General features: G+C 47.5%; 1 protein-coding gene across 1 annotated transcript; it reads right to left on the bottom strand.

Annotated features, from left to right (window-relative positions):
- Nucleotides 1–17,865: 17,865 nt before the first annotated feature.
- LOC146064917 (vomeronasal type-2 receptor 26-like) lies at nucleotides 17,866–48,116 on the bottom strand. The gene is made up of 4 exons (XM_083178932.1): nucleotides 48,039–48,116; nucleotides 36,545–37,372; nucleotides 22,307–22,430; nucleotides 17,866–18,758 (listed from the first exon to the last, which is right to left on the bottom strand). The coding sequence occupies exons 2-4, from the start codon at nucleotides 37,103–37,105 to the stop codon at nucleotides 17,866–17,868; spliced, it is 1,578 nt and encodes a 525-aa protein (XP_083035058.1). The 5' UTR covers nucleotides 37,106–37,372; nucleotides 48,039–48,116.
- Between the last annotated feature and the right edge of the window lie 23,973 nt (nucleotides 48,117–72,089).

The following is a 72,089-nucleotide window of genomic DNA, read 5'->3' as shown; positions in this document are numbered from 1 at the left end:
GGGTATGTGGTCACTACGAGTGATCAGGAATCAGCCCCACGGTCTCTGAGCTGATCCGCCCCCCCACAGAGGAGGAAGCTGAGGCCGTATTATGTATTCTCCATGTATTATATAATAATAGGCCTGATGATGGGTATGGGGTCACTACGAGTGATCGGGAATCAGCCCCATGGTCTCTGAGCTGATCCGCCCCCACAGAGGAGGACGCTGATGCTGTATTGTGTATACTCCATGTATTATATAGTAATAGGTCTGATGATGGGTATAGGGTCACTACGAGTGATCGGGAATCAGCCCCATGGTCTCTGAGCTGATCCGCCCCCACAGAGGAGGAAGCTGAGGCTGTATTGTGTATACTCATTGTATTATATAGTAATAGGTCTGATGATGGCTATGGGGTCACTACGAGTGATCGGGAATCGGCCCCATGGTCTCTGAGCTGATCCGCCCCCACAGAGGGGGACACGGAGGCTGTATTGTGTATACTCCATGTATTATATAATAATAGGCCTGATGATGGGTATGGGGTCACTACGAGTGATCGGGACTCAGCCCCATGGTCTCTGAGCTGATCCGCCCCCACAGAGGAGGATGCTGAGGCTGTATTGTGTATACTCCATGTATTATATAATAATAGGCCTGATGATGGGTATGGGGGTCACTACGAGTGATCGGGAATCGGCCCCATGGTCTCTGAGCTGATCCACCCCCACAGAGGAGGACACTGAGGCTGTATTGTGTATACTCCATGTATTATATAATATTAGGCCTGATGATGGGTATGGGTTCACTACGAGTGATTAGGAATCAGCCCCATGGTCTCTGAGCTGATCCGCCCCCACAGAGGAGGACGCTGAGGCCGTATTGTGTATACTCCATGTATTATATAATAATAGGCCTGCTGATGGGTATGGCGTCACTACGAGTGATCGGGAATCAGCCCCATGGTCTCTGAGCTGATCCTCCCCCCACAGAGGAGGACGCTGAGGCCGTATTGTGTATACTCCATGTATTATATAATAATAGGCTTGATGATGGGTATCGGGTCACTACGAGTGATCGGGAATCAGCCCCATGGTCTCTGAGCTGATCCTCCCCCCACAGAGGAGGACACTGAGGCTGTATTGTGTATACTCCATGTATTATATAATAATAGGCCTGATGATGGGTATGGGGTCACTACGAGTGATCGGGAATCAGCCCCATGGTCTCTGAGCTGATCCGCCCCCCACAGAGGAGGACGCTGAGGCTGTATTGTATATACTCCATGTATTATATAGTAAGCCTGATGATGGTTATGGGGTCACTACGAGTGATCGGGAATCAGCCCCATGGTCTCTGAGCTGATCCTCCCCCCACAGAGAAGGACAATGAGGCTGTATTGTGTATACTCCATGTATTATATAATAATAGGCCTGATGATGGGTATGGGGTCAATAACAGTGATTGGGAATCGGCCCCATAGTCTCTAAGCTGATCCGCCCCCACAGAGGAGGAAGCTGAGGCTGTATTGTGTATACTCCATGTATTATATAATAATAGGCCTGCTGATGGGTATAGGGTCACTACCAGTGATCGGGAAACGGCCCCATGGTCTCTGAGCTGATCCGCCCCCCACAGAGGAGGACGCTGAGGCCGTATTGTGTATATATCCATGTATTATATAATAATAGGCCTGATGATGGGTATGGGGTCACTACGAGTGATCGGGAATCAGCCCCATGGTCTCTGAGCTGATCCGCCCCCACAGAGGAGGAAGCTGAGGCTGTATTGTGTATTCTCCATGTATTATATAATATTAGGCCTGATGATGGGTATGGGGTCACTACCAGTGATTGGAAATCAGCCCTATGGTCTCTGAGCTGACCTGCCCCCACAGAGGAGGAAGCTGAGGCCGTATTATGTATACTCCATGTATTATATAATAATAGGCCTAATGATGGGTATGTGGTCACTACGAGTGATCAGGAATCAGCCCCACGGTCTTTGAGCTGATCCGCCCCCCCCCCCACAGAGGAGGACAATGAGGCTGTATTGTGTATACTCCATGTATTATATAATAATAGGCCTGATGATGGGTATGGGGTCACTACGAGTGATCAAGAATCAGCCCCATGGTCTCTGAGCTGATCCACCCCCACAGAGGAGGACGCTGAGGCTGTATTGTGTATACTCCATGTATTATATAATAATAGGCCTGATGATGGGTATGGGGGTCACTACGAGTGATCGGGAATCGGCCCCATGGTCTCTGAACTGATCCACCCCCACAGAGGAGGACGCTGAGGCTGTATTGTATATACTCCATGTATTATATAATAATAGGCCTGATGATGGTTATGGGGTCACTACGAGTGATCGGGAATCAGCCCCATGGTCTCTGAGCTGATCCACCCCCACAGAGGAGGACGCTGAGGCTGTATTGTGTATACTCCATGTATTATATAATAATAGGCCTGATGATGGGTATAGGGTCACTACGAGTGATCGGGAATCAGCCCCATGGTCTCTGAGCTGATCCGCCCCCCACAGAGGAGGACACTGAGGCTGTATTGTGTATTCTCCATGTATTATATAATAATAGGCCTGATGATGGGTATGGGGTCACTACGAGTATCCGGGAATCAGCCCCATGGTCTCTGAGCTGATCCTCCCCCCACAGAGGAGGACACTGAGGCTGTATTGTGTATACTCCATGTATTATATAATAATAGGCCTGATGATGAGTATGGGGTCACTAACAGTGATTGGGAATCGGCCCCATGGTCTCTGAGCTGATCCTCCCCCCACAGAGGAGGACACTGAGGCTGTATTGTGTATACTCCATGTATTATATAATAATATGCCTGATGATGGGTATGTGGTCACTACGAGTGATCGGGAATCAGCCCCATGGTCTCTGAGCTGATCCGCCCCCACAGAGGAGGACGCTGAGGCTGTATTGTGTATACTCCATGTATTATATAATAATAGGCCTGATGATGGGTATGGGGTCACTACGAGTGATCGGGAATCAGCCCCATGGTCTCTGAGCTGATCCGCCCCCACAGAGGAGGACACTGAGGCTGTATTGTGTATACTCCATGTATTATATAATAATAGGCCTGATGATGGGTATGGGGTCACTACGAGTGATCGGGAATCAGCCCCATGGTCTCTGAGCTGATCTGCCCCCACAGAGGAAGACACTGAGGCTGTACTGTGTATACTCCATGTATTATATAATAATAGGCCTGATGATGGGTATGGGGTCACTACGAGTGATCGGGAATCAGCCCCATGGTCTCTGAGCTGATCCGCCCCCACAGAGGGGGACACTGAGGCTGTATTGTGTATTCTCCATGTATTATATAATAATAGGCCTGATGATGGGTATGGGGTCACTACGAGTGATTGGGAATCAGCCCCATGGTCTCTGAGCTGATCAACCCCCACAGAGGAGGACACTGAGGCTGTATTGTGTATACTCCATGTATTATATAATAATAGGCCTGATGATGGGTATGGGGTCACTACGAGTGATCGGGAATCAGCCCCATGGTCTCTGAGCTGACCCGCCCCCACAGAGGAGGACACTGAGACTATATTGTGTATACTCCATGTATTATATAATAATAGGCCTGATGATGGGTATGGGGTCACTACGAGTGATCGGGAATCAGCCCCATGGTCTCTGAGCTGATCCGCCCCCCACAGAGGAGGACGCTGAGGCTGTATTGTATATACTCCATGTATTATATAGTAAGCCTGATGATGGTTATGGGGTCACTACGAGTGATCGGGAATCAGCCCCATGGTCTCTGAGCTGATCCTCCCCCCACAGAAAAGGACAATGAGGCTGTATTGTGTATACTCCATGTATTATATAATAATAGGCCTGATGATGGGTATGGGGTCAATAACAGTGATTGGGAATCGGCCCCATAGTCTCTAAGCTGATCCGCCCCCACAGAGGAGGAAGCTGAGGCTGTATTGTGTATACTCCATGTATTATATAATAATAGGCCTGCTGATGGGTATAGGGTCACTACGAGTGATCGGGAATCGGCCCCATGGTCTCTGAGCTGATCCGCCCCCCACAGAGGAGGACGCTGAGGCCGTGTTGTGTATATATCCATGTATTATATAATAATAGGCCTGATGATGGTTATGGGGTCACTACGAGTGATCGGGAATCAGCCCCATGGTCTCTGAGCTGATCCTCCCGCCACAGAGGAGGACGCTGAGGCTGTATTGTGTATTCTCCATGTATTATATAATAATAGGCCTGATGATGGGTATGGGGTCACTACGAGTGATCGGGAATCAGCCCCATGGTCTCTGAGCTGATCCGCCCCCACAGAGGAGGAAGCTGAGGCTGTATTGTGTATTCTCCATGTATTATATAATATTAGGCCTGATGATGGGTATGGGGTCACTTCCAATGATTGGAAATCAGCCCCATGGTCTCTGAGCTGACCTGCCCCCACAGAGGAGGAAGCTGAGGCCGTATTATGTATACTCCATGTATTATATAATAATAGGCCTAATGATGGGTATGTGGTCACTACGAGTGATCAGGAATCAGCCCCACGGTCTTTGAGCTGATCCGCCCCCCCCCCCCCCACAGAGGAGGACACTGAGGCTGTATTGTGTATACTCCATGTATTATATAATAATAGGCCTGATGATGGGTATGGGGTCACTACGAGTGATCAAGAATCAGCCCCATGGTCTCTGAGCTGATCCACCCCCACAGAGGAGGACGCTGAGGCTGTATTGTGTATACTCCATGTATTATATAATAATAGGCCTGATGATGGGTATGGGGGTAACTACGAGTGATCGGGAATCGGCCCCATGGTCTCTGAACTGATCCACCCCCACAGAGGAGGACGCTGAGGCTGTATTGTATATACTCCATGTATTATATAATAATAGGCCTGATGATGGTTATGGGGTCACTACGAGTGATCGGGAATCAGCCCCATGGTCTCTGAGCTGATCCACCCCCACAGAGGAGGACGCTGAGGCTGTATTGTGTATACTCCATGTATTATATAATAATAGGCCTGATGATGGGTATAGGGTCACTACGAGTGATCGGGAATCAGCCCCATGGTCTCTGAGCTGATCCGCCCCCCACAGAGGAGGACACTGAGGCTGTATTGTGTATTCTCCATGTATTATATAATAATAGGCCTGATGATGGGTATGGGGTCACTACGAGTATCCGGGAATCAGCCCCATGGTCTCTGAGCTGATCCTCCCCCCACAGAGGAGGACACTGAGGCTGTATTGTGTATACTCCATGTATTATATAATAATAGGCCTGATGATGGGTATGGGGTCACTAACAGTGATTGGGAATCGGCCCCATGGTCTCTGAGCTGATCCTCCCCCCACAGAGGAGGACACTGAGGCTGTATTGTGTATACTCCATGTATTATATAATAATATGCCTGATGATGGGTATGTGGTCACTACGAGTGATCGGGAATCAGCCCCATGGTCTCTGAGCTGATCCGCCCCCACAGAGGAGGACGCTGAGGCTGTATTGTGTATACTCCATGTATTATATAATAATAGGCCTGATGATGGGTATGGGGTCACTACGAGTGATCGGGAATCAGCCCCATGGTCTCTGAGCTGATCCGCCCCCACAGAGGAGGACACTGAGGCTGTATTGTGTATACTCCATGTATTATATAATAATAGGCCTGACGATGGGTATGGGGTCACTACGAGTGATCGGGAATCAGCCCCATGGTCTCTGAGCTGATCTGCCCCCACAGAGGAAGACACTGAGGCTGTACTGTGTATACTCCATGTTTTATATAATAATAGGCCTGATGATGGGTATGGGGTCACTACGAGTGATCGGGAATCAGCCCCATGGTCTCTGAGCTGATCCGCCCCCACAGAGGGGGACACTGAGGCTGTATTGTGTATTCTCCATGTATTATATAATAATAGGCCTGATGATGGGTATGGGGTCACTACGAGTGATTGGGAATCAGCCCCATGGTCTCTGAGCTGATCAACCCCCACAGAGGAGGACACTGAGGCTGTATTGTGTATACTCCATGTATTATATAATAATAGGCCTGATGATGGGTATGGGGTCACTACGAGTGATCGGGAATCAGCCCCATGGTCTCTGAGCTGACCCGCCCCCACAGAGGAGGACACTGAGGCTATATTGTGTATACTCCATGTATTATATAATAATAGGCCTGATGATGGGTATGGGGTCACTACGAGTGATCGGGAATCGGCCCCATGGTCTCTGAGCTGATCTGCCCCCACAGAGGAGGACGCTGAAGCCGTATTGTGTATACTCAATGTATTATATAATAATAGGCCTGATGATGGGTATGGGGTCACTACGAGTGATCGGGAATCAGCCCCATGGTCTCTGAGCTGATCCTCCCCCACAGAGGAGGACACTGAGGCCGTATTGTGTATACTCCATGTATTATATAATAATAGGCCTGATGATGGGTATGGGGTCACTACCAGTGATTAGGAATCAGCCCCATGGTCTCTGAGCTGATCCGCCCCCACAGAGGAGGACACTGAGGCCGTATTGTGTATACTCCATGTATTATATAATAATAGGCCTGCTGATGGGTACGGGGTCACTACCAGTGATTGGGAATCAGCCGCATGGTCTCTGAGCTGATCCGCCCCAACATAGGGGGACACTGAGGCTGTATTGTGTATTCTCCATGTATTATATAATAATATGCCTGATGATGGGTATGTGGTCACTACGAGTGATCGGGAATCAGCCCCATGGTCTCTGAGCTGATCCGCCCCCACAGAGGAGGACGCTGAGGCTGTATTGTGTATACTCCATGTATTATATAATAATAGGCCTGATGATGGGTATGGGGTCACTACGAGTGATCGGGAATCAGCCCCATGGTCTCTGAGCTGATCCGCCCCCACAGAGGATGACACTGAGGCTGTATTGTGTATACTCCATGTATTATATAATAATAGGCCTGATGATGGGTATGGGGTCACTACGAGTGATCGGGAATCAGCCCCATGGTCTCTGAGCTGATCTGCCCCCACAGAGGAAGACACTGAGGCTGTACTGTGTATACTCCATGTATTATATAATAATAGGCCTGATGATGGGTATGGGGTCACTACGAGTGATCGGGAATCAGCCCCATGGTCTCTGAGCTGATCCGCCCCCACAGAGGGGGACACTGAGGCTGTATTGTGTATTCTCCATGTATTATATAATAATAGGCCTGATGATGGGTATGGGGTCACTACGAGTGATTGGGAATCAGCCCCATGGTCTCTGAGCTGATCAACCCCCACAGAGGAGGACACTGAGGCTGTATTGTGTATACTCCATGTATTATATAATAATAGGCCTGATGATGGGTATGGGGTCACTACGAGTGATCGGGAATCAGCCCCATGGTCTCTGAGCTGACCCGCCCCCACAGAGGAGGACACTGAGGCTATATTGTGTATACTCCATGTATTATATAATAATAGGCCTGATGATGGGTATGGGGTCACTACGAGTGATCGGGAATCGGCCCCATGGTCTCTGAGCTGATCTGCCCCCACAGAGGAGGACGCTGAAGCCGTATTGTGTATACTCAATGTATTATATAATAATAGGCCTGATGATGGGTATGGGGTCACTACGAGTGATCGGGAATCAGCCCCATGGTCTCTGAGCTGATCCTCCCCCACAGAGGAGGACACTGAGGCCGTATTGTGTATACTCCATGTATTATATAATAATAGGCCTGATGATGGGTATGGGGTCACTACCAGTGATTAGGAATCAGCCCCATGGTCTCTGAGCTGATCCGCCCCCACAGAGGAGGACACTGAGGCCGTATTGTGTATACTCCATGTATTATATAATAATAGGCCTGCTGATGGGTACGGGGTCACTACCAGTGATTGGGAATCAGCCGCATGGTCTCTGAGCTGATCCGCCCCAACATAGGGGGACACTGAGGCTGTATTGTGTATTCTCCATGTATTATATAATAATAGGCCTGATGATGGTTATGGGGTCACTACGAGTGATCGGGAATCAGCCCCATGGTCTCTGAGCTGATCCTCCCCCCACAGAGGAGGACGCTGAGGCTGTACTGTGTATACTCCATGTATTATATAATAATAGGCCTGATGATGGGTATGGGGTCACTACGAGTGATCGGGAATCAGCCCCATGGTCTCTGAGCTGATCCGCCCCCACAGAGGAGGACGCTTAGGCCGTATTGTGTATACTCCATGTATTATATAATAATAGGCCTGATGATGGGTATGGGGTCACTACCAGTGATTGGGAATCAGCCGCATGGTCTCTGAGCTGATCCGCCCCAACATAGGGGGACACTGAGGCTGTATTGTGTATACTCCATGTATTATATAATAATAGGCCTGATAATGGGTATGGGGTCACTACGAGTGATCAGGAATCAGCCCCACGGTCTCTGAGCTGATCCGCCCCCTTACAGAGGAGGACGCTGAGGCCGTATTGTGTATTCTCCATGTATTATATAATAATAGGCCTGATGATGGGTATGGGGTCACTACGAGTGATCGGGAATCAGCCCCATGGTCTCTGAGCTGATCCTCCCCCCACAGAGGAGGACACTGAGGCTATATTGTGTATACTCCATGTATTATATAATAATAGGCCTGATGATGGGTATGGGGTCACTACGAGTGATCGGGAATCGGCCCCATGGTCTCTGAGCTGATCTGCCCCCACAGAGGAGGACGCTGAAGCCGTATTGTGTATACTCAATGTATTATATAATAATAGGCCTGATGATGGGTATGTGGTCACTACGAGTGATCAGGAATCAGCCCCACGGTCTCTGAGCTGATCCGCCCCCCCACAGAGGAGGACACTGAGGCTGTATTGTGTATACTCCATGTATTATATAATAATAGGCCTGATGATGGGTATGGGGTCACTACGAGTAATCGGGAATCAGCCCCATGGTCTCTGAGCTGATCCGCCCCCCACAGAGGAGGAAGCTGAGGCCGTATTATGTATTCTCCATGTATTATATAATAATAGGCCTGATAATGGGTATGGGGTCACTACGAGTGATCAGGAATCAGCCCCACGGTCTCTGAGCTGATCCGCCCCCTTACAGAGGAGGACGCTGAGGCCGTATTGTGTATTCTCCATGTATTATATAATAATTGGCCTGATGATGGGTATGGGGTCACTACGAGTGATTGGGAATCAGCCCCATGGTCTCTGAGCTGATCCGCCCCCACAGAGGAGGAACACTGAGGCTGTATTGTGTATACTCCATGTATTATATAATAATAGGCCTGATGATGGGTATGGGGTCACTACCAGTGATTGGGAATCAGCCCCATGGTCTCTGAGCTGATCCTCCCCCCACAGAGGAGGACGCTGAGGCTGTATTGTGTATTCTCCATGTATTATATAATAATATGCCTGATGATGGGTATGGGGTCACTACAAGTGATCGGGAATCAGCCCCATGGTCTCTGAGCTGATCCGCCCCCACAGAGGAGTAAACTGAGGCCGTGTTGTGTATTCTCCATGTATTATATAATAATAGGCCTGATGATGGGTATGGGGTCACTACGAGTGATCGGGAATCAGCCCCATGGTCTCTGAGCTGATCCTCCCCCCACAGAGGAGGACACTGAGGCTATATTGTGTATACTCCATGTATTATATAATAATAGGCCTGATGATGGGTATGGGGTCACTACGAGTGATCGGGAATCGGCCCCATGGTCTCTGAGCTGATCCGCCCCCCCACAGAGGAGGACACTGAGGCTGTATTGTGTATACTCCATGTATTATATAATAATAGGCCTGATGATGGGTATGGGGTCACTACGAGTGATCAGGAATCAGCCCCACGGTCTCTGAGCTGATCCGCCCCCCCACAGAGGAGGACACTGAGGCTGTATTGTGTATACTCCATGTATTATATAATAATAGGCCTGATGATGGGTATGGGGTCACTACGAGTGATCGGGAATCAGCCCCATGGTCTCTGAGCTGATCCGCCCCCCACAGAGGAGGAAGCTGAGGCCGTATTATGTATTCTCCATGTATTATATAATAATAGGCCTGATAATGGGTATGGGGTCACTACGAGTGATCAGGAATCAGCCCCACGGTCTCTGAGCTGATCCGCCCCCTTACAGAGGAGGACGCTGAGGCCGTATTGTGTATTCTCCATGTATTATATAATAATAGGCCTGATGATGGGTATTGGGTCACTACGAGTGATTGGGAATCAGCCCCATGGTCTCTGAGCTGATCCGCCCCCACAGAGGAGGACGCTGAGGCTGTATTGTGTATACTCCATGTATTATATAAAAATAGGCCTGATGATGGGTATGGGGTCACTACCAGTGATTGGGAATCAGCCCCATGGTCTCTGAGCTGATCCTCCCCCCACAGAGGAGGACGCTGAGGCTGTATTGTGTATACTCCATGTATTATATAATAATAGGCCTGATGATGGGTATGGGGTCACTACAAGTGATCGGGAATCAGCCCCATGGTCTCTGAGCTGATCCGCCCCCACAGAGGAGTAAACTGAGGCCGTGTTGTGTATACTCCATGTATTATATAATAATAGGCCTGATGATGGGTTTGGGGTCACTACGAGTGATCGGGAATCAGCCCCATGGTCTCTGAGCTGATCCTCCCCCCACAGAGGAGGAAGCTGAGGCCGTATTGTGTATACTCCATGTATTATATAATAATAGGCCTGATGATGGGTATGGGGTCACTACGAGTGATCGGGAATCAGCCCCATGGTCTCTGAGCTGATCCTCCCCCCACAGAGGGGGACACTGAGGCCGTATTGTGTGTACTCCATGTATTATATAATAATAGGCCTGGTGATGGGTATGGGGTCACTACCGGTGATCGGGAATCAGCCCCATGGTCTCTGAGCTGATCCTCCCCCCACAGAGGAGGAAGCTGAGGCCGTATTGTGTATACTCCCATGTATTATATAATAATAGGCCTGATGATGGGTAAGGGGTCACTACGAGTGATCAGGAATCAGCCCCATGGTCTCTGAGCTGATCCTCCCCCCACAGAGGAGGACACTGAGGCTGTATTGTGTATACTCCCATGTATTATATAATAATAGGCCTGATGATGGGTATGGGGTCACTACGAGTGATCGGGAATCAGCCCCATGGTCTCTGAGCTGATCAACCCCCACAGAGGAGGACACTGAGGCTGTATTATGTATACTCCATGTATTATATAATAATAGGCCTGATGATGGGTATGGGGTCACTACGAGTGATCCGGAATCAGCCCCATGGTCTCTGAGCTGATCCACCCCCACAGAGGAGGACACTGAGGCTGTATTGTGTATACTCCATGTATTATATAATAATAGGCCTGATGATGGGTATGGGGTCACTACGAGTGATCGGGAATCAGCCCCATGGTCTCTGAGCTGATCCGCCCCCACAGAGGAGGACACTGAGGCTGTATTGTGTATACTCCATGTATTATATAATAATAGGCCTGATGATGGGTATGGGGTCACTACAAATGATCGGGAATCAGCCCCATGGTCTCTGAGCTGATCTGCCCCCACAGAGGAAGACACTGAGGCTGTACTGTGTATACTCCATGTATTATATAATAATAGGCCTGATGATGGGTATGGGGTCACTACGAGTGATCGGGAATCAGCCCCATGGTCTCTGAGCTGATCCGCCCCCACAGAGGGGGACACTGAGGCTGTATTGTGTATTCTCCATGTATTATATAATAATAGGCCTGATGATGGGTATGGGGTCACTACGAGTGATTGGGAATCAGCCCCATGGTCTCTGAGCTGATCAACCCCCACAGAGGAGGACACTGAGGCTGTATTGTGTATACTCCATGTATTATATAATAATAGGCCTGATGATGGGTATGGGGTCACTACGAGTGATCGGGAATCAGCCCCATGGTCTCTGAGCTGACCCGCCCCCACAGAGGAGGACACTGAGGCTATATTGTGTATACTCCATGTATTATATAATAATAGGCCTTATGATGGGTATGGGGTCACTACGAGTGATCGGGAATCGGCCCCATGGTCTCTGAGCTGATCTGCCCCCACAGAGGAGGACGCTGAAGCTGTATTGTGTATACTCAATGTATTATATAATAATAGGCCTGATGATGGGTATGGGGTCACTACGAGTGATCGGGAATCAGCCCCATGGTCTCTGAGCTGATCCTCCCCCACAGAGGAGGACGCTGAAGCTGTATTGTGTATACTCCATGTATTATATAATAATAGGCCTGCTGATGGGTATGGGGTCACTACCAGTGATTGGGAATCAGCCCCATGGTCTCTGAGCTGATCCGCCCCACAGAGGAGGACGCTGAGGCCGTATTGTGTATACTCCATGTATTATATAATAATAGGCCTGCTGATGGGTATGGGGTCACTATGAGTGATCGGGAATCGGCCCCATGGTCTCTGAGCTGATCCGCCCCCCACAGAGGAGGACGCTGAGGCTGTATTGTATATACTCCATGTATTATATAATAATAGGCCTGATGATGGTTATTGGGTCACTACGAGTGATCGGGAATCAGCCCCATGGTCTCTGAGCTGATCCGCCCCCACAGAGGAGGACGCTGAGGCTGTTTTGTTTATATTCCATTTATTATATAATAATAGGCCTGCTGATGGGTATGGGGTCACTACGAGTGATCGGGAATCAGCCCCATGGTCTCTGAGCTGATCCGCCCCCACATAGGGGGACACTGAGGCTGTATTGTGTATACTCCATGTATTATATAATAATAGCCCTGATGGTGGGTATGGGGTCACTACGAGTGATCGGGAATCAGCCCCATGGTCTCTGAGCTGATCCACCCCCACAGAGGAGGACACTGAGGCTGTATTGTGTATATATCCATGTATTATATAATAATAGGCCTGATGATGGGTATAGGGTCAATACGAGTGATCGGGAATCAGCCCCATGGTCTCTGAGCTGATCCTCCCCCCACAGAGGAGGACACTGAGGCTGTATTGTGTATACTCCATGTATTATAAAATAATAGGCCTGATGATGGGTATGGGGTCACTACGAGTGATCGGGAATCAGCCCCATGGTCTCTGAGCTGATCCGCCCCCCACAGAGGAGGAAGCTGAGGCCGTATTATGTATTCTCCATGTATTATATAATAATAGGCCTGATGATGGGTATGGGGTCACTACGAGTGATCGGGAATCAGCCCCATGGTCTCTGAGCTGATCCGCCCCCACAGAGGAGGACGCTGAGGCCGTATTATGTTTACTCCATGTATTATATAATAATAGGCCTGATGATGGGTATGGGGTCACTACGAGTGATTGGGAATCAGCCCCATGGTCTCTGAGCTGATCAACCCCCACAGAGGAGGACACTGAGGCTGTATTGTGTATACTCCATGTATTATATAATAATAGGCCTGATGATGGGTATGGGGTCACTACGAGTGATCGGGAATCAGCCCCATGGTCTCTGAGCTGACCCGCCCCCACAGAGGAGGACACTGAGGCTATATTGTGTATACTCCATGTATTATATAATAATAGGCCTGATGATGGGTATGGGGTCACTACGAGTGATCGGGAATCGGCCCCATGGTCTCTGAGCTGATCTGCCCCCACAGAGGAGGACGCTGAAGCTGTATTGTGTATACTCAATGTATTATATAATAATAGGCCTGATGATGGGTATGGGGTCACTACGAGTGATCGGGAATCAGCCCCATGGTCTCTGAGCTGATCCTCCCCCCACAGAGGAGGACACTGAGGCTGTATTGTGTATACTCCATGTATTATATAATAATAGGCCTGCTGATGGGTATGGGGTCACTACGAGTGATCGGGAATCAGCCCCATGGTCTCTGAGCTGATCCGCCCCCACAGAGGAGGAAGCTGAGGCCGTATTATGTATTCTCCATGTATTATATAATAATAGGCCTGATGATGGGTATGGGGTCACTACGAGTGATTGGGAATCAGCCCCATGGTCTCTGAGCTGATCAACCCCCACAGAGGAGGACACTGAGGCTGTATTGTGTATACTCCATGTATTATATAATAATAGGCCTGATGATGGGTATGGGGTCACTACGAGTGATCGGGAATCAGCCCCATGGTCTCTGAGCTGACCCGCCCCCACAGAGGAGGACACTGAGGCTATATTGTGTATACTCCATGTATTATATAATAATAGGCCTGATGATGGGTATGGGGTCACTACGAGTGATCGGGAATCGGCCCTATGGTCTCTGAGCTGATCTGCCCCCACAGAGGAGGACGCTGAAGCTGTATTGTGTATACTCAATGTATTATATAATAATAGGCCTGATGATGGGTATGGGGTCACTACGAGTGATCGGGAATCAGCCCCATGGTCTCTGAGCTGATCCGCCCCCCACAGAGGAGGACGCTGAGGCTGTATTGTGTATTCTCCATGTATTATATAATAATAGGCCTGATGATGGGTATGGGGTCACTACGAGTGATCGGGAATCGGCCCCATGGTCTCTGAGCTGATCCGCCCCCCACAGAGGAGGACACTGAGGCTGTATTGTGTATACTCCATGTATTATATAATAATAGGCCTGCTGATGGGTATGGGGTCACTACCAGTGATTGGGAATCAGCCCCATGGTCTCTGAGCTGATCCGCCCCCACATAGGGGGACACTGAGGCTGTATTGTGTATACTCCATGTATTATATAATAATAGCCCTGATGGTGGGTATGGGGTCACTACGAGTGATCGGGAATCAGCCCCATGGTCTCTGAGCTGATCCACCCCCACAGAGGAGGACACTGAGGCTGTATTGTGTATATATCCATGTATTATATAATAATAGGCTTGATGATGGGTATGGGGTCACTACGAGTGATCGGGAATCAGCCCCATGGTCTCTGAGCTGATCCTCCCCCCACAGAGGAGGACACTGAGGCTGTATTGTGTATACTCCATGTATTATATAATAATAGGCCTGATGATGGGTATGGGGTCACTACGAGTGATCGGGAATCAGCCCCATGGTCTCTGAGCTGATCCGCCCCCCACAGAGGAGGAAGCTGAGGCCGTATTATGTATTCTCCATGTATTATATAATAATAGGCCTGATGATGAACCTTGCCTTACCCATGAACAAGACTATATATATATATATATATATATATATATATATATATATATATATATATATATATATATATATATATATATATATATATATATATTCATATATCTGTAAATAAGAGTATACGCACCAGGTATTTGTTAACTGAAAGTTTGTAAGTTTGTGTTACTTACAACATTAAAGTGAGCTTAGTTTGATTTTTTGGCCAAACACTGGGACAGGACAGGACCACCACCACAGTATTGTCCAATACTTGTCCCCCCTATTTCAAATCCAAACCAGTGCTATCCATGGTTGCCGATTGTCTCCCCTATGTGCTATTGTCTTAGAACCCCTGGATATTGTCCTTCATATTTCTCTTAGTTTCAATGGAATTCCTGTGGTAAATATTAAACTTAATTTAATACTATTTGAAGATGTTATTCTGCTCCTCCCTGAACATGAAACCTCTCTTCCAGAGTTATTAAAAATTATTTCTTAGTTTGCTTTGGTGTCTGGCTCTATGATTAACATTGACATGGCTGAAGTGATGTTGATTTTAGCCTCAGATTCTCATTCTCAAATGCCCCCAAGTTTACAAATATTTAGATGGAACATCTCTAAGTCTCAGTATTCAGGGATGCAAATCACTTTGGATGGTACTCGTGTATTATCACGGCGCCCACGATTTCCATCGCAGGGCATTGTACAATGAAATATCGTGTTATGATTGCATGTGATGCGTTGCGACGCGATTTCACCCAATTTGTAATTGTAGGCACCCAGATGCCTTATTACCATGTTAACTGCCCCCCAGACCCGATTATTGTAATGGCATGTGATGCGACGCGATTTTTAAATTGTATACTCAGCCTGGGAGACGGCTGAAATCGGGTCCATTGCATGCCATCGCATACCTTAATTAGTGGTATGCGATGCGATGCGATGGGCGCCGTGATAATACACAAGTACCCTTTGGATCTCTCCAACCTTCAGTATGCCAATTTCTTTCCCTTCATAATGAAAATTATTGATACGCTTGATAATTGGAAATTGCCCGATTTTTCTGCTATGGTGCATACATACAGTAAGTCTTTAAGAGTAAAGTTTTCCCCAAAATGATGTTCTTTGTGTAAACACTCCCATTTTTGTCTCCACAAAATAGACACAACTAATGTGACCTATGGAATGTCCAATTTTCTATGGCAACTTAGCTACTGCTCTGTTCATCCCATAATCTCCTCATGTCTCACTACATTCTTAAAACCTAGGACATACCCTCTACTATCCTTGACCATTTACTTTTTCACAGGACTTATCTTTCTTGGTTAGCAATAAAGATATGCACAGATCTACCAAAAAATTTACCCTATCTTCCATTATGCGGCAACCCATCCTTCCCTCCATCACTCTCTAACTTCACCATTTTAGTGACAAAGGTCTTCAGCTTGATTTCAAAGTATTTGACCTGAGTGGCACACAGTATCAGTTTTCCCATGTAATTTTCATGTATCAAACAATTCTTTGAATTTGTAAACCCATCACTATATTATCACTTTGCCCCAAGCTATTTCTCTCCTGAATACACTTGATCATTTACACCAGCGGTTTTCAGCATTTTTCAACCACTGTCCCACTAAACATTATGAGAGGACCATGAAAACTATATGGACCATTCACCAAGCTTACCTTCCCCAAGTCAGTGCAAACTTATGGTACCCACTGTGTATGTCTAACATCTCATAATTCGGTACTTATGTATTATCTGGGCTCCCATGTTAAATGCACCCGATTTTTTCAAACCCCTACTATCCAACTACGCATGGAGTTGATTTTATATAGTGTGGCGAGCGCAGCGAGCCCCGCGAGGGGACGCGGTCTCATAAGAAAAACGGGAGCCCAGATATTACATAAGTACCCATAATTCTAATGTAACAGTTATGCAATGTATTTGGGAATGTGGAAAATTAGAAAGTACTAGAACAAGGTTCAATTGTATGCAAAGGATTTATTTGCACTCTCTGTGACACCTTCTTACTTAAAATCAAGTCATTATGTTTTTTTCCTAACAACGTGCCTCTCTCCATCTGTATGTAATATGTCCCTTTCCTCTATTCCCATAGTGCACTCTCTAGGTGTCATCTTCAATTCTGTCCTCCTTTTTATCTTTAACCCTACATTCAATCCCGCTCCCACTCCTGCTACTTCTACCTCAATAATACAGTATCTCCTGCATCAGACCTTCTTCAACCTTTAACACCCTCCTTCAACCCATCATCATTTTCATCTAGACCACTGTGCTCTGCTCCTCTTTGGCCTTCTGAACTCCCATCTCATGCCCTTTTCAGTCTATCCTCAACTCTACCACCCACTCCATTTTCTTCTATTCTGCTTCCATCCTACTACCAGTACCTCAACTGACTTTGTATCCTTCACAGCAAATGTAATAACCATCATTAACCTACAAAGCCTACAACTTCTCTACTCTTGCTACATTTAAACCATGGCTTCCTCAGTATCTCTCATATCACATTATTCTGCTAATGACCACCACCTGAGTTCCCTTAAACTTTATAATGACATCCTCATCCTGTCACAACTCATGAGTCATATAATAATAATAATAATAATAATAATAATAATAATAATCATTATCATTAGTAGTACTTATTTTTTTTATTGTACAAACACAGATTAACACAGATTATTTTCTTTCTAAAGTAGATGTTTTCTTGTGTTTAGTTCCGGTCTCCATAAGATAATGTAACATTTTGGAAAAAATATACAACCTAAAAGTCCAGCACATGAAGCTAGTATCGCAAAGATCTCCACAGCCACCATATATTTCCCCTTGGTGCTGAGATAAGCTGGGATCATGGTAGTCCAAACACTGCAGAAGACCAGCATGCTAAAGGTGATGTATTTGGCCTCATTAAAGCTGTCCGGTAACTTCCTGGCCAAGAAAGCTGTAATAAAACTAATGGCTGCCAGGATTCCCATATAACCCAGGACAGAGTAGAATCCAACAACTAATCCTTCATTACATTGAACAATGATCCTTCCCAGATAAGAATGAGTGTCCAGCTCCTGGAAAGGTGGGGAGATAGTCAACCAACTCACACATATTATCACTTGGATGGATGAGCACAACAATACTACACAATTAGACAATTTGGTGCTGACCCAATTTTTCCATGGACTTCCTGGTTTGGTGGCTTTAAATACAATATAAACCATTATAGTTTTTCCTAAGACACAAGATATGGCCACTGAGAAGAGGACTCCAAAGGAGATCTGACGGAGCATGCAGGTGGCATCTACGGGACGTCCGAGGAACAGGAGCACAGAGAGGAAGCTCAGCATGATGGAGACCAGGAGAAGGAAGCTCAGGTTCTTGTTATTGGCTTTCACCAGAGGTGTGTCATGGTGCAAAATAAATATAATAAGTATCATAAAAGTTAAAATACAAAGAAATAAAGATGCTATCAATATAACAACAACGATTGTGTCATTTGTGTAGGACAGAAATTCCAGCTCTTTGGGAACACACTGAGTCTTCTTCTCATTGGGCCACTCATGGTCAGCACACTTCAGGCATATTTCACTGTCTGGAACAATAAAACCACATACAGAACAGCTGATTAGTGACATTGGCGCACCAAGCTAAACAAACACTGCGTACATTGATACATTCTTACTGTAATAGCAGTTTATAGGCCTCATTTAGGGCCTAATTCATGTTTGTGTACAATGCCAGTAAATGAATATCAGCAGATTATGCGTGGGATGGGGAATGTTTCTAAAAGTTCTAGCATGCCCTAGTTATTATTTTAGGCCCAAGCAAAAGCTGAAATCGGTATTGTGCTAAAGATAAAATGCACTTATTTAATTGTTTGCACTATTTCCTAGTACCCACTGCCAGGGCTGCCATCATACATTGAGGGGCTCGGAACAGATCCATGAACTGCTTATTGCAGCTGGAGCACCAGTTGGAGCGAGGTAGCGAAAGCGCTGGCGACATTTCACATATGGACTTGGCCCCAAGCCTATCGGAGCTTGGGGACCAGAAGTCAATCAGGAGCTAGTGCTATGGCAGCTCCTGACCAGCAGCCGGTCCGTGAGTTCTGATTGGCTCACAACCTGCTCCATATGTAAAATGCAATCAGCAGGTGGCACCAATCAACACTGCTGCCACAGGAGGCACCTCCCCTCTGTTTGTGCCTGGGACACCAGGACCCACAGTACCCCCGCTGATGGTGGACCTGCCCATTGCTATATGGTTATAGAATGAGACCTATATCTACTGGCAATACAGCTGGGTATACCTAGCAGTGGAACCAACTTCCCAGATACTACCAGGCAACCCAGGCCTGGAGCCAACTGGTATGGTGTGAGTCAGAGTACCCTCTGACTGTATATCTTTGCTGATGAGCAAAAGTATTTTCATCATACTGGATACCACAAATACGGAGTGGGAGGTGGGCAGATTGTCAGCCCTCACAGTCCACGCTGCCCTTGCTGCCCTGTGCAGAAAGGATGCAGCAAAGCTGCGGCTCGCAGAGAAGTCTGGCATGGTCGAATGGTGCAGTAACCGCAATAGGGGCTGCCAGGCCGGAATCGCTGTTAGGTAGAAACACAAAGGCCATAGATCTGCCCTCCCAGCAATCCTGCTATCAAACACAGATCTCTTACTAACAAGGTGGATGAGTTGTCTCTGCTAACACAAGACGCAAGGTCGGCCACCGCAAGATCCTCCATCCTATGCTTCACAAAAACCTGGCTGGAAGACCATATCGCCGAATCCTCAGTGACGGTCAGGCTTCAACCTCTTCAGAAAGACTGCTAAACCTGTTATCAAGTCTGTAAAAAATTGGTCAATCGAGGCAAAAACAAATCTTCAGGCCTGCTTCGATTGCACTGACTGGACGGTGTTTGAAGTCTCTGCCTCTGACATAGATGAACTAGCGGATGCAGTCACATCCTACATCAGCTTCTGCGAGGACCTATGTGTACCAAACAAGCAAATCCGATCCTTCAACAACAACAAGCCATGGTTCGGTAGTCAGCTCAGGAAACTCCACCAAGCCAAGGAGGAGGCATACAGCAGCTGGGACAGGGCACAATACAAAGAAGCCAGGAACTCCTTGACTCGGGGTATCAAACTAGCAAAAAGGGAATATACAAAAAAGCTGACTCACAACCTCACAGCAAAGGACACTGTGGCAGTATGGAAGGGCATGCAAACCATCACAAATTACAAGAAAGCCCAACCACAGTCTGAAACCATCCATAAACTTGCAGAAGACCTGATCAAGTTCTACTGTAGATTTGAGCAGGCCGTACCTCCCTCACTCCATCACAAAGACCACCATACCCAGGCCCTCCACATGGACCAAAGGGAGGTAGAAGCAGTACTCAAAAGAATAAAACCTAAGAAGGCTGCGGGACCAGATGGTGTGTCGCCATCCAGCCTTAGGACCTGTGCAGCTCAGCTCGCCCCCATCTTCACAATGATATTCAACTCCTCCCTGGACTTGTGCAAGGTTCCTGCCTGCTTCAAACGCTCTATCATCGTCCTGGTTCCTAAGAAAACACCCACGAAGGACATAAATGACTTCAGGCGAATTGCCCTAACCTCAGTGGCCATGAAAGCATTCGAAAGACTAGTACTGAAGCACCTGAGAGAAGTGACGAACTTTCACCTTGACCCCATGCAGTTCGCCTACAGGGGGAACAGAAGTGTAGAGGATGCGGTCAACCTCGGGCTGCACCATATTTTACAACACCTCGACCACTAAGGCACCTATGCGAGAGTCCTATTCGTGGACTTCAGCTCAGCATTTAACACTATTGTCGCCGGCATCCTGCAGCCAAAACTCCTCTCCTTAGGAGTTCCAGGATCAACATGCTCATGGATGGTGGACTTTCTAATGGCAAGGTAACAGGTGGTCAAAGCCGGCGCCTTCTCGTCCAGCACAGGAACAAACAGTACTGGAGCCCCCCAAGGATGTGTCCTCTCCCCTCTGCTCTTCTCTCTACACGAATGACTGGACCTCAGCTGAGCAGTCAGTCAAAATCATCAAATTTGCAGATGACACCACTATCATCAGCCTAATCAAGTATGGCGACGAGACCGTGTACAGGCATGCAGTGGAGAAGCTGACACAGTGGTGCAGCAGCAACAACCTCGATCTAAACCCCACCAAAACAGTTGAGATGGTGGTCGACTACAGGAAAAAAACAAATGCACTAGTCCCGCTAACAATAGCCAACGCAGTGGTGTCGTGGGTTGAATCCTTCAAATTCCTACGGACAACCATGTCCAGTGACCTAAGATGGGGATTAAACATAACCACAAACATCAAAAAGGCCCAACAGCGCCTGTTCTTCCTGAGGCAACTCATGAAATTCAACATCCCACAGGAGCTGCTGTGTGTATTCTACACCGTCATTGTGGAGTCTGTCTTATGTTCCTTGATCACAATCTGGTATGATAGCGCAAGTGAGAACGACATACAAAAACTGGAGAGGGTAATGAAGACTGCGGAAAGGATCATAGGAACCGACCTCCCCCCGATAAGGGATCTGTTCTCATCCAGGGTAAGGAAACGTGCTGAGAAGATCGCGAAGGACAAGCTGCATCCCGGTCACAACCTGTTCGACATCCTACCATCCGGAAGACGGTTCTGGTCCATCCCCGTCAAAACGTCCAGATCCGCAAGAAGCTTCTTTCCGTTAGCCGGCCATCACCTGAACAATCCAATCAAAGCAAACGCAATCCCAATATCAACAGCCAAACAACGTGTCCCTACTTGGCGACCTGAACACCATAGTCGTAGCTAGAAATGAAATGCATGTAATGTCTTTATGTAATATATGTAATGTCCCGCCCCCTTTTCATCCCTGCTTGATGCTGCACTGTAATAAACAAAAAATTCCTAGTGTGCGCAAGCATACATGGCCAATAAAGTTGATTCTAATTCTAAATTCTAATTCTCGGCATGCAGTGTCTCATAGACTGCTAGCATTGGGCATCTTTTTTATTTATTTTTCTGTGTCCACTGAAAATGCAAATTCAACATGGTAGATACATGAAAGATAATAATAATAATGCAGGTCATTTTGAAGGATAAACACATGTATATCTAACTCATACCGATCACATTGGATATTTCCCCCTCGGAGCACTGGACACAGCTATAACAGCAGGAATACATAACGGACATCAGCACTTTCATAGCTCCTGGCTTACAGTTCTCTGAGCACTGAGACTTCGGGACCTAGAGATAAGAAACTTGTCAATGTCAATGTATTTCCTTCTGATGATGCACACATGCCAAGAGGAGGGTGGGTACTTATTTTCCAGGCCTGTGGTGGTTCTAATTCAATCTCTGATGCTGCTTTCCCACTGCAGACCCGTTTTAAGTTACAGGTAATCTTAAACAGTATTTAGCATTCCCACTGCAGCAGATTACAGTTTTAAATGCCATTTAAGTACCATTCCTATTGCAGGTAAAACGTTTTAGCTCTTCAAAACGTTTTTACAGCACAAATGAGTGCCTGTGACTTTAATGGGCTTTTCAGGGTTAAAAAGGTGCACACCTACAGTTGTTTTCACATAATAAAAGGAGGGGGAGGGGCCAGTGGTGCGTACAAATCCCGCAGCCGTCAACATTTGTGCTATGTGTCGGCTCAATTTAACCCATGGTGGACAGTAAAATATACATTGCTGGCCAGTGCCAGCTATGTATATATTACTGCCTAATAACTAAATCATTGGTGCCCAGTGGTGCCTGTAATAAATAGATTGCTGGCATGTGCCAGCAATCTATATATTACTGGCTTAGGATTCTCATTGGTGCCCAGTGGTTCCAGAAATATATAGATTGCTGGCATGTGCCAGCAATCTATATATTACTGCCTTACGATTCTCATTGGTGCCCAGTGGTTCCAGAAATATATAGATTGCTGGCATGTGCCAGCAATCTATATATTACTGGCTTACAAAATAAAACATTGGTGGCCAGTGCTGCTCCGTGTGGAGCAGGACGGAGGGAGGCGGGGCATGTGGCCGGACCCAGCCAGCGTCGCTAACGGCATCCAGCCGCAGCAGCAGCCAGCCGGACACAGCGGGGCAGCGTGGACAAGTGAGTATTAAAGAAGGGGGGGGCAGCGGGGTGTACCGCCGGGCTGAAAGTGGTTAATCTTTCAGCCCGGCAGCGTACACACACGGAGATGATGGCTGAAAAAATCAGCCATCATCTCTACCGTTTAAGATGCATTCCCATTGCCTCTTAAACGGTAGATTACCGTGTAAAACCCTGCTCTGAAAACGGGTTGAAGTACCGTTTAACTTTAAACGGTATTTCAACTCTGGAGCTTTCCCACTGCATCCTTAAACGGTATTTTGCCCTCAAAAATCGGCAACATACCGTTTTAAGGCTGCAGTGGGAAAGGGGCATGAGATAGGTGTTGTTCCCATTTGCAGCATTAATAATATTTTTCAAAAAGGAAAATATTAATGTACTCTCCAAAGTTTCTCGTTCATTGTTAATAAAGCTGACATCAGCCATTAAAAAAGAAAAAAAAAAAAACATTTTGTCTCTATGGACCTCTCCAAAACAGGTCATAGAATTTTTTTTTCTCTTTCTTATGGAATGGACGGCAGCTTTGTTGCAGAAAGAAAAATGGTGGCCAAGTTTTTTTTATACCTGGCTTCCTTATGTTCATACATACAGGAGCTGATTTTCTCCCACAATAGGAGAGTCCACTATTCAACGTTTCATCTTTGCTGTGAGGAGTGGATCAAATGGTGTTTGCCTAATAAACTGATACACTGGCTCCCAGCAATTTCCATTCCATAACCCAGTAGAGCAACACGACAAAAGGGGACTCATGGGCTCAGTCAAGGAGGAGAACCAGAGCAGACAAGAGACCAGCCTTAGAGATTGATACGGTCATCCTCCTCATACACAGTGGATAATGTTTGACACTGAAGGTGTCCTTACTTCCTCTAATACGCTGCCATAAAAGCTTATTTTGATCTGCATGATTTTGGGAAAAAATTGTTTCACGCGTGTTTCACTTTTCTGGTGTATTTATCCCTTGGCCCAGGACCCGGCTGAACTAGAGCATTTTTTAGAACAGCAATTATTTACAAACAAAACCAAGCCTCGTAAATGATTACCGCTTTAAAACAATGTCTGAGTTGGGCCGGCCTCCTGCACCTCCAGCAAACACGGACACTATTTCATCCCGACATTTATTCTTTTTAAAGTGGTGTCAAAGTACATTGGGCCTCATTCGGCTTTGATCGTAGAAATGCAAAAATCATTATTAGCCGATTTTTGCACTTCTATGTATGCTCAGCCACGAAGTGTCTAACTGTGGTCACATCTCAGAACTACATTTTTATTTTAGAGGGATATTAAGCGCTCACCCTTGTGGTGTGATTTAAGTTATGTATGATGCAAAATCAATAAAATACTGAGATGAAAAGATGTTTCTGTAAAAAGACTGTACTTATTTATTAATTAAACTAAACTAATAATGTATTAATATATAATGTAATGTCCTGGGCTTCTTCACAGGAATAAGGCCAGCGAGGTATCACAAGGGACTTGAGAGTGTCTTGTAGGGACCCCTTTGTACCATATTAATACATTATTAGTTTAGTTTAATTAATAAATAAGTACAGTCTTTTTACAGAAACATCTTTTCATCTCAGTCTTACAAGGGTGAGCGCTTAGTATCCCTCTAAAAAAATATAGTTCTATCCACAGGGCAATTTGGACATACCCATTTACTCAGAAGCTCCCCACATCCACCACTGGAAATTATCCAGCAACACCCACCAGATAAATTTGAGCGCTATCACTGACATTCTAGATTTACCACATCCCAGAACAATGCAAACATATCTTGAGTGTTGGAGAAGGAAGGCGAAGCAACAGTCCAGATATCAGAAGTGGTTCCAATTCTGCAAATGTTTCCATGACAGTTCTACTAAGCATTAAAGACTTGGCAGATTACACATTGTTATATTAAACAAAAAGAAACGGCGCATATCTGTCGGACCTCATTGTTGTAGTTTTTCCACATAATGTTATACGGCGTAATAGAAAAGTTTAAGTGTTTTCCATTCTCTTCAATTGTATGACCGACATGTATTATGTCTAAATGCTCTGTGAAAAGTTGCCAATTTATAATTTTATATGGGGTAACTACATCTCCATTGTTATCAAAAAGTGGATCCCCATCCATAGTTCTCTCATTCCGCAGATAACGATGTAGCTGTAAAATATGAAAAATATTTCCAAAATCTTTTCTGTACAAACGTGGGACAATAACATCTAGAACATCACTGTCTTCTGTATGTAGAGTAACAGAGAATACAAAGCACTGGAATTTCTATAAATACTTACACTCAGCAGTCCTGGCATCCGCAGCGGTGCAGAAACCACCAAGAAAATGGCATTGCGGCGCATGTGCACTAGACTCTTCGACAGTGCTAGGGTCTCCGAGTGACCCCAATTCCCAGAGTCTATTGATCTGTTGCCTAGAGAGGAAGGGGCCCAGATAGAGACTACAAAGAAGTAGTCACTTACCAACAGCTTCTATTACCTACTACATGTGTTCAAAGACGCAGCATTGGCCAAACTTTGGGAACATTGATCGGACCATGATTTCACCGAGCAAGCCTCTGGTTGCTAAAAATGTCCACCATGATTAATCTGCTGGAGCCAGTTCAATTGATTAAAAAGACACAGTTGCTGGCTTCAGCATTCTCCATAATGCCCAAAACAGTGGCGTAACTACTGTAAGGCAGCCCCAGCAGCCGTTTGGCAGAGCAAGCAGCAGTGGGGTCTGTTTGGGCGCTGGCACCCGCTCGACGCACTGACATGCTGCTGCCTGCCGCTGCCCACTGGCTGAGCACTGGAGGCGAGTCAGCCACAGCGCGGGTGCGGCAATGGCAGAGATGACAAAATTCTCCCACTGATTAAATTTACTGTACACAGCCGGCTATTGGCTACTGTGTACAGGATGGGCGTGCTAGGGCGGCCTGGGATGTGTCAGAGTCAAGGGAAGCATCAGTGTATGCTGGTCTCTCTTCCTCTCTCCTGCTTTAGCTTCTCCGTTATGTGATGACGTCACACGCTGGGGAAACACGCCGGAGAGGAGCCGGGGGGGGCGCCAAAAACTTTTTGGCAGGGGGGAGCAGAATTTATAGTTACGCCACTGGCCCAAAACACACCTACGTTTAAAAAAAAAAACACAGCTCCCCAACATCCTTGCCAAAGAACTTGCAGTCTCTCGATCACACTACATCACAAAACATCTTGGCAGGTGTGCAGTGTTCCGCAGACACATGCACTGGACACACAACATTAGCCATTGGCAAATTCATTCTTTGAATCAGGAAGATATCTTTAAAATTTGCTGACCTTGGGGTCCATTGTAGAATGATGACTTGTTCCCCCCCAAAAAACCCAGTACTTACTGCCGGTAACTGAAAATCAATAAATCCTCTGAAAAAATAAATAAATATAATAGAGAAATGTAAAACTAATGAACAGAGTTCCTTGCAAAATACAAACTATCGCACATGCTTCAGCCTAGTCTGTTGACTGAGGAAATCATACGTTCCCCCAATTTTTCCACTAAAACTACCAGGCATTATCAGCCAGGGCTGAAACCACTACTACCTCTTTCACACCGGCCTATTTTCCCGGATTGGCCCCGGGAACGACCTGGGATTAGTGCTGGTGTGAAAGGGTCCAAAATCTGGATTTCAATCCTGCTAGCTACCAGGTGCTCTTATGTCCCTAGGGCCATCTCATCGCATGGCATCACACCTCCTGCAAAATCGCATGCGATTTTTTGATCGCATGTGATTTTCTGGGGTGCTATGCCATGACATTAGGTATACAATAACATGATTGTATGTGCCAAAAATAGGTTTAATGCAGCCCCCCACTATCCACGTCACCCTGAAGGGTGGCGAGCGGCGGCGGAACTAGTCATATACGGGGTACAATGGCCATATAAAAAATGGCATATAAAAAAAAATCGCATTGCATCGCATGCCGCACATGCAATGCGATGCGATTTCCCTATGGTGCCGTACGTAGAAAATGTGGGCGCCGTGCTAGGAAACAAGTACCGATAGGTCTTCTTTAATTCACTTTACATTAATGAGGGTCAGTGTAAGAAGCTGGAGGTGCTGGAGTTCCTCTGAGAGTGGACATATTGTAACATAGAAACATAGACTGTGACGGCAGATAAGAACCATCTAGTCTGCCCCTTTTATAACCAAATTGTTACCTCTAAACCCATGTGATCCTCAATTCTGTGTAAGTATTTCCCCATGTCTATCCCATGCATGTTAATATTGCTCTTCTGCCTTATCCTCTGCCACCTGAGACCGGAGGCTATTCCACTTATCCACTACCATTTCTGTGATGTCATTTTCCTTAAAAATTTCCCCGGAACATCCCTCCCCCTGTGTCAGTGCATGTCCTTGTGTTCTAATTCTTCCCTACATTTGAAAAAATATATCTCTCCTGGACCTTGTCAAAACCCTTGGTAATGTGTATTTTAAAGTTTCTACCATGTTCTCCCTTTCTCTTGGTTTCTCCAAATTATACATTTGTTTTAGACTTAATGGGTACAATGTTTAAGTTTAGGACATGCACCATTTAAGTTGCCCTACTTTGTACAGTCTCTAATGTATTTATATGTGTGTGGAGATATGGCCCCCAGAACTGGACACAGTACTCTAGATGAGGCCATACCAGTGACCTACAGTACAGTATATAGAACTGGGCAAAGTATTCTAGATAAGGACATGGCCATACCAGTGACTAATACAGTACTGGGCACAGTATCTAGATGAGGCAGTGGCCATACCAGGGACTTATACAGTTCTGGGCACAGTATCTAGATGAGGCCATGGCCATACCAGGGACTTATACAGTTCTGGGCACAGTATCTAGATGAGGCCATGGCCATACCAGGGACTTATACAGTTCTGGGCACAGTATCTAGATGAGGCCATACCAGTGACTAATACAGTACTGGGCACAGTATCTAGATGAGGCCATGGCCATACCAGGGACTTATACAGTTCTGGGCACAGTATCTAGATGAGGCCACACCAGTGACCTATACAGAACTGGGCACAGTATCTAGATGAGGCAGCACCAGTGACCTATACAGAAATGGTCACAATATCTAGAAGTGGCCGCACCAGTGACATATACAGAGCTGGGCACAGTATCTAGATGAGGCCGCACCAGGGACCTATACAGAACTGGGCACAGTATCTAGATGAGGCAGCACCAGTGACCTATACAGAAATGGTCACAATATCTAGAAGTGGCCGCACCAGTGACCTATACAGAAATGGACACAGTATCTAGATGAGGCCGCACCAGTGACCTATACAGAACCGGGCACAGTATCTAGATGAGGCCGTACCAGTGACCTATACATAACTGGGCACAGTATCTAGATGAGGCTGCACCAGTGACCTATACAGAACTGGGCACCGTATCTAGATGAGGCCGCACCAGTGACCTATACAGAACTGGGCACCGTATCTAGATGAAGCCGCACCAGTAACCTATACAGAACTGGGCACCGTATCTAGATGAGGCCTCACCAGTAATCTATACAGAACCGGGCACAGTATCTAGATGAAGCTTTACCAGTGACCTATACAGAACTGGGCACAGTATCTAGATGAGGCCGCATCAGTGACCTATACAGAACTGGGCACAGTATCTAGATGAGGCTGTACCAGTGACCTATACAGAACTGGGCACAGTATCTAAATGAGGCAGCACCAGTGACATATACAGAGCTGGGCACAGTATCTAGATGAGGCCGCACCAGGGACCTATACAGAACTGGGCACAGTATCTAGATGAGGCCGTACCAGTGACCTATACAGAACTGGGCACAGTATCTAGATGACGCCGTACAAGTGACCTATACAGAACTGGGCACAGTATCTAGATGAGGCCGCACCAGTGACCTATACAGAACTGGGCACAGTATCTAGATGAGGCCGCATCAGTGACCTATACAGAACTGGGCACAGTATCTAGATGAGGCTGTACCAGTGACCTATACAGAACTGGGCACAGTATCTAAATGAGGCAGCACCAGTGACATATACAGAGCTGGGCACAGTATCTAGATGAGGCCGCACCAGGGACCTATACAGAACTGGGCACAGTATCTAGATGAGGCCGTATCAGTGACCTATACAGAAATGGTCACAATATCTAGAAGTGGCCGCACCAGTGACCTATACAGAAATGGACACAGTATCTAGATGAGGCCGCACCAGTGACCTATACAGAACCGGGCACAGTATCTAGATGAGGCCGTACCAGTGACCTATACATAACTGGGCACAGTATCTAGATGAGGCTGCACCAGTGACCTATACAGAACTGGGCACCGTATCTAGATGAGGCCGCACCAGTGACCTATACAGAACTGGGCACCGTATCTAGATGAGGCCGCACCAGTAACCTATACAGAACTGGGCACCGTATCTAGATGAGGCCTCACCAGTAATCTATACAGAACCGGGCACAGTATCTAGATGAAGCTTTACCAGTGACCTATACAGAACTGGGCACAGTATCTAGATGAGGCCGCATCAGTGACCTATACAGAACTGGGCACAGTATCTAGATGAGGCTGTACCAGTGACCTATACAGAACTGGGCACCGTATCTAAATGAGGCAGCACCAGTGACATATACAGAGCTGGGCACAGTATCTAGATGAGGCCGCACCAGGGACCTATACAGAACTGGGCACAGTATCTAGATGAGGCCGTACCAGTGACCTATACAGAACTGGGCACAGTATCTAGATGACGCCGTACAAGTGACCTATACAGAACTGGGCACAGTATCTAGATGAGGCCGCACCAGTGACCTATACAGAACTGGGCACAGTATCTAGATGAGGCCGCATCAGTGACCTATACAGAACTGGGCACAGTATCTAGATGAGGCTGTACCAGTGACCTATACAGAACTGGGCACAGTATCTAAATGAGGCAGCACCAGTGACATATACAGAGCTGGGCACAGTATCTAGATGAGGCCGCACCAGGGACCTATACAGAACTGGGCACAGTATCTAGATGAGGCCATACCAGTGACCTATACAGAACTGGGCACAGTATCTAGATGACGCCGTACAAGTGACCTATACAGAACTGGGCACAGTATCTAGATGAGGCCGCACCAGTGACCTATACAGAAATGGTCACAATATCTAGAAGTGGCCGCACCAGTGACCTATACAGAAATGGACACAGTATCTAGATGAGGCCGCACCAGTGACCTATACAGAACCGGGCACAGTATCTAGATGAGGCCGTACCAGTGACCTATACATAACTGGGCACAGTATCTAGATGAGGCTGCACCAGTGACCTATACAGAACTGGGCACAGTATCTAGATGAGGCGGCACCAATGACCTATACAGAACTGGGCACAGTATCTAGATGAGGCCGTACCAGTGACCTATAGAGAACTGGACACAGTATCTAGATGAGGCCGCACCAGTGACCTATACAGAACTGGGCACCGTATCTAGATGAGGCCGCACCAGTAACCTATACAGAACTGGGCACCGTATCTAGATGAGGCCTCACCAGTAATCTATACAGAACCGGGCACAGTATCTAGATGAAGCTTTACCAGTGACCTATACAGAACTGGGCACAGTATCTAGATGAGGCCGCATCAGTGACCTATACAGAACTGGGCACAGTATCTAGATGAGGCTGTACCAGTGACCTATACAGAACTGGGCACAGTATCTAAATGAGGCAGCACCAGTGACATATACAGAGCTGGGCACAGTATCTAGATGAGGCCGCACCAGGGACCTATACAGAACTGGGCACAGTATCTAGATGAGGCCGTACCAGTGACCTATACAGAACTGGGCACAGTATCTAGATGACGCCGTACAAGTGACCTATACAGAACTGGGCACAGTATCTAGATGAGGCCGCACCAGTGACCTATACAGAACTGGGCACAGTATCTAGATGAGGCCGCATCAGTGACCTATACAGAACTGGGCACAGTATCTAGATGAGGCTGTACCAGTGACCTATACAGAACTGGGCACCGTATCTAAATGAGGCAGCACCAGTGAGATATACAGAGCTGGGCACAGTATCTAGATGAGGCCGCACCAGGGACCTATACAGAACTGGGCACAGTATCTAGATGAGGCCGTACCAGTGACCTATACAGAACTGGGCACAGTATCTAGATGACGCCGTACAAGTGACCTATACAGAACTGGGCACAGTATCTAGATGAGGCAGCACCAGTGACCTATACAGAACCGGGCACAGTATCTAGATGAGGCCGTACCAGTGACCTATACATAACTGGGCACAGTATCTAGATGAGGCTGCACCAGTGACCTATACAGAACTGGGCACCGTATCTAGATGAGGCCGCACCAGTAACCTATACAGAACTGGGCACCATATCTAGATGAGGCCGCACCAGTAACCTATACAGAACTGGGCACCGTATCTAGATGAGGCCTCACCAGTAATCTATACAGAACCGGGCACAGTATCTAGATGAAGCTTTACCAGTGACCTATACAGAACTGGGCACAGTATCTAGATGAGGCCGCATCAGTGACCTATACAGAACTGGGCACAGTATCTAGATGAGGCTGTACCAGTGACCTATACAGAACTGGGCACAGTATCTAAATGAGGCAGCACCAGTGACATATACAGAGCTGGGCACAGTATCTAGATGAGGCCGCACCAGGGACCTATACAGAACTGGGCACAGTATCTAGATGAGGCCGTACCAGTGACCTATACAGAACTGGGCACAGTATCTAGATGACGCCGTACAAGTGACCTATACAGAACTGGGCACAGTATCTAGATGAGGCCGCACCAGTGACCTATACAGAACTGGGCACAGTATCTAGATGAGGCCGCATCAGTGACCTATACAGAACTGGGCACAGTATCTAGATGAGGCTGTACCAGTGACCTATACAGAACTGGGCACAGTATCTAAATGAGGCCGCACCAGTGACCTATACAGAACTGGGCACAGTATCTAGATGAGGCCGCACCAGTGACCTATACAGAACTGGGCACAGTATCTAGATGAGGCCGTACCAGTGACCTATACAGAACTGGGCACAGTATCTAGATGAGGCCGCACCAGTGACCTATACAGAACTGGGCACAGTATCTAGATGAGGCCGCACCAGGGACCTATACAGAACTGGGCACAGTATCTAGATGAGGCCGTACCAGTGACCTATACAGAACTGGGCACAGTATCTAGATGACGCCGTACAAGTGACCTATACAGAACTGGGCACAGTATCTAGATGAGGCCGCACCAGTGACCTATACAGAACTGGGCACAGTATCTAGATGACGCCGTACAAGTGACCTATACAGAACTGGGCACAGTATCTAGATGAGGCCGCACCAGTGACCTATACAGAACTGGGCACAGTATCTAGATGAGGCCGCACCAGTGACCTATACAGAACTGGGCACAGTATCTAGATGAGGCCGCACCAGTGACCTACTGTATACAGAACTGGGCACAATATGTAGATGAGGCAGCACCAGTGACCTATACAGAACTGGGCACAGTATCTAGAGGAGTTTGTACCAGTGACCTACAGTATACAGTGGCATTATTACTTCTTTCTACTTCTGATACCTCTCCCTATGCAACCAAGCATCTGACTTGCCTACTCATTGCTTACCTCTCTTTATGTCACCAAGTGTCCCAAGGCACCCCAGGGAGCCACGGCACACAGTTTGGAAACCACTGCCCTAGGCCAAAGATTTGAGAAAGTCGTAAAAAACAAATTAAGTACATTGTGATTATATCTCATTCTTAGGATCAGTTATGTGGTATTTGTTAGGAGTCATTATCAATGACTCATATCGGTCTTGCCTGTTTTGGGTTAATTTCAGTCTGTGTTGGTTATTGACTCTCTGGTAGCCTCCAGTGGTGAGTCTTTGCCATTTCAGCCCAGTCCCCTGTGGATAATTGATGGGTACTTGTTTCCTATCTGGGCGCCCACTAAGTTAATTGCGCACCATGCTATTCTCCGTAGAGAAATCGGATCGCATCGCATCGTACACATACACGATATTGAACGATGCGATGCGATGCGATGCGATCCGATTCGATTTCCCATAGGAAACAATGTTAAATGGCTCAATTTAGCCAAATTATCATTGGAACAATAGTAAATGGGCCAAAAACACCCCTGAACATTGAAATGTCCCCCCAAAAGTAGTTGACGCCACCCCGCCATGAACGTGAACCCGAAGCGTGGCGAGCGCAGCGAGCCCGCGAGGGGCGGCGGTACGCGTCCTCCGACCTTTTCATGCCCTACTATCCACTAGGGCGTGGAGTGAGAATAGAATAGTGTGGCGAGCGCAGCGAGCCACCGAGCCCGAAGCGTGGCGAGCGCAGCGAGCCCCGCGAGGGGACGCGGATACCTTCACAGGTAAACGCGTCCCTTCGCGGGCTTCCCAGGTGTCCGCTTCGCCATGGACACCTGGGAAGCCCGCGAGGGGACGCGTATAACTGTGAAGGTATCCGCGTCCCCTCGCGGGGCTCGCTGCGCTCGCCTCGCTGCGCTCGCCACACTATTCTATTCTCACTCCACGCCCTAGTGGATAGTAGGGCATGAAAAGGTCGGAGGACGCGTACCGCCGCCCCTCGCGGGCTCGCTGCGCTCGCCACGCTTCGGGTTCACGTTGATGGCGGGGTGGCATCAACTACTTTTGGGGAGACATTTCAATGTTCAGGGGTGTTTTTGGCCCATTTACTATTGTTCCTATGAGAATTTGGCTAAATTGAGCCATTTCACATTGTTTCCTATGGGAAATCGAATCGGATCGCATCGCATCGCATCGCATCGTTCAATATCGTGTATGTGTACGATGCGATGCGATCCGATTTCATTACGGTGCCGTACGTAGAAAACCTGGGCGCCCAGATAGGAAACAAGTACCTCTCGATGCACTGGTGTGATCTCGTTATCCTTGCTGGGCTGGAGGTCACAGGTATGTTGATTACCTGAGGCCTTCATAAGGCATCCTGACCTGTTCAAACCTTCCAGTCATAGCTCATAGTTCCTAGTTTCCAGTGCTGTGTGCAAGTCTGTTTTGTCTAAGCTCCTATTCTCTGTGGGAGTTTGTGCTAGCCTTGCCTTTGCCTTATGGTATCCTGATATAGCCCAGTGTACTCCAGCTAGCGCTCGTTCTGAGCATCCTGGACCCTGCCTTGCACGTGTCTAAGTGGTGTGTTCCTGGTTTCTGTCAGAGTTACCCAGTCCTTCGGTTTCAGTGCCTGTGCTGCTGTAGTTGGAGATCTCATCTGCAGTTCTACTGCTTCCCAGATAAGTCAGGGGTTCTCCCTCAGTCTACTTTTATATTGTGGATTATAAAACCTCTATGCATTGTTGCACCCGTATTGTTTATTGCATCACCACTGTGCATTGTTACATTCAGGGGGTTGTCACTCCGCATTTGGGTAGACTCTGGGGGTACCCCATCCTTTGTGTCCCTTTAGTTAGCTTTCCCCTTGCACTCTTCTCGCCTTGGCGGACACGTTGTCCCACATAAGAGCAGGCTGCATCGAGGGCGGAGCCGGCATAACCAGCTCCGTCGAATGCGGCTGTTATTGGTGAAGCCTAGCACCGCATGTGTCCGTCAACCACGAGGAGAGGCAATAGAGTTAGGGGTCAGGTTTAGCAGTACCCTCCAGAGTCCTTACAGTATTGGCTAGGATTCACTTCTGTTTGTCTTTCACTTGACTATTACATTGACCTTTGGTGGTTTGTTGACATACTAAACTAACCATTGGAATGTTACAGTCTCTGTCAGCATGGATCTAGCCCTGTTGGGGCTTCTGGGGTCAGTCCATACAATGTAGTGCTCTACACCTTTATGGTTGTGCTGTTGGGCTTGTTTCCCAACTCTATGAGTGCATTCTCTGCAGCAGCCCAATTTCCTTAATGTGAGATTGTGCTAGACCAGCTAGCTGCTCTAGTCCACATCCGAGATTTCTTATGCAGATATAAAGAGATATATGGTGGCAGATAAGGACCATTTGGCCCATCTAGTGAGCCCCTTTTTATCTATTAAGGAGCCCTACACTTCTCTGATTTGGGCCAATTTGATCAGATCCCCACGGATCGGGCCGACAAACCGTACCAAATCAGATGCATTTGACATTCCTCTCTAGTCCAATGGGTACTTGTGTATTATCACGGCACCCATTAAGCTATTGGCTTAGTGGGCTATTCTGCGTAGGGAAATCGTATTGCATCGCATTGCATGGGCCATTGTAAGGCCCATCCGATATGATCCGATTTTCCTATGTAATGTATTCAGTGCTGTTTTATTTATATTGTATAGGGTGTACAATGACATTAGGAATACAATAATGACATACAATGAGGTTTTAGGCACCCCCCCACTATCCACGCCACCCCGAAGCGTGGCGAGCGGCGGTGGAACCAACCATTTCATATCCCTACTATCCACATCGGCGTGGAGTTTATTTTATGTAGTGTGGCGAGCGCAGTGCGCCACTGAGCCCGAAGCGTGGCGAGTGTACACGGAATACATGTAAAGTAATCCATGCCCGCTCGCCACGCTTCGGGCTCAGTGGCTCGCTGCGCTCGCCACACTATATAAAATTAACTCCTCACCAACGTGGATAGTATGGGTATGAAAAGGTCGGAGGACGCGTGGATAGTGGGGGGGGGGGGGGGTGCCTAAAACCTCATTGTATGTCATACAATGATATAATTGTATAGGTAATGTAATGGCATCATACACCCTATATATGCGGGAGATGCGATGCGATCCCCTGGGGCTAAGAGAGCAGTGAATAAATTACATAGAAAAATCGCATCGCACGGCCGTTAAAATGGCCCATGCGATGCAATGTGATTTGCCTACGGTGCCGTACGTAAGAAACTTGGGCGCCATGATAATACACAAGTACCGTCCAATGTGAGGGCTTATTTTTTTTAAATGTTTTCATATATTGTAGTGTGTAGCGGTGCTAGGAACCTTACTGAGAGTATGTTGAGCAAAGCAAACCATGTCAAGGGATGAAGTATCCTAATTGGGGATCCTCATGCTCGACCCTCTACCACACCGACAGAGGGAAGGGGGCACGGCGGTCACCTCCTCTCTTAAGGTGCCTCTGATATGAAATTATAACACAGAGTATTGGATTCAGCCTCAGCTACTTCTTTAGCATAACTGTGACATAGACAGGATGTTACATTACCTGTGGTACAAAAATATTTACCTGATGTCTATAGGCATTGGAAGGAGGGTTTCTATGGGGAGACTGTTCCCCTAGGTACATGTGCATATTATGTAATGCGTGGGCCATGGAATAAACCGCCTTATATACTTTATCAGTCAGTCCTGGGCATAAATGGTGAATGGTTATGAAATCTGTTATACGCTCTGTCCCGGGACACTTGTAAAGTGATATATTATATAGTTCGCTATATAACTGATTCGTTTTTCTATCTCTTGACAAACATCTCTTCGCAATTAACCATATATGTTCTAGTAACTTGTCCTCAGGGTGATTTATGGGCTGGTAACTGTCATAGAAACTTCTCATGTCCAGCATGGGGAAAACTTTAGGTTCAATGGACAAACTTCCGTTAAATACATCCATGTAATGTTCTGCTAGAAAAAATATTGAGGTAAACGTTGGACCAAACACTAAGGTCTTATCCATGAGCGCACCTCTCACAGCTGTAATAAAATCAGCTAAAAATGAAGAGTATGTCCCGCAGAGTATTATAACCTGGGCAGATGACTTTCTTATAATTTCAGCTCTCTTCTTATTCATTTCATCCAAGACAAGCAATTTAGAATACTTTATTTTTATTGTGTAGGCAACACAGATGCTCCTGAGAGTCAGATATTCTGTCAGGAGCTGAGTTTCTTCATTACCACTGTCATCATCAGAAGCTAAAACTCCAACCCAGGTCCAGCCAAAGAACTTGATCAGATGTGACAGCTCGGAGTAACTGGTCTGGTCACTTTGCACTGTGCGGTAAAACGTTGGGTAGAGGTGGCGGTCACTGAGAAGATGACTGGTTCCACCATAGCTGATCTACACAAAGCAGAAAAGTTTGAAGAAAACAGTTTAAGTCCAACATGATGCGACGAACATTACAATCTGTCCCTTAATGACCCTTATGACCTGAATTTGTCTTAAAAACATTTTGAATATGGAAAGTGTGGCATTCAAAAAATAACATTAGCTGCTTTATCTCTATAATATCCCTGGTGTCTACCCGGGTCGGCGCGCAGTGTGAAATGGACATTTTCAATATCCGGTATCCCGGCAATCCGAGTCGAGATAAGAGAAGTGTTATTCCTGGGTCGGACTCTGGGTCAGGTTGCTGGGCAGTGTGCAACATGGGCCCCACTCACTTCTTTTTAGGAGGGAGCAGCTTCGCCTCAGTGCTGCCTCCTCCCCAGTCCCCGGGTGACATCAGCGATCTGGCAATAAGCCGGGTTGCTGTGAGCAGCTAAATGCTGCAAGTGCCGGGTCGTTCCCAGGATGGACCTGTGTCCAAATGTGAATGTGCAATGTGAAAGGTGCATTCATTTGTTTGTTCATCCTATACTTAAAGACACTAACTGCAACTGAAAGGAACTTGATAGATAAAGCTGTAAAATATGGATCAGTTAAAGAACCTGACATCTTTGATCTGTTTTCTGAGTTAAATCGATATGTTAGTGTCCCGTGTAGAAGGAGATATTTTATCAATAAATCACTAAGACAAAAGGGTAAAGTTGCTATTACCAATTATATTGGATATATTAGACAATGAGGCTATTGATACTCGATGTGAACTAAATGCTGTGGGTTCCCCCTCTCAGGTAATTAAATAATTAATCCTTGATAATAATACACATCAATTTTACAAATACAGGTATACGGAGCAATCAGACGTTACCCTGGATTTTCAGAGTTTATGAGAAAATCCCTTTGGGAATAATAAAAATGGTAACAAAAATGGAAGGAAATGCTTCAAGGATAATGAGAGGAGGTCCTTGAAAAGCCTGATGAAGAATGATTCCATTACAATAAGAGCATTTGGTAAGGTGAGGTACCATTATTCAGAATTAAGCATATTATGTTACTAAAGCCTAAATACAATTCTGTCTAACCCATCCTCTCTCCCCCCTACCCCAATGAGGCATCCTCTCTCCCCCTACCCCAATGAGGCATCCTCTCTCCCCCTACCCCAATGAGGCATCCTCTCTCCCCCTACCCCAATGAGGCATCCTCTCTCCCCCTATCCCAATGAGACACCCTCTCTCCCCCCTACCCCAATGAGGCATCCTCTCTCCCCCCTACCCCAATAAGGCATCCTCTCTCCCCCTACCCCAATGAGGCATCCTCTCTCCCCCCTACCCCAATGAGGCATCCTCTCTCCCCCCTACCCCAATGAGGCATCCTCTCTCCCCCCTACCCCAATGAGACATCCTCTCTCCCCCTACCCCAATGAGGAATCCTCTCTCCCCCCTACCCCAATGAGGCATCCTCTCTCCCCCCTACCCCAATGAGGCATCCTCTCTCCCCCTACCCCAATGAGGCATCCTCTCTCCCCCCCTACCCCAATGAGGCATCCTCTCTCCCCCTACCCCAATGAGGCATCCTCTCTCCCCCCTACCCCAATGAGGCATCCTCTCTCCCCCCTACCCCAATGAGGCATCCTCTCTCCCCCTACCCCAATGAGGCACCCTTTCTCCCCCTACCCCAATGAGGCATCCTCTCTCCCCCCTACCCCAATGAGGCATCCTCTCTCCCCCTACCCCAATGAGGCATCCTCTCTCCCCCCCTACCCCAATGAGGCATCCTCTCTCCCCCTACCCCAATGAGGCATCCTCTCTCCCCCCTACCCCAATGAGGCATCCTCTCTCCCCCCTACCCCAATGAGGCATCCTCTCTCCCCCTACCCCAATGAGGCGTCCTCTCTCCCCCCTACCCCAATGAGGCATCCTCTCTCCCCCCTACACTATTGTCCTGCATAGAACATAATAAAGCCCAGTTCTATTTCCATCCGTGTTCCCGACACGTGAACGTTCCCCCAGCCCCCCCCTTGTCTACACTGAGATCAGCAGCGTGGTCCCTGCGGCAAATGGGAACTACTAGTTCCCATTTGCCGCAGGGACCACACCACTGACTTCACATAAGCCGCAGGGACCCCCTGCCCGCCAGTGCTACTGACCTGACCCTGCTGCCTGGATCCCTTCCATGCGCTGCCTAGGTGGGGGGGGGGGGGAATACACTCAGTGCAAGCAGCAGTTATTGTAGACAGTGGTGGTGGTGGGGGGGGGTACCTGGGGGAACATCCACGTGTTGGGAATATGGATGGAAAAAGAACTGGGCTTTATCATGTTCAATACAAAGGGGAAGAGAGGATGCCTCATTGGGGGGGGGGGGGGGGGGGAGAGGATGCCTCAGTGGGGGTGGGTGGGTTTTTAAATGCCTCCATTGGGGAAGGGGGTTGGAAATGCCTGCACAGTACGGAATGCTTTCAGACCACAAAAACGGCATTGAAATATTAAAATACTGGTTCATATATGCGGTGCGAAAGGGGTTAAGAGCTGCCTGATCCGTTTTTAGAAACATTTAAAAATACCGGGTCCATGCCGTTTTTGTTTCGTATATGGGACTCTTAGAGGAATTATACATTTGGTGGGAGTCCTTTTATGTCAAACTAAGTTCTCAATGTTTTATTGAAGATCTTTTCATTATTTGGATATTTACATTTTCACTTTTCCCTCCACCAAATTCCAATTCTTTTGGGTAACATTTCAGGAGCACCCCTCATCTTACTCACTATGCTTTCGTGGATATTGTCCTTCAAATAAGAGAAGATAGAATCATACCCCTGCCCCATATAAAAGAGGTCGATAAAAACGGCCTCCTTATCTACTCCACTTGTCATTATCAGGATTGATTAGTAAATATCCCTTGAGGGAAATATTTCAGAATTTACTGTAGATACAATTGTACTAAAGATACTCAAATGAGATAACCCCAATTGAATTGGTATTCTGGTACGCTATATAAAGTGGGTAAGAGCCAACCTAAAGTGGATACATTTATAGGTTACTGTGGACGCTGCTGGACATATGTTTTGCTTTTATATTTAATTTGAATATTGATTTTTAAGATTATTATTTTTTATCTTTATAATAAATTGTTATCTATGTGTGCAAATATACATGTGAAATGTTAATACATTTTTTTATCAACTCAGTGCGCTCTCTTAAATTATAAATATTTTGTTTTCCTTGTTGAATTTGATAATTCATGTGTCAGCAGCCCGACATTAAATTAAAACTTTAGCTAATCCATAATTATATTAATTATTTTATGCTTTAAATTATACATATAGCCTTATATTTATTTGTGCGGGATATATACTTTGTGTATATATTTTTTGTAGCAACAGTGGAACCGTCCCGAGACACCAGCAACTTTTTAGGGAATCCCCAGTGACAGGGGATGTTGGCCTTCCTGAGGACTGATGTGATTGATTGGAAGGAACGTCTTTTAAGTACTGTAGCCGCAGATAGGTCACCAACGAGTTGAAGGTCTTGCCGCTTTCAGTAAAGCTTCCTTGATGTGATAGTAATGCATTTTCATAAGCACATCTCTATGTGCACTGTCCGGGGCAGCTCGATCTTTCGTCAGTCTATGTATCCTGTCAATAAGGAGATCCACTGAAGAAACAAGTGGGAGGAGTTTCCTAAACAGATCCATGGCATAATCGTGCAAGCTGCTGTTTGAAACAGTCTCCGGAATGCCCCACAATTTTGGATTACAGCGCCGGGATCTGTCCTCTAAATCAGCAACTTTGTCCCGCAGCAACTTGACTTCCGCTTCAAGGGTGTCATGTGAGTCTATCAACCCATTATGAGAGGCGACAACCTCCTCCATCTTGGTCCCAAGAGGGTCCGTGCGGCTACCCAGTTCATCCACAGCGTGCTGACAATTCTGTACTGCAGCTCGCATTTCCGCTGTGACTTCATTCTAAAAACTTGTAAATAGGAGCTTCAAGGTGCCAACTGTAAGAGCATCTGTGTCTCTAACAGGGTCACACGTTGGGCTGAAGGTAAAGCAGCTGCCTGCAGGAAAGCAAGATGGCCACTGCAGCAGCAGAGGAGAGCCAGGGGAGATATCAATGTTGCCTGTAGCCTCCTCACCTTCCAGCCCTCAGTGCAGCCAGTGCAGGGCAGTCCAGTAGCGTGTGTGCTTCCACGAGAGGGGCTCCGGCGCTAGTGACTGATGTACAGGCCACCAGCAGTGTCGACTGGATGGGTGCGTGGCACTTCCGTCCCTGAGCCTGGATCCTGGCTAGCTGCCTCATCAGAGGCCTCGGCTTCAGTGGGGGAGAAGGCTACAACCCGCAGAGACACAGAACTGTGTCCCCCGGCTTCGCAGTACGTCTCTAACTGCTCTCTGAGCTGGCAGTAAGCAGTGCAAGGTGTCCTGGACACTAATTAGAGGTGGGAAACAGGGCTTTTTGGATTATACACTAGTTTTGGAGCAGGATATTTTGGATTAAGTGACTTCCTGTGTTCCCAGTCAGACCACGCCCCCAGAAGGACAATTTTTAAACCCACAACATGGCCATTTGGCTGGAGCGTATTTATGTTTCATGTGATTTTTGTCATGTTTATAGGGGATGCTTTGGCCAATTCTGGGGATGTTGGGATGGCCCGAAGACAGAAGGTGAAGGCCAATCCACTGACCTTAAGTCCTTGAAGGATGGGATATCTCCAAGGATGGGGGTTGAAGGATGGGATATCTCCAAGCTTCAGTGAGAATAACCCACTGATTCTGGTTGAGGGTAGGAGACCCACTGACCCTATTTTTCCCTTAGGGCACCTTTTGGCTCTGAGGCGGTTTTGGGAGTAAGGAGGAAACACAGTTTGTGAAAATTGAGAAATGGAAATGCTTTAGTCCTTATGTGCAGGTTTGAAAAATCTCTCCACTCTTTTCTTAGCTTTACAATGTCCTTTCAGTTATCTAAATGATCATCCAACCAATGAATATTAACTTTAACTGATGAAATGACTGTAGATGAATGATATACTTTCCATACCTGTGTGTATCCGTATACCGCCAATATCTGAGCCATGGGCAGTGTCGTTAGGGAACTTTGATCTCCAATAAATCCAGATAAAGTTCTATGTCCCATACAGGAATAATTTGGAACTGTCGTTCCTGATCCTGATAAAATCTGGAGGACACTTTTTACAGCTTTCTTAGTTTGAGTACAGGAGTCATATACGTGATATCCCAGAGTAATATTGGGTAACAGAGTCTGATCTTTGTTAATTTCCTCAATGACAAACATGAAAGTTAAAAGATATTTGTAATACAGAGGAACCGGCCTGTGGAGATAAAGTCATGAAACGCATGAGTGACTAATGACATCACTGTGAGTGACTAATGACATCGCTGTGAGTGACTAATGACATCACTATGAGTGCGATACACATTACACTCATGGAATATATATATATATAATATATATATATATATATATATATATATATATATATATATATATATATATATATATATATATATATATATGGAGCTGGTGTCCGGCACTCATAGATAATAAATGCTCAGCTTGCTCTGGTGCCCACCTTCCTTTAGGAAAATATATATATAGTTGTTGCTGGCTGGCACTCAAAGAGACTTTCATCCAATAAGACACTATACAAGTGTAAGTTTCTGGTGTCTTAATGGATGAAAGTCTCTTTGAGTGCAAGCCTGCAACAACTGTGTATATATATATATATATATATATATCTCCTATATATTTGGCTACATCTGTCACTCAAAGTGGGTGTCTGTGTCTATAACGCTCTGTTCCTGGACTTTCCTCTTAATGTGTGATTGCCTTCATCTGTGCTGAACACCTTTCTGAGAAATTAACCTGTTTAAAACAGGTGATGGCAATCATATATTAAGGGGAAGTCTAGAAACAGAGCATTGTGTCCCTCCTGGAGAGGGTCATGTTGGGAGGTATGTGACAGAGAACCAGCCCAGTGAGCCCACAGACAGTGCCAGACACCCACTGCCTTCCCATGTTGCCCAGCACTGCTACTCCACAGCAACCAGGTGAGCGCCCCCCTCCCGCGATTTGCGGCAAAACCTCCCCCCCCCGCACGCCCCCCCCCCCGCGATTCGTGGCAAAAACACCCGCTCCCCCGCGACCCCCCCTACCGCGATTCGCAGCAAAAACACCCCCGTGACCCCCCCTCCCGCGATTCGCTGCAAAAAGAACCCCCCCACGACCCCTCCCGCAATTCGCGGCATAACCACCACCCCGCGACCCCCTCCCGCGAATCGCGGCAAACCCTCCCCCGTGACCCCCCCCCCCCGATTCGCGGAAAAAACACCCCCCCCGCGACCTCCCTCCCGCGATTCGCGGCAAAAAGAACCCCCCCGCGACCCCCCCTTGCACGATTGGTGGCACCCCCCCTGCGACCCCCCTCCCGCGATTCGCGGCACCCCCCCCCCGCAATTCGCACCAGCCCCAGGATTAAATGGCACATGCAAAACACTGACATGGCTATGGTCGACAATGAAAAAGGTTGACATGAGTTTTTGAAGATTTATTTTTAATTTTTTAAATTTTTTCATATTCATTGTCATGTGTCGACATGGACACCAATGAAGTGGCACACTTATGTCAACATTTACATGTGTTGACCTTTCTGTGTTGATTTTTTTCTTGTGGCGATTCGCGTCACACCCCCCCGCAACCCCCCCTCCCGCGATTCGCGGCACCCCCGTGACCCCCCACCTCCCGCAATTCGCGGCAACCCCCCACCGGAACCCCTGTGAACCCCGCCCTCCCGCGATTCGCGGCACCCACCCCCGCGACCCCCCCTCCCGCAATTCGCGGCACCCCCCCCCCGTGATTCGCGGCAGCTCCAGAATTAAATTGCACATGGAAAACACTGACATGGCTATGGTCGACAATGAAAAAGGTTGACATGAGTTTTTGAAGTTTTTTTGTCATTTTTTGAATATTTTCATATTCATTGTCATGTGTCGACATGGACACCAATGAAGTGCCACACTTATGTCAACATTTACATGTGTTGACCTTTCTGTGTTGATTTTTTTCTTGTGGCGATTCGCGTCACACCCCCCCCGCAACCCCCCCTCCCGCGATTCGCGGCACCCCCGTGACCCCCCACCTCCCGCAATTCGCGGCAACCCCCCACCGGAACCCCTGTGAACCCCGCCCTCCCGCGATTCGCGGCACCCACCCCCGCGACCCCCCCTCCCGCAATTCGCGGCACCCCCCCGTGATTCGCGGCAGCTCCAGAATTAAATTGCACATGGAAAACACTGACATGGCTATGGTCGACAATGAAAAAGGTTGACATGAGTTTTTGAAGTTTTTTTGTCATTTTTTGAATATTTTCATATTCATTCTCATGTGTCGACATGGACACCAATGAAGTGCCACACTTATGTCAACATTTACATGTGTTGACCTTTCTGTGTTGATTTTTTCTTGTGGCGATTTGCGTCACACCCCACAACCCCCACTCCCGCGATTCACGGCACACACACACACACCTCCCCCGCGATTCTCGGCACCCCACCCCGTGACCCCCCCTCCCGTGATTCACGGCACACCCCCGCGACCCCCCCTCCCATGGTTCGCCGCAACCCCCGCCCCGTAACCCCCCCTCCCGCGATTCACGGCACCCACCCCCGCGACCCCCCCTCCCGCAATTCGCGGCACCCCCCCGCGATACGCGGCAGCTCCAGAATTAAATTGCACATGGAAAACACTGACATGGCTATGGTCGACAATGAAAAAGGTTGACATGAGTTTTTGAAGTTTTTTTTTTTCATTTTTTGAATGTTTTCATATTCATTCTCATGTGTCGACATGGACACCAATGAAGTGCCACACTTATGTCAACATTTACATGTGTTGACCTTTCTGTGTTGATTTTTTTCTTGTGGCGATTCGCGTCACACCCCCCCGCAACCCCCCCTCCCGCGATTCGCGGCACCCCCGTGACCCCCCACCTCCCGCAATTCGCGGCAACCCCCCACCGGAACCCCTGTGAACCCCGCCCTCCCGCGATTCGCGGCACCCACCCCCGCGACCCCCCCTCCCGCAATTCGCGGCACCCCCCCGTGATTCGCGGCAGCTCCAGAATTAAATTGCACATGGAAAACACTGACATGGCTATGGTCGACAATGAAAAAGGTTGACATGAGTTTTTGAAGTTTTTTTGTCATTTTTTGAATATTTTCATATTCATTGTCATGTGTCGACATGGACACCAATGAAGTGCCACACTTATGTCAACATTTACATGTGTTGACCTTTCTGTGTTGATTTTTTTCTTGTGGCGATTCGCGTCACACCCCCCCGCAACCCCCCCTCCCGCGATTCGCGGCACCCCCGTGACCCCCCACCTCCCGCAATTCGCGGCAACCCCCCACCGGAACCCCTGTGAACCCCGCCCTCCCGCGATTCGCGGCACCCACCCCCGCGACCCCCCCTCCCGCAATTCGCGGCACCCCCCCGTGATTCGCGGCAGCTCCAGAATTAAATTGCACATGGAAAACACTGACATGGCTATGGTCGACAATGAAAAAGGTTGACATGAGTTTTTGAAGGTTTTTTGTCATTTTTTGAATATTTTCATATTCATTCTCATGTGTCGACATGGACACCAATGAAGTGCCACACTTATGTCAACATTTACATGTGTTGACCTTTCTGTGTTTATTTTTTTCTTGTGGCGATTCGCGTCACACCCCCCCGCAACCCCCCCTCCGGCGATTCGCGGCACCCCCCCGCGACCCCCTCCCGCAATTCGCGGCAACCCCCCACCGGAACCCCCATGAACCCCGCTCTCCCGCGATTTGCGGCACCCACCCCCCGCAACCCCCCCCCCTCCCGCAAATCGCGGCACCCCCCGCGATTCGCGGCAGCCCCAGGATTAAATGGCACATGCAAAACACTGGCACGGCTATGGTCGACAATGAAAAAGGTTGACATGAGTTTTTGAAGATTTATTTAATTTTTTGAATGTTTTCATATTCATTGTCATGTGTCAACATGGACACCAATGAAGTGGCACACTTATGTCAACATTTACATGTGTTGACCTTTCTGTGTTGATTTTTTCTTGTGGCGATTCGCGTCACACCCCCCGCAACCCCCCCTCCCGCGATTCGCGGCACCCCCCGTGACCCCCCACCTCCCGCAATTCGCGGCAACCCCCCACCGGAACCCCTGTGAACCCCGCCCTCCCGCGATTCGCGGCACCCAACCCCGTGACGCCCCCCTCCCGCAATTCGCGGCACCCCCCGTGATTCGCGGCAGCTCCAGAATTAAATTGCACATGGAAAACACTGACATGGCTATGGTCAACAATGAAAAAGGTTGACATGAGTTTTTGAAGTTTTTTTTTCTTCATTTTTTTAATATTTTCATATTCATTCTCATGTGTCGACATGGACACCAATGAAGTGCCACACTTATGTCAACATTTACATGTGTTGACCTTTCTGTGTTGATTTTTTCTTGTGGCGATTTGCGTCACACCCCACAACCCCCACTCCCGCGATTCACGGCACACACACACACACCTCCCCCGCGATTCTCGGCACCCCACCCCGTGACCCCCCCTCCCGTGATTCACGGCACACCCCCGCGACCCCCCCTCCCATGGTTCGCCGCAACCCCCGCCCCGTAACCCCCCCTCCCGCGATTCACGGCACCCACCCCCGCGACCCCCCCTCCCGCAATTCGCGGCACCCCCCCGCGATTCGCGGCAGCTCCAGAATTAAATTGCACATGGAAAACACTGACATGGCTATGGTCGACAATGAAAAAGGTTGACATGAGTTTTTGAAGTTTTTTTTTTTCATTTTTTGAATGTTTTCATATTCATTCTCATGTGTCGACATGGACACCAATGAAGTGCCACACTTATGTCAACATTTACATGTGTTGACCTTTCTGTGTTGATTTTTTCTTGTGGCGATTCGCGGCACCCCCCCCCCACCCCCCCGCAACCCCCACTCCCGCGATTCCCGGCACACACACACCCCCCCCGCGATTCTCGGCACCCCACCCCGTGACCCCCCCTCCCGTGATTCACGGCACACCCCCCGCGACCCCCCCTACCATGATTCGCCGCAACCCCCGCCCCCGTAACCCCCCTCCCGCGATTTGCGGCAACCCACCCCGCGACCCCCCTCCCGCAATTCTCTGCAATCCCTCCCCTCCCGCGATTCGCAGCATCCACCCCCCCACAACCCCCCCTCCTCCAATTCGCGGCACCCCCCGCGACCCCCCCTCCTGCAATTCGCGGCACCCTCCGCGACCCCCCCTCCCGCGATTCGCGGACACCTAAGTTGCAATACAGGGCATCTTTCATACAATTCTAACCATATTTCTCATATACAAACGTTCACAAATTAAGGGGGCGCAGCCCCTTACGACGGTGTGAAGAGCGCCCGTAGGGCGCGATGAATCACCTAGTATATATATATATATATATATATATATATATATATATACAGTATATATATATATTTAAATAATATATAAGAAATCGAATAAAACAGACAGCGGCACACAAAGGAAGTTTTTTCAGTTTGAAAATAAACCAATCCAACGTTTCGGGGCTGGTGCGCCCCTTTGTCAAGGTGTGGGTAACAAAAATATGTGCAATGTGCTTACCTTAAATAAGGGGTGAAATCAAGTAAATGAGAAAACAGGCTGCAAGATGCCGCCGGGTCCCGAGCCGCCGGAAGTCGTCAGACCGGAATTAGTCAAAGCCGGAGGACTTCTATGTGTTTGGAGATGACACACAAGCTGCTGGGGTTGTTATGGAAACGGCTTTGGAGGCGTGCAGCATCAGACTCATGGCAGGATCGTGCTCTACACAATAGAGTACAGGATGAAAGGGCAGCAAAATAGGGAAGTGTGCCTCAAGAGAAAGTATGGAGGTGAGTTTGTAGAGGTTCCACAGCATTAAGTACAAGGATCCTCGCAGACATCCTTGATGGTGACCCCCTAGATCCCAGCACCCTAGGCAGCTGCCTAAAGCTGCCTATTGGTAGAGCCGGCCCTGATATCGGTCTCCCCTCCTTAAGTTTTCAGGAACATGATCCAGTATCATATGCTTTAACTCAGATAGTTTGTGCTTCTTCAGCGCAAACTGTCTTGCTACTGGTTGGTCATTCTCCTTATTTTTTTCCGGCAAGTGATTTTCCAATGACAGATCTGTGAAGGGCCCTCCTGACCCTTAACGTCCTGATGGTTTTGCCCACATATAATAAATTACAGGGGCACTGTATGACATAAACCACATGGGTCATGGTGCAAGTGAGTATATGTCTAATTGGAAACAACTTGTTGACCCTATCTCACACAAGACACTACTAAATCTCTTATCCATGCACTCATTATATTCCACATTGATTATTGTAATAGTCTCCTAACTGGACTTCCCAAGAACAGACTCTCGTCACTACAATCCATTCTAAATGCTGCTGCTAGGCTGATCTTCCTTGCAAGACGCTCATCGTCTGCTGATCCGCTCTGCCAGTCCCTCCATTGGTTGCCTGTATCTTACCGTATTCAATATAAAACACTTCTACTTCATATAAAGCTATTAACCATACTGCACCAGCATATATCTCCTTACTTATCACAAAATATCTCCCATCTCAACCACTCTGCTCTGCACAAGATCTGCGTCTCTCTTCTGCACGGATCACTAGCTCCCATTCACTATTACAGGACTTTCATCGGGCTGCTCCCATCCTATGGAATGCCCTTCCACGCACAATAAGACTCTCCGCTAGCCTCCAAACTTTCAAGCGTTCCCGGAAAACTCACCTCTTCAGGCAAACCTATCATATTTATACACCGCACACATAACCCTCTGAGGCACTTATGTATTATATAGCTTCCCTTCTGGACTTGTAACTTGGTGGGACTGCTATGCTATTACTGGTGCCTGTTTTCTCATTTACTTGATTTCACCCCTTATTTAAGGTAAGCACTTTGCACGTATTTTTGTTACCCACACCTTGACAAGCTGAAAAAACTTCCTTTGAGTGCCGCTGTCTGTTTTATTCGATTTTATCTACTGCTTCCAAAAGGCACCAGGGTTATTTGTACCTTTGGGAGAGTGCCGGGCCGCTTCCAATATATATATATATATATATATATATATATAGAACAAGCTGGTGCAGGCACTCGTAGGGCTTTGTAATCCGCGGAAACAAACTGGACACATATATATATATATATTTAACCACAAGTGTGCAGCACTCACACAGACCTGAGCACTCCTGTTAACACTAGCACCCTATGCTGCACCATCCACACCCTCTCCCGAAAACCTGCACACTTACAATTTGATGTCATAAAGGGGTACCCGAAGATATGCATACTTGTACAGACCTCACTATCTGATTTGCGGGACACCACACTCAGAACAACTGGACTTTTGCAGATTTGTACTTTATCTCTCCCCCATAAAGGAGGATAAGTGGACAATACTATATTCTTATGGTTTCAGGGTAATAAGGAGACCGCCCCCCACAGAGTCTGGCACGACCGGCTGTAAGCCTGGTGCGCATTCTTAGGGGACCTCGATCTCAGACTTATTGAACCCAGGCACTTGCAACTGTATCACTTGTTATTAATTTTATTATTTTGTTTATCAAGTAAAATATTATTGCCACATACAAATTGCCTACTGATTCAGTGCACCACAGTAAAATACAGGGATAGTGCTCAGTACAAAAACCCACTTTTTTTACATATAAAAATAACAATGTTCAACATAGGTTAAGGAACCCATACTGTTTCGGCAAACTGCAAAAACAGTATTAAGAGGGGAAATCATATCATATGTGTCTCATAATAAAAGAGAATTTCTATATTCCTTTTAAAAAAAAAACATAAGAAGCACTGGCAGCAGCGTTAAAACTATATAAAAATAACCCTACACTAATACACAAAAAAATTATATTTAGAATAAAAAATACACTTTGAAGGGATACTCACAGAATTGGGAGATAGATATACATTTAATAAAGTTTCATACATTTATGAATAAAACTAGTTGAATACTATGTCACCAGCACTGACACTAGCCTGCCGCAGCAGTGTCCCGGCGCCCTGAGAAGGGCATCCTGAGCACTTCCGCCCTGCGGTGTCCTGGTTGATGATGTCACATCCGCCCGGACGGGGAACAAAGGCAGACCACATCACCCGTTGGTTGCCTAGCAGCCAGGGGACGCCGGGCAGTGCGCGCTCGGCCTGCTGTAGTCAATTCATAATCACTGAGGGCCTGGTCCAGCGGCAGCGGCTCATTGGCCAGTGCATCCCTTTCAAGGGATCTGGCCCAGCTCAGCAGGCCGGTGATATTGTTCCTCACAGAGTGCATACTGCACTCTGCTGTCCTGGTCCAGTTGTGTCCCGGTCCTTTTGGACGTCCTGGCCTGTTGCAGTTGTGGTCCATCCATTGTCCAGCTGCCATCTTGCTGCGGTCTGCGTCCAATCCTGGTCCGGTCTTAGTCCAGTCTTGCTACAGTCCCGTCTTGGTCCGGTCCTGGTTCAATCTTGATCTGGTTCCGTCTTGGTCAGCGTATCACCATCAAGTCCTGCCAAGTCGCTCCCGGCATGCACGTTACATCATGTGCTACCGGAGGGTTCGGTCCGGTCACGTAAGTGCTCCAGTAGAGCCTGGTTCCTTATCTTTTTATTTATATGGGCAAGCTGCCCTTTATCCTGAGTTATCCATATCATTGTCCTAGTCCAGCTCTCCGTGATTGGGAGAGGCCCACGGTTGTGGGCTCATGCCTGTTTTGGGGTACCATTACTGTTAGCGTACTGTTTTGTTTTGGTGTGTGTTTTGTTTGGTGGCACCCCGTTATTACTTGGTCCAGTGCTTGTGACTCGGTCACACTTCCGGTCCTTGGCCTGGTGCCATTAGCCAGGGTGTTCTGCCCAGATATGCCCTGTAGTTAGAACGTCCTCTTGGTCCTATCTCTGACAGTCGCCGTAGATTTGTATCAGCCTAAAACCTGGTTGCATCAGGGTCGGAGCGGGCTTAACCCACTCCTTTGAACACAGCGACTAAAGGAGAAGCCTAGCACACCACAGTCTATGGTCACCTGCCCGAGAGGGCCAATAGAAAGAGTGTAGGGTTTTGCTGTGGTCGTCACAAACAGCGGTACCGGCTGAGGGCTCTGCCCACTACCACTGGACGCACGGACCCACGCACGTTACATTATCACTGGCCAAATAGATTATAGAGGAAAGGGCTCACAGGATCGGTGCTGGCCTTTGCCTGTACTGCGGTCGTAAGGGTCACCAATTCCATACTTGTCCTAGCAAGTCGGAAAAAGGTCAGGCCATGTGAGTGACGAGGATATTCACTTGGGCCTGAAATTGTTCTCCTCCCATAACTCCCTATTGATACCCACTACCCTCACTTATGGGGAGGTTAGTTTTGATTGCTCTGCTTTTGTTGATGGCGGCGCAGCTGGAAATTTTTTGGATGCTGCATTAGCCAAGAGACTCAGCATCCCCTCTATTCCTTTAAGGCAATGTATCATCATGTGGCGGTCTGATGGTAGTTCATTGCCCAATGGGGAGATCTCTTTTCAAACTCCAAGTCTGCGTCTTACTGTTGGCTCTCTTCATAAGAAGATTTTTTTATTTATTTTGGTCACAGCCGTTCTGTTATTCCTGGCCATCCTTGGTTGTCCAACATAATCCACAGATCGATTGGAAAGCTGGGTATATTGTTCAGTGAAACTCCAGTTGCTTCTGTTCTTGTATTAATACATCTTTCCTCCAGGCCTCAGTCTCATTGTCGGCAATCCCAGTAGGTTACTCTGTCTATGCAGATGTGTTTTCCAAAGGTAAAGCGGATAAGCTCCCGCCCCATCGTCCATACGATTGTGCTATCCAACTTATACCTGACGCTCCATTAGCTAAGGGTAGGCTCTATTCTTTGTCAATTCCAGAGACCAAGGCCATGAATGAGTACATTCAGGAAAGTTTGGAGAAGGGGTTTATTCGCCCGTCAAAGGTTCCACTTAGTGCAGGATTCTTCTTCGTGGCCAAGAAAGATGGGTCCCTGCGCCCGTGTATTGACTTTTGGGACTTAAACAAGAAGAATGCGTACCCACTCCCTCTGATCTCAGTTCTCTTCGATCAGTCAAGGTCCGCCACCATTTTTCTAAAATTGATTTGAGAGGGGTGTATAACCTCTTCAGGGGACAAATGAAAAACAGCACTTAGTACCTATGGGCTGTCCAACGCCCGTTTCAAGATTTTATCAACAATGTCTTACAAGACTTTCTGGGGAGTTTTGTAGTTGTCTACTTGGATGACATCCTTATTTATTCCAAGGATCTTGATTCACATAGAGCCCAAGTAAGGCATGTTTTGCAAAATTGTGAGAGAATTGTTTATTTGCCAAATTCAAAAAGTGTTTCTTGGATTTGCCAACTACTACCGGCACTTTATTCATTCTTTTTCCTCTATTGTGGCCCCCCTTTTAGCTCTTACCAAGAAAGTGGCGGATCCAGCTAATTGGTCTTCACAAGACAAACAGACCTTCCAAACTCTTAAACAAGCATTTGTTTCTGCTCTGATCCTCAGGCATACAGACCTGGATCGTCCCTTTGTGGTGGAGGCATAGGTGTCCATTTTCTTAGGGGGTGCACCATGGAAAGGGGCGTGTCCATCACGCCTATTGGCCGTGTCCATTACGCCTATTGGCCGTGTCCATCATCATCTATTATTACACATAATGCCAATTACTGTAATGCCCATTATAAATAATGCCAAACACAGTAATGCCCATTCCACATAATGCCACCCAACATAATGCCCATAACACATAATGCTGCACAACGTAATTCCCATTCCACATACCATAATGCCCATTCCACATTAACGTCAGGGTTCAACAAATTTTTGTAAAACAGGGACAGTGCAAAAACTTTACACCATAATGCATATTACATGTCACACAGCCATTACATAGTACTGTATACCACATTCCATAATGCCCAGTGCATGTTATGCCACACACCATCATTTTAATGAGCCTCCCATCCATTCTGGGACTGTAGGCAAGTATAACACACAGTATACATACAGAAAGCTGATACAAAGACACACACAGCATGCACATAAAACACACACACATAGTATACATACAGGCACAGCATGCATACACAGAGATGTACTGTAGTATACACAGAGCCCCCTCCCACACACACACACACACACATAGTATACATATATAAAGCCCTTCTATACAGTACACATACAGACAGCTGATACACACTCACTCACAAACACCTTTTTGACATAAAAATAAAAAGTAGCCAGCATCATTAAAGACTAATTTAAAAACAACTTTTTACACACAACCCCCCCAACAAATAAAAAGTCATAGACAGCCCATATACTGTCACATACCTGTACAAACCCCCCTGTTCCAGCATCTCCTGATAAGCAGCATCCCTGCAGCACATTCTAATCGCCAGGCAGGAAGTCCTCCAGCCATCACCCAGCAAGCAGTATTCAGAATTGCCTGAGACAGGCTGAGAGGAGCTGTGCACTTCAGCTCCCCCTACAGGCAGCCATGGTCATCACTAAAATTTAGTGTGTACCCTGCTGTGGGCTCTGCCATGTCTTTCACTGCAGCCGGCCCTGCTCTGCTCCGGGAAAAAAAAACACTGTTCAACTGCGAAGTCGGCCCTGGCTGCAATCGTGTGGGGGGTGCCCATCACTAGGAGGTGCCTGTGCACCCCTGGCACCCCCTCTGCACACGCCTATGGGTGGAGGTGGATGCCTCCGAAGTGGGAGCAGGAGCAGTGCTCTCGCAAAGCAACCCCAAAACCCAGTCCTTCATCCTTGCGCATATACAGATGTGTCCTCATACATCGTTGCTCATTGCTTTTTAAGCTCCTACATCGCGAGTTCTATATAACGTTATGGCTGCATAAAGTCCCACACCATGTAATACATAGTTTAACCACTGGGTGGCAAATGTTAAGACTACAGTGCTGAATACTATGCTGTGGCAGTAGACAGTGATATGTGAGAGGCTGTTCAATCGCATTCTTCCCATTATAAAAAAAATCTCTTCTATAAAATACAAAGCCAAGCGCCTACCCTATACTAAGTCCTGGAAATAATCACAGATACAGCATTGTTATCTCAGAAAGCATTCCAGGCTTTGTTTTTATAAAATGGAAAGCAACATGAAATCCACTGTACCACTCAGAAATTATCTCATTAATATGACTTAATAATATGCCCTCACAATCACTCATTAGTATTGATTCCCACTGAGCTCATTTTATGCGTGTATCAAAGCACCTCCCCAGACACGCTACTGCCCATTCACGCTATTGACTCCTGTTATCTAGTGATTTTGTCTTTAATTTGTGTACAAAATTCAGCTTATTATCTTTAATAGCATTCCTGGTTTCATTCTTATAAAATGGAAAGAAACATTTAATCCAATGTATTACTTGCTCCCTACTCTACAGGATCTCATAAAGATGACTTCCACATGGTCTCCACTCACATTATGCTGTATACACTAGGATAAAGGCCCTGGTGTCTGATTATTTCACAGATGGCTGTGGCCTAGTGGGTAGGGTAGGAGTCTTATAATCTGTGAGTCATGGGTTCAATCCTTAGAAGGACACACAATACTAATTTTTTTATGTATTTATTATTTTTGTATTTAATAAATCGATTTGATGTGTCACTTCTTCCATTTATAGGGAAAAAAAACTCTTCTACAGTATTCAATGCCACAGTATGCTGAGGCGCTATTCACACTGAGCGCTATTCTCACGGTCATGGCAGCTTAATACTGTACAATACAGCTTGCAACTCAATGCAGGCTTCTGCACCTCCCCCATAATCACTCATTAGTGTTGATTCCCACTGAGCTCATTTTATGCCTGTATCAAAGCACCTCCCCAGCGACGCTGCTGCCCATTCACGCTATTGACTCCTGTTATCTAGTGATTTTGTCTTTAATTTGTGTACAAATTTCTCGGCTTTTATTCTCAGAATCAGCTTATTATCTCTAAAATTATTATTGGTTTCGTTCTTATAAAATGGAAAGAAACATTTAATTCAATGTATTACTTGCTCCCTACTCTACAGGATCTCATAAAGATGACTTCCACATGGTCTCCAGTTACATTATGCTGTATACACTAGGATAAAGGCCCTGGTGTCTGATTGTTCCGCAGATGGCTGTGGCCTAGTGGGTATGGTAGGAGATTTATAGTGTGTGAGCCATGGGTTCAATCCTTAGAAGGACACACAATTCTTTTTTTTATGTACAGTAGCTGATTCTGAGAAGAAAAGCTGTAAATTTAGTACACAAATTATTATTACAAATTTTTTATTATATGTATAAGAATGGACATTACATATCATACAAAGGGCGCAGAAGACACTATTGTGGGTTGAAAATTATTTGTTTTTTTCCTGCTGGTTTTTGAGAAAATGTGATTTTTTTTTCTCAAATCGCCCTATATCGCCATTTTTTAAAATCGCATTTTTTGCGCGAATTCGCATATTTAATGAGGTGCATATTCCGGCATGAAAAGTGCGATAAAGTGCAATATGGGGTGATTTTAGCCAAGAAAAAGTGAGATTTTTTTGTCATGAAAAGGTGAAATTTTGTTTAAATTTGCGATTTTGTAATGAAAAAAAAAATGGCGTGAGGTCCCCACTCCTGTACATAACCAGCCCCGGGCTCATTGAGCCAGACCTGGTTCCAAAAATACGGGGGACAAAAAGCATAGGGGCCCCACGTATTTCTGAAACCAGCCCGGACTGTTGGACCGGTCCTGGTTCCAAAAATACGGGGGACAAAAAATCTGGGGGTCCCCTGTATTTTGAAACCAGCACCGGGCTCCAACACTCGCGGTGTCATGCCACAGCTGGGGGACACTTTTTACATAAGGTCCCCCGGCCGTACCATGAGCACTGTGGCTGGTCAGCCTTGGACGGGGTACCTGGAGGAGTGGGGACCCCCCCAATAAAGGGGTCCCCCCCCCAGGCTTCACCCGTCCGGGGCTGAAGCCCGGGCTGTCACCAGCGTCCCTGGCCAGACGACTTCAAGAAAGAATAGAGACCACGCAGGTTTCATCAAGATCTTTCAAAATTTATTCTCCTCATCAGGATTAAAAAAAATTCTACAAACATGCAATATATAGCCACATCCTAGTGAACATACTCCACCCTTCAAGGGGGCATGAGGAATCTAATTAAGACACCTGTATTACTCAGGTGATACTATGGGTGACATTCTATGGATTGAGATAATCTGACTTTGGCGATTTATTTCGCCAAAACCGAATTTTTTTCCATTTTCGCATATTTAATGAGGTGCGAAAATGTGAAAAAAGTGCGATTTTGGCCAACAAGTTGGACACACTGGAAATGCGATGGCTGCTTTTCGCAGCACATCGCATCCAGATGTTTTCTCATGAAAAAGTATACAAATCGCATATTTAATGGTATGCGATTTGTATAAACTGTGTCTATAATTCGCCCAAAAATCAGACCAGGTTCTGATGGGCGAATTAGCCAGAACCCTGCACAGATCGCAATGATCTGTGCAGGGTTCTGGTGTAAAAAAAAGTTTAAACAGTTAAAATAAAAAAAAAAACAGCGCGGGGTCCCCCGCCAGAGCATAACCAGCCCCGGGCTCATTGAGCCGGTGCTGGTGACATAAAATCAGGGTCCCTGACAAATAGGGGTCCCCTTGATTTAATGAAACCAGCACCAGGCTCAAGGTCCGGCGCTGGTTCCCGAAATACGGGGGACAAAATGACTAGGGGTCCCCCGTATTTTAAGAACCAGCACCAGACCCAACCAGCCAGCAGGGTAATGCCACAGCCGGGGGACACTTATTATATAAGGTCCCGCGGCCAAAGCATTATCCCCCTGGCTGGTCAGCATGGGCAGGGGTCCTGGGGAAGTGGGGACCCCCCCAATGAAGGGGTCCCCCCCTCCAGGACTTACCAGCCCATGCTGAAAGTCCGGGGCTGTCCCCGATGCCCCTGGGCGGTGGGCATCGGGCTGATGCAAAGTGTAAAAAATAGACTAAAAACTATTGTTTTCTACTGTAGAACTATGAGTCCCAGCAGGCCTACCCCGCATGCTGGGACTTGGAGAACCACAAGTCCCAGCATGCAGGGCATTAAAGGGCCCACTGGCACTTGTAGTTCTACAGTACAAAAAATAGTAAAATAAAACACACTGACACCCTAAAAAATAAAAGTTTAATACACACATAACACACACACTGATACTTACCTACCTTGACCCCTGGGTCCGGGGTCCGGGGCTCCTGGACAGAAGAGTCCGGTTCCGGGGCCTTGGTCCTGGTTCCGGGGCTGGTCCGGGGTCCTGGGCTCCAGGCTGATGTCTCTGGGGTCCAGGATCCGAAGTAGTAGGCGGCCAATAGTATCATTCTCAGGAGAGGCGCGGAAGATGAAACATCTCTGCGCCTCTCCAGTCCGTGAGCGGGTACTTCGGATCCTGGACCCCGGAGACATCAGCCCTGGAGCCCAGGACCCCGGACCAGCCCCGGAACCAGGACCAAGGCCCCGGAACCGGACTCTTCAGTCAGTGTGTGTGTTATGTGTGTATTAAACTTTTATTTTTCAGGGTGTCAGTGTGTTTTATTTTACTATTTTTTGTACTGTAGAACTACAAGTGCCAGCGGGCCCTTTAATGCCCCGCATGCTGGGACTTGTGGTTCTCCAAGTCCCAGCATGCGGGGTAGGCTTGCTGGGACTCATAGTTCTACAGTAGAAAACAATAGTTTTTAGTCTATTTTTTACACTTTGCATCAGCCCGATGCCCACCGCTCAGGGGCATCGGGGACAGCCCCGGACTTTCAGCATGGGCTGGTAAGTCCTGGAGGGGGGGGGGACCCCTTCATTGGGGGGGTCCCCACTTCCCCAGGACCCCTGCCGCGGGACCTTATATAATAAGTGTCCCCCGGCTGTGGCATTACCCTGCTGGCTGGTTGGGTCTGGTGCTGGTTCTTAAAATACGGGGGACCCCTAGTCATTTTGTCCCCTATATTTCGGGAACCAGCGCCGGACCTTGAGCCTGGTGCTGGTTTCATTAAATCAAGGTGTGACCGGACGCCTGCCCTTAGCTCTGGCTACGCCCTTCGGGTCCACAGATAGCGGTTCCTGGTCTCATGGGACCTGGCCAATAGGGGATTCCCTGTTAACGTCAGTAACCTCCTGTTACTGACTCCGCCCACTACGCAGTGGGCGGGGTTATCGCTCCCACCACCAGACTCCTCCTACGTGGCGTCTGGAACCATGGATACCTCCTCAGGCCCAACCGCTGGCCCTGAGTACTACCTGCGTCGACACACTGCTGGTGTCGACTGGTCCCCCACTGGTCACTGACCAGACCTCTGCTTTGGTAGCTGGCAGAGCGGAGACTCGGAGACGCTGGATGCTATGCCCAGAACAGCCGGAGAACGGAATTATTGCAATTAATTCTGTTGGTCGCAGATGAAGCAGACTTCTTGGGCAAAAGATGATTTATTTGCTCAAGTAGAAGCTCTGAAAAGAGCCCTCTCCTAGATCCCTAGGAGGTACAGCATACAAGTGATGTTACAGCATTCAGATACAGGCAGAAGTACAACAACTTGGGCTCACAGGCCCTGCTTATAAAGACAGAAAACACACTGGCATTGTCAGATCCTCCCACATACATTTACAATTTGCATCTCAATCTGACATGTTACTTCTAGTGCATAAAGAACCAAGATTACATACTACAAAGGATGAGTCCAATTTCCCTAGCATATATAACTTCCAGGAACAGGGGAGATATTTATCTCCTGGACATGTTTACATAAAGAAACACAAATGTCTGCATTACCAACACCTGGCACACAGGATGGCCTGGGTTCAGTGACCCATCACATATAGTACATAAATTTCCTTATCACCAAGATTTGCTAAATTCCTTCCCCCCAGAAATGTACAAAGTGCATTGTAAGTCCAGAATGCATTCCTCAATATTTAATACAATATACCCAATATATGATGCAGTCCTAGCTCAGTGCTACTCATACAGTTTAAAACATGTCAAGTGCCCTTGTCCTGGATAACGGCAAAGCACGGAGAGTTAACCCCTTCAGTGCTGTAGCCGCCATTAACCCCGTGTGCCGGGCTCTCCGGCCACACTTCTCTCCCCCCCTTCAAGCGGGAAACCAGAGGGCCATGTCCCAACGACTTGGCTCCTGGTCCCGCAGCCCATTTGGGGGTTACTGGGAGTGCCTGGGGGTGTTGGCCCCCAGCCTAGACAGTTTTTCCAGACTGCAGTGGGCCATCTCCGGTTGGTGCTGAAAGTCCACACAGTCACCACAGTGTCCAAGTCCAAGGCCCCACAACAACAGTCTGTCTGTTTCCCCCAATGAATGGGGCAAACCTTCATCAGGTGGGTGTTCCTTCACCCCAGTGGGATTCCAGTGGCACCATCTGTGCCAAAGCTGGTCTGCTGCATACACAATTGCCACCCAGTGTGTCCAAATTGTGGCATACCCCACCTCCGCCCATAGCAGTATTCTGCTCACACAAGCCACAGGGTGCTCCTGCCCACATGGCTCCTCCTGGCTCAGTACTGCTCCCAGTCCGTGCAGTGGCGCAATAGTCCGTACCACAATGTCCTGGTAATAAATATGCGTCATCAGCACTGGAGCTGGTACCAGAGCCTCCTTCAGCGACTGGAATGCCAACTCACAAGCAGGTGTACAGTCCACTGTCTTGGGAAGACCCTTCCTAGTCACTACTGTAAGGGACGTCGCTACCAAACTAGAGTCAGGGACAACTGGTCTGTAGGGCCTTACAGTTTCTAAGGTCAGTACCTGTCTGGGGGTTGTGGGCCGGGGACAGCCTCTGGTCGCCTCTACCTTCCCTGGTCTGGGCCTACCCCTGTCTCCTCCCACACTATCCTCCAGGCACTGCACCCCTGTCACTTCTCCAGGGCACCCAAGAACTGTCAGACCTGCCCTCCTGTCCTCCTCAAAGGACCTACGTCTTGGGGAACCCACCCTCTCTGGTGTATCCCCTTCTACCTTCCTGACTACCCTGGGCCTGAACCCTTCCTGCCCGGGCACACTCCCCACCCCCACCCCATCAAGGCCACTGCAAGCTTGGCACTGTATGCCTGTCAGGGATGGGTCAGAGAGCGGAGCCTCCTGAACCCCCTGCCAGTGCCCCTCACTTTCTCCTAAAGGGGGACACTCTACAGGGGGATCTAGGTTGGGATGTCTAGGTTCATTCTGGTTTGGGTCAGTCATGTAAAGGTCAGTGTGGTCACTCATACTCACCGCTGGAGTTGGCAAACCACTAGGAACAGGAGCATCGCTGGGCACCCTCACAGGATACAACAAGCTGGCACACACATCCTCTGCGTTGCTAGGGGAAGTAGGCACACCAGAGGCAAAAGGCATGCTGGGGAGATGCGCTGATCTAGCCGCTGTAGTCTTTTCCTCTGGGCTGGTTGATGCTGTGGTTGGCTGTGCTGGCAGTTGTCTGACCGCTGTGGTCTGTTCCTCTGGGCTGGGCTGTGCTGGTGTTGATGGTAAGGACGGTAGTCTGGCAGCTTGACTCCAGGCGATGGCGTTAGCAAATGTAGTAACGATTCCACCCCCAAGATCATTCCCCAGGACTACATCTGTTGGGAGGCCATCCATGACGGCAACATCTCGCAACTCTGGTCCAGCCCCCCAATCCAGGTAGACTCTGGCCATGGGTACCTCTCGCTCCGCTCCATCTTCCATTGTAACTTTGGCAGTGCGACCCTGCAAGATTGCAGCAGGATCAATCAGTCTGGGGCTCACCACAGTGATTGAGGCCCCAGAGTCTCTCAGGCCTTCCCCCTGCAGGGGCCCTACTTGGACCGCCTGTAGGTGCCGCCACATATTCTGTAGAGGCCGCATGGCCATGCAGGTGACTCTATCAGCAGAGTCTGCCTGCTTCTCACCACACTCCATCGGACTGACTGGAGGGGGTACAGTCTCTGTGGGCTCATCTCCACGGGTCAAGCAAGCAAGCCGGGATCCAGCATTCGGATTGGTAGCGCGAATCTGGGGTGCCGGCAGTGTGGGACAGTTCATCCTCAGATGTCCGATTTTCCCACAGCTGTAGCACTTCTTGACCAGGTGGGGCTCCGATGATCCCTGATAACTCGCAGGGACGCTGCGGGGCGATTGCTGGCCAAGAGCACCCGGGTTGGAAGATGCTTGCTTTGGGGGGTGATGAGCTGAAGAGGGGTGTCCCCCTGGTGGTACAGTCCTTTGTAGTGGGCTGCTACTTGGGCGTTTCAGCCCCTGCGACCGAATTGCCACATACTTGTCCGCTAGCTGGGCAGCCATCTTTACACTGGGTGGCTCCCGATCTAGCACCCACTCCTTCACTTCCTGGGCACACCTGCGGTAGAACTGCTCCCTGCAGATCACATCAATCAGGGTGTCCCAGGTTGTGGCCTTTGATTCCTGCACCCACTTCACCAAGTACTGCCGCAGCTGGGTGGCAAACTGCTCGTGGGTGCTGCCCGGATTCTTTGGCAAGTCCCGAAACTTTTTCCTGTAGGACTCAGGAGTTACAAAAAAATGTTGGAGGAGGGCCTTGGCGACAACATCATAGTCCCCATAGTCCTCATTAGCCACTCCTCGATAGGCCTCCAAGGCCTCTCCATGCAGGGTGGGCACAAGGTGTCTTACCCACTCCTGTTTGGGCAAATCATGGAGTTTACAAGTCCTCTCAAAAACTTGCAAATGTCCATCAATGTCCCCATCGCTGTCGGCAAACTTGGCAAACTGAATCCGTCCCACTCGGGGGGTAGCAGCTGACAACGGTCCTTGGGGTACCACAGCCTGTGGTGCCCGCTCCGCATGCCACATCCGAATGATGAGCATGCGTTCTTGTTCCGTTGCCCTCTCCCCTAATTCCGCTAGCCGATCCGCTAGGCTATCCGCGCCGTCCACCCTGGGACGCGGGGATCCTGGCCCTGCTAGGGAATGTTGGGAAACATGGCTGCTGCTAGAGAGGGCGGGGCTTGTGAGTCTCACCGGGTCCAGATGAAGGTCCTCTGTGTGGCTGTCCTCCTGGACACGGTCACCATCAGCGTGCTGCACCTCCTCCCGACTCGACTCCTCCAAGCGCTTGAGCGCCACCCTCATTTCGTTTACAGTTGCTTTGGAAGGGATATCCACACCCTTCCTCCGACACACGATCTCGAGGTCATCCTTCGACATTCCATTGAAGTCCGCCATGTTGCGCGTTCTCCTGGCTGCCGTTACTCTTCCCTGAGTAACGCGGCTTCTCCAATCGGGTGACTGAAAAGTCGCCTGGGTTATCCCGCCGGCTTGCCACCAATTTCTGTGACCGGATGCCTGCCCTTAGCTCTGGCTACGCCCTTCGGGTCCACAGATAGTGGTTCCTGGTCTCACGGGACCTGGCCAATAGGGGATTCCCTGTTAACGTCAGTAACCTCCTGTTTCTGACTCCGCCCACTACGCAGTGGGCGGGGTTATCGCTGCCACCACCAGACTCCTCCTACGTGGCGTCTGGAACCACGGATACCTCCTCAGGCCCAACCGCTGGCCCTGAGTACTACTTGCGTCGACACACTGCTGGTGTCGACTGGTCCCCCACTGGTCACGGACCAGACCTCTGCTTTGATAGCTGGCAGAGCGGAGACTCGGAGACGCTGGATGCTATGCCCAGAACAGCCGGAGAACGGAATTATTGCAATTAATTCTGTTGGTCGCAGATGAAGCAGACTTCTTGGGCAAAAGATGGTTTATTTGCTCAAGTAGAAGCTCTGAAAAGAGCCCTCTCCTAGATCCCTAGGAGGTACAGCATACAAGTGATGTTACAGCATTCAGATACAGGCAGAAGTACAACAACTTGGGCTCACAGGCCCTGCTTATAAGGACAGAAAACACACTGGCATTGTCAGATCCTCCCACATACATTTACAATTTGCATCTCAATCTGACATGTTACTTCTAGTGCATAAAGAACCAAGATTACATACTACAAAGGATGAGTCCAATTTCCTTAGCATATATAAATTCCAGGAACAGGGGAGATATTTATCTCCTGGACATGTTTACATAAAGAAACACAAATGTCTGCATTACCAACACCTGGCACACAGGATGGCCTGGGTTCAGTGACCCATCACATATAGTACATAAATTTCCTTATCACCAAGATTTGCTAAATTCCTTCCCCCAGAAATGTACAAAGTGCATTGTAAGTCCAGAATGCATTCCTCAATATTCAATACAATATACCCAATATATGATGCAGTCCTAGCTCAGTGCTACTCATACAGTTTAAAACATGTCAAGTGCCCTTGTCCTGGATAACGGCAAAGCACGGAGAGTTAACCCCTTCAGTGCTGTAGCCGCCATTAACCCCGTGTGCCGGGCTCTCCGGCCACACAAGGGGACCCCTATTTGTCAGGGACCTTGATTTTATGTCACCAGCACCGGCTCAATGAGCCCGGGGCTGGTTATGCTCTGGCGGGGGACCCCGCGCGCGTTTTTTTTATTTTAAAATGCGATTTCCTGCAAACGTGCGATTTTCAGTCATGAAAATCGCACATTTTCAGGACTAAAGACATTGCACCAACTCGCACCTATTCGCACTATTTGGCCCATTTTTCGCATCTCATTAAATATGCGAAAAACGGGCCAATCTTGCAATTTTCAAAAGTGCGATGTGGTGCGATATAAAAACATGCGCATTTATCTCAATCCATAGAATGTCACCCATAGTGTTTGTGTTAGTAATAGATCCAGGCAAATATTTGCCAAAGGACATACACATATAAATAAATAAAAAATGAATATATATCTTTATATATCCACACACATAAATATATACACATCTAACAAATCACAATAAAAAAATACAAAAAAGCACCAATCACATCTACATTTCTGTTACATCAACATTATAAAGCTAACTCCTTAGCTCGTTTCATTTGATGGTGCTCCAGTGACCTCTGCTGGTCAGAAAGGGGTATTCCTGTTATATATGAAATTTTTTTATCAATTACAACTATGATGTAATGTTACCAACAGCATAAGAACGCATTGAGACCCAGACTTTCATTAAGACCCATCGGTGATAGGGTTTTAAGAGAAAAAATCCATTTTGACTCCAACTGAAGGAGTTTCTTAGCTCGATCACCCCCCCTAATGCTAGGGGGTACCTGATCGATGATCCTGTATCTGAGAGAGCTCAAGGAGTGCCTGGCTTCCATAAAATGCTGGGCCACCGGCTGTTCACTGTGGCCCTTTTCTATGGCTACTTTAATTGCACTCCGATGTGCCGCCATGCGCTCCTTGAAGCTCCTCTCAGTCTTACCCACATAACATGTGATTAAATACAATGTACTAAGGTTAAGTAGTGTCTAATAGGGATCGTTTTCCCTGACGTCAGGTGCTGAAAGGAACTTCCACTGATCATATAGCTGCAAGACACGCAGTTAGGGCACTTAAAACACCCCATTCTGTGTGGAGCTATCACCCCTCTCAACTTAGATTCGTCTGCTTTTACCAATAAATCTGTGAGGTTTCGTTCTCTGAAGAAGCATTGCATGACCTTCATATTGTTCAGTGAGCTTAGTTCTGGGTCATCTCTGACCATCGGCCAATTTTTATTAAGGGACTTACGTATGGTATCAATTTTTGTATTAAAGTGATTAACCCAAGGGATGTAATTTTTTGTATTTTTTTTCGTATCTTTTATTCGGCAGGACATAAGGAGTTTTTCTTTAGGTACCTTATAGGCCTTCTCTTGCTGTTTTACCAACTCCCCCACCGGGTAACCTCTCTCAATGAATTTCTCAGTAAGGACCGCAAATTGTCTGGTAACCTCATCTTCCTCACTGACCATCCTGCGTACCCTCAAATATTGAGAGTATGGTAGACCTGCCTTCATTCTGGCAGGATGGTAACTTTGGTGATGAAGAATATTATTGCGTTCCGTCTCTTTTGTAAATAAATCGGTAATTATAGACCCTGCTTGCAATTGTATTCTCACATCCAAAACGTTGATTTCCTTAGAATCGATTACAAATGTAAACTTGATGGGATGGGACCTCGCATTTTGTTTAGTGAAGATGTTACTAAGTTCACTCTCAGTGCTCGCCCAAATAATGATCAGGTCCTCTATATACCTGTAATATAGCTGAATTTTATTCATAATATCCACATCATCAAAGAAAATTTGTTTTTCCACATTAAATATATACCAATTAGCGAACAAGGGTGCCACGGAAGAACCCATGGCACACCCCGTTCGCTGTAGGTAAAAATGCCCATTGAAGTAAAAATAATTACATTGGAGGGTGAGACGTAATAACTGCATAAAGAAATGTATTTCAGGTCCCGAGTACCAGAGGTTGTCGCTTATCAGCTGTGTTACCGCCAGCAACCTCTCCTCGTGGGGAATGCTAGTGTACAAGAGCTTTACATCAGCTGTACATGACAAACAATCATTGGGTAACCCTTTCAAGTCCTGCAGTGATCTCAGTAGTGAGGTCGGGTCCTTTAAAAAAGTAGCGTCATGCTGCAGCACAGGTTGGAGAAAGCTATCTAGATAGATAACCACGGGTTGGTATAGGGAACCTCGGGCAGAGATGATGGGTCTGTCCGGGGGTCTCTCCAAAGACTTATGTACCTTCGGCAAAGTGTTCAGCAGTGGAACCACTGGACACTCTACCGTCAGTGCATTTTTGGTTCCCACTGCAATAATACCATTAGCAACAGCCTCCGCTAATATCTTATCCAGCTCCTGTTTATATCTCAAAGTAGGATTGGCAGATAGGACTGAGAACGTGTTTGTATCGGAAAGTTGCTCATGTATTTCAGACTTGTAATAGTCCTTGTCTAAAATTACAATTGAACCCCCCTTATCAGAGGGGCGTCTTACTATTTCCTCACACTTCCTCAGGTCTGCCAAAGCCTTACGTTCTAAGTTAGGTTTACCCCAGGAACAATACGGCACAGATGGTGGCACACCTGACATGATACAGCACACATGGCGGTACACATGGAATTATACGGCACAGATGGAGGAACCCCTGGACTGATACAGCACACATGGCGGCACACAAGGAATTATACGGCACAGATGGGGGAACCCCTGGACTGATACAGCACACATGGCGGCACACATGGAATTATACGGCACAGATGGAGGAACCCCTGGACTGATACAGCACACATGGCGGCACACAAGGAATTATACGGCACAGATGGGGGAACCCCTGGACTGATACAGCACACATGGCAGCACACATGGAATTATACGGCACAGATGGGGGAACCCCTGGACTGATACAGCACACATGGTGGCACACATGGAATTATACGGCACAGATGGAGGAACCCCTGGACTGATACAGCACACATGGCGGTACACATGGAATTATACGGCACAGATGGAGGAACACCTGGACTGATACACACACAGAATTATACGGCACACATGGTGACACCTGCAGTAAAAAGAAAAAAACTTATAATAAAGAATAATAAAAATGTCAGCACCCCTGGATACGGCAGATTTAGCAGCACCCCATGAATTATACAGCACATTTGCCTGCTGGAATTATATGGCACAATTAGCATCACCCCTGGACTGATACGGCACACTTGGCAGCACCCCATGAATTATATGGCAGACTTGGCTCACCCCTGGAATTATACAGCACAGATGGCGGCACCCCTTTGATGATACGGGACACATGCGGGCACCCATGGAATTATACGGCACACATACAGGCACCTTTGAACTGATACGGCACACTTAGCAGCACCCCATGAATTATATGACACATTTGGCTCACCCCAGGAATTATGCGTCACACATGCGGGCACCCCTGACCTGATACAGCACACATGGAATTATATGGCACAGATGACGGCACCCCTGGACTGATACGGCACACATGGCAGCACACCTGGAATTATACGGCAGACATGGCAACATTCCTGCAGTAAAAAAAAGAAAAACTTTTATTCTTTTAATAAAAAAAAAAAAAAAGAGCAGCACACCTGGAATAATACGGCAGACTTAGCAACACCCCTTGAATTCTTGGCTCACCCCTGGACTGATAGAGCACATAACAGCCCTTGCAGTAAAAAATAAAAAAAAAAATATTTTTGCTTTTCATTAAAAAAAGGTCTGATACAGGATACATGGGGCACCCCTGGACTGATGCGGGACACATGGGGGCACCCATATAATTATATGGCACACATGGGGGCACCCCTGGACTGATACAGGACATATGCGGGCACCCCTGGACTGATATGGGACACATGCGGGCACCCGTGGTCCGATATGGGACACATGGGGGCACTCCTGGAATTATACGGCACACATGGGGGCACCCCTGGAATTATACGGGACACATGCGGGCACCACTGGACTGATATGGGACACATAGGGGCACCCCTGGAATTATACAGCACACATGCGGGCACCCCTGGACTGATATAGGACACATGGGGGCACCCATAGAATTATACAGCACACATGGGGCATCCATGGAATTATACGGCACACATGCGGGCACCCCTGGACTGATATGGGACACATGCGGGCACCCCTGGACTGAGACGGGACACTGGGCAGCACAGCTGAACTGATACCGGGCAGCCCTGCAGTAAAAATAAAAAAACTTTTTTTCAGAGAGCCCCTTATCCCCCACAGCCATCCCATATAGCAGTCCCCCTAGTAGTGCCACAGAATAGTACCTTTAGTAGTTCCCCCTTAGTTTATTCCACAGTAGTTCTCCCTTAGTAGTTATTCCCTGGCTGCTCAGTAGTTCCCCCTTTAGATTGTCCCCCCTCCAGCAGCCCCTTTAGTTCCCCCTTTAGTGTGTCACCCCCCCCCCCCTTGTAGCCCCCATGTGTTCTCCCCCTCTGCAGACAGCATGGGCACATCCGGGGACTTATATAGCGATCCAGTCTCGCGAGAATCCGACGCAGGATGATGATGTTTTAGCCTCGTTTTGCACTCGGAAAGATGGCGGGAACCGTCGAACGCCTCGGATCCGGCCTTGGATAAGGTAATTTTGGGGGGGTTCGGATCTCTAGGATCCGAACCCGCTCATCTCTACTATAAATACGTTTAAAAAAAGGTTGGATAAACATTTATTGGTTAAAAACATCCATGGGTACAAATAAGTAACATAATCTGTCTTTAAAATATTAAAACATACTATACAGCAAGGGATAAGCTACTATAAACATAGGTTGAACTAGATGGACGCAAGTCTTTATTCAGCCTCACCTACTATATAACTATGGGCCTTATTTTGGTTCATTCTTTCTGACAAAATCCTTCTTAGATGGACAAAACCATGTGCACTGCAGGTGGGGCAGATGTAACATGTGCAGAGAGAATTAGATTTGGGTGAGTAATTTTGTTTCTGTGCAGGGAAAATACTGACTGCTTTATTTTTACACTGCAATATAGATCTCACTTTGAAGTAAAACCCCACCCAAATCTAATTCTCTCTGCACAAGTAACACCTGCCCCACCTGCAGTGCACATGGTTTTGCCCATCTAAGAAGGATTTTGTCAGAAAGAATGAACCAAAATAAGGCCCTATGTAACTATATGTGTGTGGATATTTATATCTTTTTTGATTGATATGTGTATGTCCTTTGGAAAATATTTGCCTGGATCTATTACTAACACTAAAGCCCCATACACACGGGAAGATATATTGCTCTGTGTCTCCTGTTCATCAGCGACCAGAGATGGTGGAAATCAGCTGGTCGCAGGAGCATGTTCCTGTGACCAGCGATCACTACAGGTGTAAAAACGGGAGCGCGCACCCGGCGATATATCGCCGGTGCACACTCCCATCGCGGGCAATATGGTCGCTCAGTGACCATATTGCCCGCGATATTACACAAAATCGCCCCCGTGTGTACACACCTTTACACTCTATGCATCACAGTAATACAGATTCCTCACGCCCCCTTGAAGTGGAGTATGTTCACTAGGATGTGGCTAATTTTTTTTATCCTGATGACGAGAATAAATCTCGAAAGATCTTGATGAAACGTGTGTGGTCTCTATTCTTTCTGGTCGTCTGAGTGCCGCTGGGCAACTGGGATAAACTTACGCCACTGCACCGGATGAGAGTTAAATATATAGCTACTGGCGTTCTTTATACCCCTGATCAGAGCCAGATTAAGGTCTAAATTGGCCTGGAGCTGAAAATTATCAAGGGCCTATTATGCGCAATAATAGGGGTGGTGGCCAGCACCTAATGATGTGGGGGGGCGTGACCAGTGTTCTGTTTGGGTGGTCTGCTCATGGGTGTGTCTGTATTTGTGTAAATACTTTCCACTGATTATATATGCCTGGAAAAGGCAGGGGGCTGGCATAAGAAAAATGCAGGGAGATATATTGGCGGGTGCCCTCCAAAGGTGCACCCACAGGATGCAGATGTCCTAAGATATATGCGGGGTGAGGCGGCACTCCAGTCACGAAAATAAAATTGAAAGCCGAAAACTTGGTAGACAACATTTTAGCACCTTTTATGTGGTCACCTAAGTTCACTACACCATATACCCCTTATACAAATCATGCAACACAATAGTAACCCCTTATACTATACTTGCCTCTTACACATTATGCCACATGGAATGAGACAAAATTCACACTATGGCACACAGATTGAGTCACAATTCACGTTATGCCACACAGATTAAGGCAAAATTCACATTTTACCAAATGGATTGAGCCAAAATACACACTATACCAGGCATGACCAAACAGTGACCCTCCAGCTGTTTTGAAACTACATGTCCCAGCATGCCTTAACATAGTTTTAGCATCCCCTAATAGCAAAACTGTGGCAATGCATGATGGGACTTGTAGTTTCACAACAGCTGGAGGGCCATAGTTTGGACATGCCTGCACTCTACCAAACAGATTGAGCAATAATGCACAATATGCTTCATAAACAGGGACATTGCGCGCCTTTGGCGCGCATTAAAAATTTATGCCATAATGCCCATTACATGTTAAGCCTCACACCATACTGTTCATTACGTATTATGCAAAACACCATAATGCCTATTAAAAATGATGCTATATAAGTACTGCTTACCTACATGCTCATTGCCAGGGGTTCCATGCTCATTGCCAGGGGTTCCATGCTTATTGCCATGTGGGATTACATGCTCATTGCCAAAGGGGAATACATGCTCATGGTAACTGGGGGCCAGCCGCCGCCGGGCAGAAATGACAGCCATTGACAGCCGGGCAGAGAGCAGGGGGCTGCCCGGCTGTATTCAGAGCACTGCAGGTCCCGGCTATTTGAAATAATACCCCTTTCATACCAGGAAATGCAGGGAATATGGTCCCAGGATCATGCAGGGACATTCCCGGACTGGCCCCTTTTATACCAGCCTAGTCCCTGCATTTTCTGGTGTGAGGGGGAGAGAAAACCACCCCTGCCCCCCTTTAAACAACCAGCTATATCTTCGGAACAAACTGACCCATTTACATGTAGGCTTCGAATGATTTTGGTCCCGTGAAACTGGGCCATTTGGTTCCAGAGAAATCTGTCCTCAAACAACATGAACAGCCATGAAATTACATTTCAGAAATGAAAAAAAAATTGGTTTACCCGCAATATGAACCCATATGGACCAGGTATCAGATTGAAGGCCCAGCGATTTGGGTTCGACTGAGATCAACCTCGAGCTTCTGTGATGCCGGAGGGGGAACTGGCAGCCATTGGAACCGGGTGGAGGTCGGAATTAGCGGGTCCCATGTTATCCTATGGGGAAAACGTTCCAGGTTTGCATGTCGGTATCTCCGGTTCCCGGGGGGCTAGCGATGCGGGGCTGGGCTCGTTGGAAAGCCCTGGCCCTCAGCTACAAAATGGGCCTATTTGGAGAGTGGGCCTGGAGCTGTAGCTCCATCAGGCCCATTGTTAATCCGGCCCTGCCCCTGATGTACATGTAACACTTAACTTTGTTATATTTCTGTATAATTGAAAATTTGATCAATAAACAGATTTAAAAAAAAAAAAACACTATTCAAATAATCACAAGATGGTGTGAGCAATGGTATTATTCAAATTACATATTTTCCTGACCAAACCTTTTGCTATTAATAAAAATGAGCACACGTGAAGGCACTTTGTGCACGTGGAGGATGAACAATTATTTTTTTTTGGGGGGGGGGGGGCTGTTTGAATATAGCATGCATTTAATGTTTCAAATATACTCAACACTGAAGGATACCTGGATGACCTCATGCCGAATCTGCCGCCCAGACGCTGAACTCCATCTATCCCCAGATGTTTCTATTAGAGATGAGCAGTTTGGATTCTGTGGAATCCGAACCCCTCTGAACATCGGCGGCTCGACGGCCCATGCAGGAATCTGTCGTCAGATTCTCGCGAGACGCTGAGTCTATAAAAGCTCGGCGTCCCAGGAATTCGGTACCATTTCACAGTCACGCTTCCTGCTGTGCACTGCTCTGCATAGCAGTGGGGGCAGGGCCGGTGCAAGGATTCTTAGTACCCTAGGCAAAAGTTCAACCTACTTCCCCTCCCCCCCATACTGCCACCAATACCCACTTTCCAACCCCTTAAGGCATACTTGCC

This window comes from Crinia signifera, chromosome 3, assembly GCF_055691185.1.
Source record: "Crinia signifera chromosome 3, ASM5569118v1, whole genome shotgun sequence".
NCBI lineage: Eukaryota > Metazoa > Chordata > Amphibia > Anura > Myobatrachidae > Crinia > Crinia signifera.
The sequence above is the reverse complement of the archived record's forward strand: the minus strand, read 5'-3'. Positions and strand labels throughout refer to the sequence as shown.

Excerpts from the sequence above, each read along its gene's own strand:
- LOC146064917 (XM_083178932.1), bottom strand. The coding sequence starts at position 37,105 with ATGAATAAGAAGAGAGCTGAAATTATAAGAAAGTCATCTGCCCAGGTT. Across the intron at positions 22,431-36,544 it reads CCAATGCCTATAGACATCAG|GTCCCGAAGTCTCAGTGCTC; the intron begins GTAAATATTTTT and ends TCTTATCTCTAG. Across the intron at positions 18,759-22,306 it reads GGAAATATCCAATGTGATCG|ACAGTGAAATATGCCTGAAG; the intron begins GTATGAGTTAGA and ends TTATTGTTCCAG.